General features: G+C 41.2%; 3 protein-coding genes across 4 annotated transcripts; 2 read left to right on the top strand and 1 right to left on the bottom strand.

The window, feature by feature from the left end:
- Positions 1-1,984: 1,984 nt before the first annotated feature.
- On the top strand, positions 1,985-10,361 carry lpla (lipoprotein lipase a). The gene is made up of 10 exons (XM_061078819.1): positions 1,985-2,207; positions 3,067-3,272; positions 4,048-4,227; positions 4,768-4,879; positions 6,057-6,299; positions 6,929-7,171; positions 7,990-8,110; positions 8,221-8,400; positions 8,502-8,609; positions 9,038-10,361. Exons 1-10 carry the CDS (start codon positions 2,111-2,113, stop codon positions 9,087-9,089), a joined length of 1,542 nt encoding a protein of 513 aa, XP_060934802.1. The 5' UTR covers positions 1,985-2,110; the 3' UTR covers positions 9,090-10,361.
- A 5,855-nt stretch (positions 10,362-16,216) lies between these two features.
- LOC133010348 (lipoprotein lipase) lies at positions 16,217-21,473 on the top strand. Its single transcript, XM_061077892.1, has 10 exons — positions 16,217-16,467; positions 17,312-17,508; positions 17,845-18,024; positions 18,202-18,313; positions 18,419-18,652; positions 18,761-19,003; positions 19,326-19,446; positions 19,665-19,883; positions 19,964-20,059; positions 20,146-21,473. Exons 1-10 carry the CDS (start codon positions 16,368-16,370, stop codon positions 20,165-20,167), a joined length of 1,524 nt encoding a protein of 507 aa, XP_060933875.1. The 5' UTR covers positions 16,217-16,367; the 3' UTR covers positions 20,168-21,473.
- Positions 21,474-23,311: 1,838 nt separating this feature from the next.
- On the bottom strand, positions 23,312-48,637 carry si:ch1073-396h14.1 (disintegrin and metalloproteinase domain-containing protein 10). 2 transcript variants are annotated; one of them, XM_061078388.1, is made up of 15 exons: positions 48,109-48,637; positions 46,545-46,692; positions 46,228-46,346; positions 45,694-45,849; positions 41,436-41,521; positions 40,154-40,276; positions 36,824-36,916; positions 35,812-35,980; positions 30,805-30,968; positions 27,296-27,467; positions 26,971-27,115; positions 26,342-26,525; positions 26,030-26,129; positions 25,419-25,639; positions 23,312-24,039 (listed from the first exon to the last, which is right to left on the bottom strand). In XM_061078388.1, exons 1-15 carry the CDS (start codon positions 48,170-48,172, stop codon positions 23,935-23,937), a joined length of 2,049 nt encoding a protein of 682 aa, XP_060934371.1. In that variant the 5' UTR covers positions 48,173-48,637; the 3' UTR covers positions 23,312-23,934. The 2 variants fall into 2 exon arrangements, with proteins under 2 accessions (XP_060934371.1, XP_060934372.1); XM_061078389.1 differs by having other exon boundaries at positions 48,124-48,637.
- Positions 48,638-62,513: the final 13,876 nt, after the last annotated feature.

Raw genomic sequence — 62,513 nt, 5'->3', positions numbered from 1 at the left:
CACAGTAACTGCAGAGATGGAGACTCTGATCACAGGGAGAGGGATGGGGCGTCGGCCTCCTGTCTAATGGCTGGGTTGGGCCTTCTGCTGCGACCATAAGCATCACCTTCCCAACGATCCCTGGCACACACACACCTAAACACATACTCAGATATTTGAGATGAAAAGAAACAAAAGTCTGTATTTAGAAAAACAAATATAGAGCTCAATCATGCAGAGAGTGAGAGTCTTTAATGAAGTGAAATGAAGAAGTTACTTCTAATTTATCATTTTATTTATCTAATTTTTTTTAAATAAAAATTTGGTCTGAGGCTCCTGAGGCGATGGGCCTTTTTTAACAATAATAATTTAAAAAAATCATGAGTAACATTCTAATGCCACTGTGAACAAATTGTAATAATATTAAGTCTTTAGTGTTTCAGAAAAGTTCAAATTAAAACCATTTAAATTTTACAAAATAGATTTCTATATCTGCCGTTGATGATATTGGTACTTTTTACACACTAACCCAAAGCCCTAAATGTAAACAAGTATATTCTGGTTCAGGAGTAAGATCTCTGTGGGAATGGTTGATCTTATATTAAGATAAGATAAGGAGAGATAAGATAATCCTTTATTAGTCTCACTATGGGGAAATTTTCCATTATTATTATTGTGTTATAGTTTTTTTCCCCCTCTAAACGTCAAGAAGCCAATTTCAACAGAAAGCACATATTAGATGACAGTTTACTCTATTGCTGGATGTATATCACATTTTAAAAACAGGGAAACCATATCCTTTAAAATCAAACTCCAAGCTGTGAGTGGTGCTGAGATCAGAGACAAAAATAATATGGTTTCTGCTGAGATACACAGATTAATCCGTAGCCTCCCAACATGGTGACGATAGCTCTAACCTCTGGTGTTGGTCTCTGTGACAGGTTCATTTTTACAGATGGGGGTCGTCAGGCCCAAACTAGACCCATGTATTTTTGTAACTGGGCCTGGGTCCTTCCCTGGACAGATAACAGAGACGTCCACATGTCTTGGATTTCTCAGGAGTTTTAGAGCTTCCTGACTGACCCCAAATGCCACCACAGGGTTTAACCCGCACCATGAAGAATGCTCTTTGTGTTTACACATCTTGCTTTTATCGTACATTACACATCACATGGGAGCAAGGAATGTGTTTTTTTATTTATTTTTCATGATTTAAGGCGTGGGACCAGTCACTGATCAACTCCTTTCAGAACATATAATCGATAAAATCTTCCCAAACCATTTATTATACAAACTCAACAGGATCAGCATGTACATTGTTTTTTTTTGCATTTCTAATTTATTTTTGCTTAAATTAAAAACACTTTGTATAGGGTGTTAGGAACAGTTCGAGACATGAAGCCTTTTTTGTTACTGCAAATTAAAGAGGGATGTGAAATTATTCTTTTAAATGTGTCTTTTATATTTTTTTTATAATTTTGACTCTGGGATGTGAAAGAAGGCTGAAGAAATGTTATGGCTCTGAGGTGGAAAACTAACACCTCCGTCCAGCATGTGATCACAAAACACTATTAAATGAATATAACCGTTTGTTATTGGCTCAGAATTAAAGATAAAAAATCGGATTACTAAAATATTTCCCCTCAATATAAAGTCCAACTGCATTGTTCTTTGTACTTTAGGTCATGGAAAAACAAATCAGATTAACTTTCAAACACAAAAGGCCTTCAAGTTCGAAGTGTGGAGTAACTCTCCTGTTTAGCTAATTTTAATGAATATGTAAATATATAGCAGCTAATAATAATAGCACCGCAGTTTAAGTGCAGGGGGCTGAGGTGTTCTCCCCCGTGAAGAAGCTTGTGAATGATTTAACCTCACTGATTCAGAGCTCGGACGAAGTTGGAACCCCGCCCCACCTCTCGGACCCAGCCAATCAGGTTTGGATATTCAAATGAGCCGACCATAAAGATGACTTGGAGCTGCATGTGTGACAGAACATAAGAAACTTCACCAGTACAGAGAGGTGACCTGTCTGTTCCAACAGTGGATTTACAAGCAGCCTCCAGACAACTTGTTTTTTTTTAAAAAAACAGGACACTTCGTTTTATAGGAAAAATAAAGTCTCAATAATATGGGAGAAGAAAATAGGATTTTTTGGACTGTATGGATAATTTTGGTCAACGTCATTGCAGCTTTTTCTACCACCCCTGAAGCCACCACTGGGTTTGGTAAGATCACTTTTCTTGTTTTCCTGAGATGCCAGGATGTTATTATCATGATCCATTAACGCGTGCCATGCCGTGCCGTGCTGACCGGGAATAACCCCCGTGAACAGCCCCAGGTCTGCAGGTCTGCATCCTATTTCAAACCATGTGTGCATGGGGGGAAAGCCATGTCCCAGGCCTTTTGTCTGAGGAAACACAAGAGGGGGAAAAACCCCTAAAGATTTACAATGAAAAAACGGAATATTCAAAATACTGATAGTAATACGTGAAGTAAATTAACATTGTTTTCAATGCTGCAGTATAAAAATAAGCCGGTTTTGGGGTTTAATTGTAAAAAATCTCTTATTTTTAATCACATTTCTACACTTGAAACAGTTTAGACTTAGAACTCTGGCTATTAAAATGGATTCCATGAATTGGATTTGTTTAGAAGTCAAACTTTTAAATTGAGTTTTAATAAATTTATCTCAACTTTAACAAACAAAAAAAAAAGTACAGTTTTCAGTCCTGAACTTAATGCTGGTAAAAATGCAGGGAAGACAAAAGGGGGCGACACTGTCATGCTCTATGAGTCCGAGCTGTTGCTGCTTGCCTGAGTCACACTAGTGAGATTATTGGTCTGCAGGAAAATAAGTTGCTGTTTATTGAAAACAGTGTGTTTGGCTTCTGCAAATTAACAAGTTGTGTTAACAAGTTTTATTGTTGTATTGATGAACATGTATAGGTAGAGTAATAAACTCTCTGTAAAAACTTTTCCCTGTCAGAAACATGGCTCACATCAGTCCTACATTTCTGACATACCACAACAATCTAATGATCTCTAATGATCTACTTGTGTGTGTGTGTGTTTGTGTTGCCACAGTAAACACTACAGCCTTCACTACTCCGCTGCCAACCACCGCTGAATGGATCACAGACTTCACTGACATTGTGACCAAGTTCTCCCTGCGCACAGCCGACATCCCTGATGATGACATGTGCTACATTGTGGCCGGGAGGCCAGAGACCATTGAGGAGTGTAAATTCAATGACCAGATGCAGAGTTTCATCTTGATACATGGCTGGACGGTATGTCACCCAACATATGTTCCTATAATCACAGGATTATATTAGTCTACTTCTGGGTGAATAAACTGGAACCTGACTGATGGTGTTTTTTGATGACTAATGTTATTAGGGAGTAAAAAACTTCAGACACTGACAAATCAGAAGATTTATATATTTTAAAAAACTGGCAATTATTCATCAGATGTCATTACGTAGCAGGCTTAATATTTTACAGTTACAACCACTAACTTTAGTATTACTTTATTAAAACTGTAGATAACAGGAAATCACAGATATATAGGACTAGAATTAAGAAAGTAGATATGAATTGTCCTTATTTTTTATTCAATAAGATTAGTCTGGTTGTTACAAAAACTTCTGCAGACATGAAATAAGGATTTGTGTCAGTACAACGATGAAACAACCAAATAATTGATGATCATTCTTGAGCCCAGTGCAAACTGTCGAAGCCTGGATTCATCATTAATCTCTTTAAGAATCAGGCAAAATCTGATGAATATGATTCATTCAGCAAACTAATCCTCAAAAGTCCACGTCATTTCTGAGAAAACACACTGACAGAGTTGAGTTAGTGCAAACAGTCCATGCATCTCCTCCCATAATGTGATTTAGTGCCGGTCATGCAACAACATCTGAACCTAATGACACCCTGGCTGCTCTCCAACCACAGGGAGCAGAACGAGGGCCGAGGCCAGAATATATCACGCCATACTGCAGCTGACCTTAGAAATCTGTGTGACCGAGTGTGTGCGTGTGTGTGTGTGTTGTGTTATAGGTAACAGGGATGTTTGAGAGCTGGGTGCCCAAGCTGGTGTCTGCACTGTACGAACGGGTTCCCAACGCTAATGTGATTGTGGTGGACTGGCTGACCCGCGCCAACCAGCACTACTCGACCTCCGCAGCCTACACTAAACTGGTGGGACGTGATGTCGCCAAGTTCGTAACCTGGATACAAGTGAGTGTTCTCACCGAACAGCTGGCTTCCAGCTGAGTCACATTACCTATATCCTCTTTGTTGACTATTGGACTTGGCCTACAGCTTTGGAATGAATCATCGTTATGTTAGTATGACAGCAATGAAATAAGTTGTGATATATATTTTTATTTTTACATAGAAGTGCTGCTGCTGATATGTTTTCCCACATATTATGATCTTGAACATCCCATAAATGCATTTTATAGCCGTGTCTGTGGCTCGCAGCAGCCTCTCTTTACGAGACTCAGTTTTTAGTGTGACACAGCTTTTGAATGAATATCTGAGGCACATTGGCCTCGAGTAACGCTCTCATTTGTTTGTCATTTGATTACGTGACTTCAAACATAAAAGTCTTTCAAAGTCTTGGACAATGTCCAAAAGTCTATTAAGACCCGAACAGAGAGTTGTTTGAGTTTGCCAGGAACATCTCACTCTACTACGGTATTAATCTGAAGCTGTTTTGAAGGTGACATCTTGTCAGGCCTTACCAACACATCTCATTCATCTCTGCCCCCTCAGAATGAGCTGCAGTTGCCCTGGGAGAGGATTCACCTGGTGGGTTACAGTCTGGGAGCACATGTGGCTGGAATTGCTGGCGACCTCACCGACCATAAAATTAGCAGGATCACAGGTGAGAACATCAACAGATACAGACAGTGAAAACATAAGCGGTTGTCAGACATGAACTGTGGGAAATGTCTGGAAAAATTGGGTCCAGACATTCTCCAGAGTTTGCCTTTCACATATAAAGAACCCAGCAGGAGATTGTCCGGCTCAGACACGTTCGTGACAACAAACCTGTGGAGTGTTCAGATGAGGAGTGGTGCCTGGGTAGAGCATGAAGGACATGACATGGAGATTCCACTGCAGAGATCATGTTCAGCACATTCAAACTGCTTTCAACCGTTATCGTCAAAACCCGTCTTTCCAAGAGAACATTTTCTTCTGCGTCTTCTACGTGTATTACACCTCTTTTTCATTCTGAGATATTTGTATTCATTACATTTTTTCAGTTTTATGTCTGTTACATGTAAGAAACATCATCAATTAGCCCACTTTTTCCACTCAAAGTTTTCCTTCTGTGTTCTCACATGGGCTCCCTTAGTTATATTCATCAGGGCGCCGGCCGGAAAGTTCCAGAGAACGTCCGCAGCAGCTGACTCAGATATTTGTGTTCTCACATGCAGCCCCTTTGGATAATGTGGGGAGATTATCTGGAGTTCAGTGCATGTCTGAAAGCAGCTGTAGACACATTAAAGTTCACATTTCTAAAGCATTTCCAGCATTTTACTTATGGTTTGTCAATCATAACTACTTCCTTAAATCAAAGGTGAATTTGGCCTTTATTGGCGCAGCGTTTCACCTCCTCTTTACAAATTAATCAGTCTATTATGACCATTTGTTTTGTTTTTCAGCTACAAGCATCAAACTGATTGGATAGATTTTAAATAGATCTAAATTTACCAATGAATGGATGCAAGCAAACAAACAACCAGTTTCTTCCTGTACTGTAAATGTGAATGTATCCATCTTTCTGAAAGCTTTGAAATCTCTCTGACCTGCTTAGAATAATGGTTGATGGGTTTATTGTGAGAGCGGCAGCCCATTAAGAGCCCACAGTCACTGCTTTGCTAGATCAGTGTTCAGAGCTGCACACGGTGGAAAGAGGCCAAATGAAGCAGATGATTTAATGTGAAGTTTTATTGGTTCAATCATAGATGCGATCTTTCTGTTTTTGTGTCCTCATCCGTGTCCTCATTCTGTAGAGTGGCCACAATAAGTGAAAACGCTTTCCTTCTTCTACGCAGGCCTGGATCCGGCCGGTCCCACCTTCGAGCACGCTGACGAACAGAGCATTCTGTCCCGTGACGATGCCCAGTTCGTGGACGTCCTGCACACCAACACCAGGGGCTCCCCGGACCGCAGCATCGGCATCCAGAGGTCCGTGGGACACATCGATATTTACCCCAACGGAGGCACCTTCCAGCCGGGCTGCGACATCCAGAATATGTTGATGACAATCTCAATGGGGGGGATCAAGGGCCTCCAAAGTAGGTCCCACAAACCCTCCTTGCTGTTTGTTAAGACTTTTAATCACTTTGCTTTAGTTTTAATTAATACAGTTACATTTGTCAGCATCAGGTTATTCAGTCAGTATGTTGGCAAGCATCTACCCTTATCATTAAAGCGTCACCAAGACTACAACGGTCACAGTTAGATTTAGGGAGAAACTGTTTCTCCAGCTGCTCAGACCTGATGGTACCAATCTTCTCCACCTCCTCTGTGTGACACACGGCACCATAAATACACGTCTCTACCCACATTAAAGTGAATGATTGGAGCGATGGTGTTGTACATGGTCAAGAATTGTCACGTATGTTTACACGGTGTCAAAAGACACACTCTATAAAAGCTCTCAGGGGTCACAATTAAAGCATATGTGCATCTACCAGCTACAGATTCCCAGGGAGTCACAGACACTTCATTTGCTGTTGCTAAGTGCTTCAACTGAGTAAGAAGGAACTTAGGGCGAAATGCCATACGGGTCTGCAATTGGTCGACGCTGACGTGTCAGAGTCATAAAAAAAACACGTACGCATGAGGCAGGCATTTTTGACATTGATATTTTTATTGACACATGACGTGCTTTCATTGTATCCTCGCCCTGCGTGTGTTACAGATATGGACCAGCTCGTCAAATGCTCCCACGAGCGCTCAGTCCACCTGTACATCGACTCTCTGCTGAGCACCGAGCAGCAGACCGTGGCGTACCGCTGCAACTCCAAAGAGGCCTTCAACAAGGGAATGTGCCTCAACTGCAGGAAGAACCGCTGCAACAAGCTCGGCTACAACATCAACAAGGTCCGCACCACCCGCAGCACCAAGATGTACCTCAAGACCCGCGACATGATGCCCTACAAAGGTAAATACTGAGAAAAAAAGACACGTAACTTCAAGGAAAATGGTATCTTTCAATGATATTTATGTAGAAAGGACTTGGTACTTTACAATATGATAATAAAAGGATTCAAATGTAATATTTTAGCACAATTCACATAGAAAACGCAACACACATTGCTTCACATAAAGATATAAACACTCCATGCAAACACTTGTGTCCAACAAGTAGCGAGCACTCAGAAGGTCACATGGAGAGCAGGTCATGGGTATTTTAGTGGCTGGGGGTATGCTGGTAACGTGACACCATTGCATATACCAGCAATGGAAAGGTTTATTTAAGATTTAAGTCAGCAGTGTAATTGTGGTGCAGCTGAATGATGATGATGATGATGATGTTTTAGAGATGCTAATGTGTGTTGGAAGCTTTGAATGTTTAGTAAATGTTGTTTTGGTCATAGATGTATTGTATATATGCAGGAGCTTAGTATTTCTAAGAGGGATAAGCTGTTACTTGTAGTTTGATTGGCCATACTCATTATAGATTTGTGATTTATCAGTTTAATTGGGCTTATCAGGCACTCAACAAATTGCACGCACTCGAATAATAACTGGGATGTCAATAATGGTAACAACTAAAACTTTGAAACTTTAAAGCATTACCTGTAAGTGCAGTACTGTGACAGTCACATTAATGTATATTATATTATTATAATATAGTAATAAACCTACTTTAAGTGTCATTCTGAGACGCATGGGCCAGTTGCTGGGAACACGACAAGCTGTGTTTGTGACTGAAGTGTAAACCTGACCCTCAGTAAACTGTTTACTCTGCTCTCACAGTTTTCCATTACCAAGTGAAGATGCATTTCTTCAGTAAGGACCGTCTGAGCTTCACCGAGCAGCCATTGAAGATCTCTCTGTTTGGAACCAGTGGAGAGAAGGAGGACATCCCCTTTGTCCTGTACGTACAATCAGTAAACCAGGTCACACACATGTGTCCTGCACACAGACAGCAAACAGTTCGATCTGAGCAAATGACCTCTGACCATCTCTGCTCCTCTCACCCTGCAGGCCGGTGCTGAATGGTAACGCCACCTTCTCTTTCCTGATCACCACTGACGTCAATATCGGAGACTTGATGATCGTGAAGCTGCGCTGGGAGAAGGACTCAATCATCAGCTGGTCTTTCTGGAGCAGCAGCCAGTTCCACATCCGGAAAATGCGCATCAAGTCTGGGGAGACCCAGTCCAGGTAGGCTGTCAGCAACGTCAGCAACGCCAAGACACAGAATAAACCCGGTGATATTTATGTATTTCCATTGACATCTATGTGTATTTCCTGTGTAATTTCAGGGTGATCTTTAGTCCGAAGGAAGGAGAGTTTGCCTACCTGGTCAGGGGAGGAGATGAAACAGTGTTTGTCAAGTCAAAAGAAGACAACATGAGCCGTAAAGAGAAATTGTAAGTTAAGAAACAGCTTCCTGTATATTGAGTCTGGATGTGCCACCTAGACTAGAGATGTTCCGATACCAGCATCAAAAATGTTAACAATTTGGCAATATTTGAAACGGTGAAACGGCAACGTGTTCCACCTGCAAGACTTTAGTTTCAAGGGGTTGAACTAGTGTTGCCAGTTACAACACCAGCAATATGCCATACCACTTCCATGTAGGGTTGATACAGCTCATGAAACACATTATAAACGTTATTTAATTAGGTGAATCCGTATCGGAACGGTTCTTGGTATCAGAATACCGTATCAGGAAGAGAAAAATGGTATAAGAACATCTCCAGCATGATCAACGAGCCTTGTTACCGTATGTATCATCAGAAGCAGAAGTTCTTCTATTCACTGTGTTTTTCTTTTGTCTGCTTTTTGTTGTCTCTAGGATCCACAAGCTGAAAATGCAAGGGAGTAGTTTTGTGCAGAACAACGCTTGAAGTTGCACTCGATCACACATATCATGCACATTATCCATCTCTTCACACGCAGCCAAAGATGGACAGCACCCTGTGAAAGCCTTGTGTTGCGAATGAGAGAGAGAGAAAGAGATGGAGAGAGGGAGAGAGAGCCACTGCTTAGTCTTTATGATCCTTCCTGCGTGTCTTTACTCAAACTCCCAGTGCAGCCAACACAACCTCGTCCCACTGTGCTGGAAGTCTGTTCACAAGCTCTCCTGTTCGTGATGATGTGCTCACACTTTTATAAATTCACACTCTGAGAAGCTTCCGCTGCATATCTTTGAAATCATTGGTTTTTGTTGAATCTGTCATTTACTGTTTATGCTGATTTATCATGTAATTTCAAACTCTGAACTGATAGGTGTCCTTTGCTTATGTGAACTCGGATTATTGTTAATGTTAGAAAAATGATTCAGAGTGACAGGCATAATTAAGCCACATTTTTTTTTCCCCGCTTTTTGTTTGTTATCGTGCAACTTGATCACTTTGTCCCGAACATTCGTCTACATCTCACCACTAATTCCCAACAATCAACAGGGACCAAAGAAATATTTACTGTCTACTGAACAGAAAATCCCAGTGGTCAATGTACATACCTTTCTTAATCAGTATTATATATATATTTTTTGAATATGAGTTATATGTTGATATCTGATCTCTTGGAGCCTTGCTTTTTCTTTGATTGCGTTTTGGTTATTGTGTCACTGGTCACTTTAAAAGGCTCTTTGTCCCCTGCAGCTGCTTTTGATGTTAAGGTCATTGAGAGTGCCGTCCAGCACGGTCACGCGTTCTTAGGTTTTGTCATGAAAATGAAGGTCACTTTTAATGATCCAGTAATGGCTAAGTGCACTTGAAAACTGAATGAATGGGTCAACAGCGTCTCACCTGAAACAGTTTACCTCTATGACTAAACTCAGTCTATGCCATGCCCTTATTTTGAAAGGTCAAACGTTACAAAATTACTTAAAGAAATTAGAAAATGCAAGCCTTTGTAATATGTGATGGACTGGCCTTCATGATAGCCATAATACATCTCAAGAATACTTCATATTGTATTTATGGAATGTATATTTGTATATTAAGCTGTAATATATTTTGGCAGGCTTCCATTGTCGTGTGTGTTTTTATAAAATGAGATCTAATGCAAAAGGCTTTGGAACGATTGATCAAGCTGGTCTCCATGCAAGCTGTTAAGTGCACTGTATCGAGAAAGAGCCTGGGATGGTTTAATAAAGAGATAATTCAATACTACCGACTGCTCAAGTTGCTTTTATATCATAACTTATTTAAGAGTTTAGGAACTTGAACCAATAATTTGGATCTTTGCTAAATATTATATATACATCATATAATGACAGCTTTGACGATCACATCATTTATTATATACTGCAAACCCCTTAATACTGATGCATTCTACAACAGTTAGTGTTTGTGCAAACTCAATGCATGCTGCCCCTTATGCCTTGATAAGAACAGTTTAGATACAGAACGTACACAGAGCTTACTTTTTTAATTTTTAAGTCCTTTTCATCAGTTCAGCTCCAAAGAGTATAGTGATATACTGTTGCTGAAAATGATCTGAAGTATTTCAATATAAAACATATACATCACATGGAAAAATCACATTACAAAACACCACAATGAGTAGCAAACATTGAGAGTTGAAGGAACTCTGTGGTGTTTGTTTTGTTAACAGACACATTTCATTTCCTACCAGGACACAGAGTACAGGATTGATCTTCAGGATCTGAGAACCACACTGAAGGGATTTCCTTCTTTATATTACATTTCTTAATCCAATTTAATGCATTGCTTACATTCCATACTATGACATTTGGTGAATACATCACTGCTCCTTAAGGAACGATGGTTAATTTCACCCCCAGTTGTATTTTGAGATTATGTGAACATAGTGTGTTAACATGCCAACAACAGCATAAATCCAAATATAAAGCTTGAGCTGAGTCTGACCAGCTGAGGCTAGACCCCGATCTTTACGATTGCATGGACACCTTCAGTGCACGAGCATTTGGTTCTGTTAATTCTTATTGTGTTACAGTTAAAACCTCTTCGACTCAGAACAGAAAACTGCTGTTTACTCTCTGGCAAAAACAAGATCCCGAGTGGACAGACAGGCAGATAAAGGCAAACATCAGTGAGGGATCAGACAGAAGATAAACAGTGCAACAGTCGAAGTGGAGGTCGTCACAGGAAAGGTTCAGACAGGCAAGAGAAATGGCTTGAAAGCTTTGACTGGAACTGGCAAGCAGTGAATTAAACTGCCCTGAATGAAGATATGTGCGTAGATGGGGGAAATGGGAACAGGTTCTTACAGGAAGGTCGAGAAGTGTTGGGGAATCACAGTAATACGGTGGTTACTACAGGGCAGCTGAGTTACTGTATAACGACAGCAGAGATAAACCAGGATGTTGAAAGTTTGCATTTGACTCTAAAATGACCACTAGAGGTTCTAGAGGAACACCTCAGCTATGACAGAGACACTACAGACCGAAAAGGTGTTGTTTTCTGGGGACAGTGTAGTCCAGTTTCGCTTGATCCATCCATTATCTACGGTATACCACTGGTATACTGGTAATGGTATTCATCCATCCACACTCACTTTTACACCTATGAATTTAGAGTCTCCAATTAACCTAACCCCAATCTGCCTGTCATTGGACTGTGGGAGGAAGGCGGAGGACCTGAAGAAAACCCAGGCAGACACAAGGAGAACATGTAACTCTAACAAAAACACCCCCTATGGTTAAGTACAGTATAACAAAGTAGGCTGTGAAGAGGCTGTCACAGTTAAATATGTTACAAGCATAGGCATGTTTCCATATATCATTTGCAAGTATACAATCAGTAGTTTTTTCTCAAGGACAGCTGTGATAGAGTTAAACTGCAGTTACCACACAACCCAAGGTTGTGAAGATATGATGGAACGAGCCTCTGGTCGAAGGCAGGTACAGACATAACATAGGGCACCTTCAACTCTATAGGAAACAGTCTCCCCCTTTTGGAGAGTATTGCATGAAATGTAAATGGGAAGGTGGTGGACTGTTAAGGATAGGGTGCCCAATAGATTTTTTGTAATGGTTTAAACACACTATAGGCATCATAGTGTTAACATGTGTTAACAGTGACAATTTAATTAATAGCATTTAGAAATCGAAATTGTAAATTGTAAAAAAACAGAACGTAATTATTTCAACGTTGGGTGATTTTCTTCTTAAGCTGGATTCAAATCAAAAATATATATTTACATTTTCTAGTGAGCAACAAATGTAGTGCTCTGAGGTCAAACACATGTGACCTCCAATTTGTTCTGTGGCTAAACATGTCCTGTTCAGACACTGACAGTGGATTCTAATGTTAGACACTGCTGCTGTTGATGTGCTGCTTTGACTTCAGTGTCGACACATTGTTCTGATCCATTAAAACCAAACACGGAACCTGCTACAGTTTGTAGCTTCTTGTTGATATTATGAGCTTTGCTACTTTTCCCTCGAGGCTCACAACTGCGTTTACAGTTGTGCTCATCAAACACGAACATCATCGTGGAACGGTCAACATCTGAAGCCTCTCACAGCAGGCCACATCCATGGTGTTTTAATAGTATTGGATCATAACATGTTGTTATCACAAAGCCAGCTTTACTACAAATTCAAAACACATTACGAACCCCCGAGCGAATCCACAGAATGACTGAGGGAAGAAAACATGTTTCACAGTTTCTGTGAAAGTGATTCCCAAGTGATTGGCATTTAACTGAGGAATCAGAAAAATTTTGAGCAACACTTGGGATTTAGACAGTTAATGATTTGATGGATTGTACAAGGAGTAACTTATTCTGCAATTCCTTTTATTTTGAATCATTGTTTTTGTCTTTTTTTTTCACATCTGGTTAAAATGTTTTACTTTCTATGTTAAACTCTGAAACACCATTTGTTTAGAAAAGACAAATGTTCTCTTTTCTGTAACTGTTATTACTCAACAATAAAACATCCCACTATTATATTTGTGCTCTGTATTCTGTACTGGTATCCATTATCTATACAATTACAGCTCCTTATAACATCCTCCATTAAGAATACGTTGTTTCTATACACAGTATTTGACCTCATACAAGGTATCTCTGACATTATCCCTCATACCTTCTGTTGTGTACTTACATTTCTAAAACAACAACACCTGATAAGAAGGAATTTAAGCATGTAGAATTGTGGAAAAAATATTAAGAATAGAGGGAATTTGGATCCTGTTAATATTACAAATATTACCAGTGAGGAGCAGATCCAACCTCCAATGTCCATCATCTCTATCGAGGTGGTCACTGTGGAAATATTCCCTCATATGTGTTGGTGGACACATGTTGTTGAGGCCACAAAGGTGACTTTTAAAACCTGTTCAGTAGCCTGCACTGTTATGTATATGTACACATATACTGCACACCATCACAACATCCAATTCCTGTTTTACATTTGGCAAATAAAACAATTCTGACTAAAGAGAAGAAGGTGTTAGACATTTTGTTGTCTCCAAACTTTAGGGAGTAGTTTCTTCTTATTCACTTTCTCTGTTGGCACTGACTCGCTCTGCCCTTCATCACCTCCTCAACCCAGGAGTCTTTCTCCAGCAAAGATGACATCAGGCTATGAACTGCAGCGCCAGTGAGTGGGAAAACAAGTACAGTCACTGCTTTTCAAGGAAAACCTTGTCATGTTCACAGAAAGAGTAAAAGCTGTTGAATCCAACTTCCATTTGCTCTGCTGTGGGAGCAACATCTGGTGTGTATGTGTGTGTGGAGGAGGAAGAAAGACATAGACATCTGTGCTGATAAGAGCAACATTGTATTAAACAGCCTGTACATGTAGCTTATGCTGCTGCCCTCAGATAAACAAAGGTTTGTGACCCTGAGGTTGGTCATATATCTGCAGGTTTGTACGAATATTTAGTTTTAGATGGATGTGAAGCATTGGGACTGGGCTATGATTGGTTTACAGGGCTCTAGCTTATAGGAATTATAGGAGGCTTCAGATGCTGCAAACCCACCTGACTGAATCCATTGTGATCATGATTTAACATTTTCTAAAATTCACTATGGGATTAAGATTTGTTATGGGATAAGAAAACTGTCCTAATCTTTCCATCAAACTAAAATACAAAACTAAAACTAAAAACCCATTGAACAATATGAAAAGTGAACCATCACAAAGCTGAAAGCAGTACCTTGGTTTTAGCCCATGAAAGTTCACATTTTAAATATCGTCCCTGGTTTTTAAAAATGTATTGATGTAAAATATATATATATATATATCTTTTCCTGTAAGTATAGATTGTTTTTGTAAGACAAATTTCCCATCTAATGTTCTGACGTTTCTGTTAGTATTTATTGTAGCACAAATTTGATGAAAGGTCAAATACCTAGGGTTAGTTTGTTTGATCAATCAATCAATCAATCAATCAATCAATCAATCAATCAATCAATCAATCAATCAATCAATCAATCAATCAGTTTGGGAGTAACAGCAGTTTCCAAGTTTTGTTAAATCAAATACAGATCACAGATTGTGCTTAAAAAGTTAAACTTATTACACCATAATCTTCACACTACTTGATCATTCATCATAATGTCAGTTGTTTGTTGTAACTTGGGTCAACGTGTCACTGTTTGATCGACCTTCACACCAACGCCCTTGAAACTTTTGACCATCAGCTCCTCTGCCAGAGTTTTGGGAAACAAATCATCCAGAGGAAGCCAACTAGTTTGTCATCCTCAATATTGGCACATGATCTCCAGCTGGAGTGTTACTGCATACTAGTCCAGCTGGTGAGTGTAATGCTTGTTGAAATGGGTCAAAGGTCAAAGATCAAAACATTTGAAAAGATGCAAACTGAGTTGGTGATTTGCAATGACATTGCAGGTCAGCCGAGAACTTGACTGTTTTATTGTTTGATATAATGATCGTAAAAAAAGGATAAAACATATAAGAATAAAATAACAATCACTTATATTTTTAAAGTACCTCTTAGATGCAAGCTTAGAACATCTTAAGAAGACGTCTGGCTTTCACAAAGCAGATTTGTTTCTGCCTCTGATGCCATGACAACAGGAGATCAGTGAGGGGCCCCAGAACATCCTCCCAGGCCGTCTGTGTCCTGGAATGTCAGGGAGAGAGTCGGCCATGTAGGTGACCGCTGACACATACTGTACAATGTGAGTTAGACTAAAGCAGCTCCTGTTTCATAAAACACACACAACCTGCAGCATCGATACAACAAACTGTAGACACTGACAACAGTTTACATTATGGGTCTCAAAGTTCATCTGTGGTTATCGTCTAAATACCGTGCTCTTTATCCGAGTGGCTGGTATAATAAAGGGAAAGAAAATCTGAAACTCATCTTCTCAATATTGCGCTTGTCCTGACATTTGACTGTATCTTGTCCTATCTAAAAGTAACCTAATATATATTAAAAACATGTCTTAATTATATTTTGAATGAGGTGAATTATCTTTTCGGATGAAACTCGCTCTACAAATAAAGTTTCATTATTACTTGTCTGTGGAGAACATGCACAGCAATGACAATAGCTGTGTTTTCTGCAGAATCAGAATTATTATTGATCATATTGAAGATTCTCCATTTCCTGGGTCACTGTATGTTCAGCAGTTGCATGTGTACATCGAGTCCAGTTGCCCATATACACATCATACAACTCCTGAACATACTTTTATAGTTTTACATTCGATTTAGCCAATTTAAAAGTGGAATGTCCTTATTATTTTTCACAACAATCAATAAATAATGTAATTTTTAATCAATGAAGTCAGTAGATAGGCAATGAATGATCAGTCTACGCAGGAATCTATTCCTCATGTAGGAGGTGGTACAAACATATTGGCCTATAGTAAAGTGAAATGGTGTATTACTAATGCAACATACTGGTTTTCAATGACAAGCCACACTAAAAACCAGTGATGTTAGTCCTCTAATAAAACAGTGTAATGATTGACTTTACCCATATTTTCCATTCCCCGCCCGGGGCCCGTCAGCCAATGGCAGCTCAGAGGAACTATTTAAGACGCGGCTTGTTCAAGGTGGCTCAGATATCAGCGCTCTGAGCGCAGCAGGACGCACCGGACCACTTCTCAGCAGAAACACTGCACAGGCTCTTCTTCTTCCGCCGCGGCAGCTCGGTTCCATTCATTGTTAACGGTATTTTCTCCACCAGGAAAAGGTTGTGAGAGAAATGAAAGCGTGGCGAGTCGGGTTCTTGGACTTTCTGCTGGTGATCGCAGCTGTGCACAATGTGACGTCCCTGGAAGAGGAGCTCGCCGACTCTATTTTTGGTGAGTTGCCAGTTCAACCTCATTCATTACGCACATCGGCGAGTTTAAAACAGGACTGGAGGGTTTGATAAAAGCGTGTGCGCGCGTGTGTGTGAGTGAGTGTAAGTGTGTGTAGGTGTGTGTGTTTGTGTGTGTGTGTGTGTGTGTGTGTGTGTGTGTGTGTGTGTGTGTGTGGAACTGAGAATAAGTTTAACGGTTTATGAGACGTACTCTACATCACGTGTCTATGACTAAACCGGTCTTTGTGCGTCTTGGCACACACCCAACTTTCCTCTGGCTGTATGATGTCTGAATGAAAAATACAATAAGAATATCCATGTGGAAAACCTCCAGGCAACTCAATTATCAAATGATTAACAGGAAGTGGAAACATCCTCTTTTATGTTTACAACATGGTCCCTAAACATCTCCAAGCCCTGTAAATGTCTCTGTGGTTCCTACATCCACCCCCACTCTGTAATCCAGCAAAACAGTTGAATTGAGTCAACTGACTTTGTCAGGACCACTGGAACTTGGGCAGATTATAGTCGGTGAGGTGGCAGGAACAAAGCTGGGAGACGGTGGTTTCTATGGAGCTCGGTCTGACCAAGTGAACCCCTGTAACCCCAGAGAACTGATCTGGTCTAAGGTAGAAGCTCATTTACTGAGGGGCCCAGAGGGGCTGGAGCTTATTGGAAACAATCACTCAGTCGGCTAGTCAGGCATCTCCAAACTCCCAGAACGTTAGATCCGATTCACACATCTGACAAAAACATCCGCTCCACACAGGAAGCACTCGTGTCTTCTGTCTCTTCTTACATGGTTTAAAATAACAAACATAAACCATAACTTTCTCGTCTTTCAGGTAACTTCCTCGAGCCTCTGAATGACCTCTTCAACCACAAAGATGACAGCAATCATTCTGTGGCCAAATTCTCCCTCCGCAAACCATCCCATCCCGACGATGACCTGTGCTACATCGTTCCTGGAAAGCCTGAGACCCTGACAGCCTGCACCTTCAACAGCACCGCCAAAACCTTTCTAGTAATCCACGGATGGACGGTGAGTGGAGATGCTTCAGCCTGTTGGGACCTGCCCTGGTCTTTAAAACCCCAGAGGGCTTTGTTCACAAACACCTGTGACGGGTTTAGTGTTTCATTATTTCCCCAAATTCTGGTCCCACGATGTCTTGCCAAAGCACATGACTAAGTTTCTTGTCATGCAACAACATGTTATAGTTAATACTACGGAAGAAGTTGGCTTTGATTTGACAATATGCACATCAAAGAAGCTAAATCTACCTGGACAACCAAGAATTTGATTGTTATCAGCATCAATGTCCTTGCTGCAATGTTATAACACATTGTAAATTCAGCGTTCTATGTGTCATTTCAACAGTTGAGTGGTATGTTTGAAAGCTGGGTGGAGAAGTTGGTGTTAGCGCTGTATGAGCGAGAACAGACGGCCAACGTCATCGTAGTGGACTGGCTCAGCTCGGCACAGAACCACTATGTGGTCGCGGCTCAGAAGACCAAAGCAGTCGGGCAGGAGATCGCTCGCTTCATCGACTGGATCGAGGTCAGTGGGAGCAACCGTTCACATCCATATCCATTTTGAGATGTAGATGGTTTTTTAATCACCTCTTATTAAAAGGGACATTCTCTCTGACACAAGATGACATGTAGCAATGACATCTTAAAATGTATAACTGTAAACTATGAAAATGAAAGGGGACATTTCCCTTATTATTTTTAGGAAACCACCAACATTCCTCTGGAGAACATCCACCTGATTGGCTACAGCCTCGGAGCCCATGTGGCAGGATTTGCTGGCAGCCATGCAACCAATAAAGTCGGAAGAATAACTGGTAAAATGAATAGAAGACTCCGACACCTTACATTGTGTGATTTGGTCAATGATGATAAGTGAATAAAGTGAACTGACGGATGATTGGTTAATTCTATGTCTGCAGGTCTGGACCCAGCTGGTCCTGACTTTGAGGGGGAGCACGCTCACAGGCGCCTGTCCCCAGATGATGCTTACTTCGTGGACGTCCTCCACACCTTCACACGGGGCTCCCTGGGTCTCAGCATCGGCATCGAGCAGCCGGTCGGACACGTGGACATTTACCCCAACGGCGGCAGCTTCCAGCCGGGCTGCAACCTCAGGGGCGCCCTTGAGAAGATTGCTAACTTTGGGATGCTCGGTGAGGATAACTTCAAATTGAACAGTCCAAGGCAGTTAGAACATTTATGTGTCTGTTGTGTTCTTTAAGAAGCACACGTATAAATCTCCATCGTTTTCCCCCCCTCAGCGATCACGGATGCAGTCAAGTGTGAACACGAGCGCTCGGTCCACCTGTTCATCGACTCCCTGCTGAACAAGGAGGACGCTGCCCAGGCCTATAGGTGCGGCAGCAGCGACATGTTCAACCGCGGCATGTGTCTCAGCTGCCGCAAGAACCGCTGCAACACGCTGGGCTACGACATCAGCAAGGTCCGCAAGGCACGCAGCGTTCACATGTACACCAAAACACGGGCGTCCATGCCTTTCAGAGGTCAGTGGACTTGAAATGTGTTGTGTCAACTCATCATTGCTGTCACAAACAAACTACTGCACTGTTTCCTCACTTACTCCAGTCAAGTTACCTGATTGTATTATATTGCAAAAACAAGGTCCAACGGCTAAATCTAGAAACACTTCAGCTATTTTCGGTTTGTCACCTGAAGCACTCTACGAAACAGGACAATGTAGTAGTGTCGCTGTGGTGCAAAAGAATTGACACACACCATCTTTACCCAATTTCAACACAACATCTTACAGCTTCAGTAGTCTACATGCATGCTTAACAGTTTCCCACATGTTCTCTCACTCTGCAGTTTACCACTACCAGCTGAAGATCCACTTCTCCAGTAAGGTGAACCGCTCAGAGATGGAGCCTTCGCTCACTGTCTCACTGTACGGAGCCAAAGGAGACGCTGAGAACCTGGAGCTTAAACTGTGAGTTTATAAACCTTTTACAAAACAGAGTTACACAACAGGGACTTGTGTCTTATGAGTTATGTGCTATTTTATAACAGTTACACAGTAGCTTAAGAACCATAAGAGAACCATTACCTGTTACACAGCCACTGTTTGTATTATAGTTTACGGAGCTGAGATCAATAAAACATCATCAAGAGCTTGTTGTAACATTTGTCTCTGTTTGTTTGTGGCAGAAAGGAGAAATTAGCGACAAATAAGACACATTCATTCCTGCTGGTGACAGAGAAGGACATTGGGGACCTGTTGATGCTGAAGTTCAAATGGGAGGAGACAAACGGCTGGTCCGCCTCCAGCATGTTGAAGATGGTTTCCTCTTGGTGGTCCGGCGACTCTGACAGCACCAACATGGAGGTTCACAAGATACGAATTAGAACGGGAGAGACCCAGCAAAAGTAAGTGGAGTAAAAAAAATATATATATATATATATATATATATATATATATAAAACTGATTTGTGAATTTCTTCCTCAGGTTAGTGTTCTGTGTAAAAGACCCTGAAGCTCAGAGCTTATCACAGGAGGTCACATTTGTTAAATGTAAAGATTCGTGGAGGACAATCCCGAAAAGGTGAGTTAGACTCTGTGTTTACTCTGCATTATTACCATTCCTATTAATGACAGATAAATAACAATAAACTTTGTCTCTGTCTGCAGAGTAACTCTGGAGAACCACTGACCTTGAAGAAAAGATCCAACTGTTGAAAACTCTCTGGTTCTTTTTTTAGCACTTAGAAAATAATAATATAAATAATTATTTAAAACAACGTGTATGTAAATTACCGTGTAATATTCTCTAACATCATTGTTGTACTTTGTTTGTTGTACAAAAAGTAAATGTCTTCGGTAAAGATGGATTATTCAGTCAGATTATAGTGACTCTTCAAAGTCTCCTGTGAGACGCAAGAGTCCTGATGACTGAACATACCATAATCCTTCTGGAGGTACAAATGTCCTATTGTGTAAAATACCTCTAGTTACATTGTAAGTCTATAACAAGCACTGTGAAGAATAATGTCCCCCAGACGTATGTCGCCTCTTAAGAGGAGAGGAAAATAATGTTAAATGTGAATTTCTTTAGGTGTTTTATGCAATAGGTTACAATGTAATACCTAATGGATTATCCAACAGAGCATTCACCACTGTGGCTCTCAGCACGAATCGTGACTGTGGGACCTGGTTCAGTGTGCCTTACTGGAAACAGTCGCTAGAAGTACGCTTGTAACATAGCGCTTTTTTGCTGTTTTTATTGTACAAACGTACAATACCCAACATCCTCAAACACCCTTTCTTTTACTGCAGCAACTGTGCAGGAAGACGTTACTCGAAAGCTGTTACCTCAAAGAAAAGCCTGACACTTTGTCTGACATTTTTCTATTATTGTGTCTAAACTTTTGAAGTATGTGGTGTGACATAGAGGCTGTGGTTAATCCCAAGCCACTTTTATGCAGTCAGTTCAAACTGCAAATAAAAGGTACAAACACAGTAATGGGGGGGATTATTGTTCCACCTCTTTTTAAATATTATACTGCAATATTAGGGGGTCATCTGAACTGCAATGTAGCACACTCTCTATAAAAGGGGCTCCAGTGTTGTGACTTTGTTTTGCTGCCTTGGTTCCTTCTTTGCTAAAGATTTCCCAATATTAACTATTAAATTTCCTATAAGAAATATTTAAACCTCAGTTTTTTTAGAGATCTGTACTGTAAACATTGTGATTTCATTTCTACCTACTTTTAAAAAGAGGAGATGTTTCACTTTTGCACTGAAAGCATTCGACAACATTGTACAGTAAATTTAGTGTATATACCATAATAATAATGATAGTGGTGGTTTGGTTTTGTAGTATGGAACACTGTTAGTTATATGTTTTCACCTTTGGAGGAAGTTATTCTGTAAAGTGTATATTTCTACAATCTTTTGTACCAAATGTAAATATTCGCTGTGCTATATAAAGTCTTTAATAAACCAAATCTGCCACCTGAGAGATCGTTCTGACATTTTATTTTAATGCTAAAACAGTGAAATGATGACAAGCTTTCTTTCATCCTCAATTTAATCCGTAAAGATTCCATTGTTATGACTTTTCAACGTATTATCGAAGTCAAATGTGTCTTTGATGCAAAACATTTTGACAATTTAACCTGTGATTCACATCTGTTTTTGATATAAAAGTTATAGGAACTGTTAAAAGTCATAGATTTGAGATTTCGTTGTGCAGGTGTGATACCACTTGAATGTTGACTGTGTCAAGGTGACCAAGAGATAGAATGAATCAGGGTAATTGAGCAAAATCCAAAGACAGCATTAGATTCATCTCACAATGTGGCTGGTAGCTATAACAGTTAAATCATTTGTGTTCACATGCTTTACCTTAATAAAAATACTTCTACAATAACAGTGAAATTAACAACTTTTGTCCGTTCCTTTATGTCCAACTGTCTGACTGACAGCGTGATTGTCATTATTCAATCAATCAAAGGTTCCTGAACCTTCCTTTGGACTGTCAGCCATGGAGCGAGCAGTGGCTTTATTAAAACATGTGTTATATGACTTGAAGAGGAAGAGGAGGTTCATAACCGGGGGTACAAAGATGCTGTTCTATGTCATCCGGAGGAAAGTCCTCTGAGCGTTTGCTAAGGAATCTGTTGGGGGCGCAGGACTTCCTTCGTAGCCCTGATGCGAAGCCTGTCTCTCATTCCGCTAGCGTCTTGTTTGCGATCCTCTAACCTTCACCTAAATTGACGGGCACTAGGCCTGCTAGCCTCCAACTTGCACTTTTTGGCTGAAGCACACTAGAGCATAATCAATTTTTGACCCAACTTGCCCCTTCAGACAATCACAGGGGCATTCCTGAAACTAGTTGGAACAGATTATCTGCCCAAATAATCCTTACGGGTGGGGGTTTAGGAAACAATTTAATGGCACTGGTTGTGTCGTAGCCTCCCCGGTCTGAAATATCGAAAACAGGAAACATATTTGATATACATTCGTAAAACATGTTTGCCAATTCTGAGCATAATTCCACAGTAGCCAATGAGAGTGAGCTGACCGGGAAGCGTCACCAACCGGATGTTGCGTACTTGTGTAGCTGCGACTATAATCAACAGAAAAATACCAATTGACCTCGTCTGCACCAGGCCTCAGTCAGCTAGCATCCTGGCCTTTAGCCTCTAGCATGCAGTCGGCTAACTTCCAGCCTGCTAGCATGTATTCCACCTTACATGGCCTTCAGTGTGTAGAATTTAGTGACATCTAGTGGTGAAGTTGCATATTGCAGCTGAATACCACCTCACCTCACCCTCTCCTTCCAAACATGAAGGAGAACATGCGGTAGCATGCAGTTGTCATAAGAACTCAAGAGGTGTTTAGTTTGTCCAGTTTGGGCTGCTGTTAAAATCATGGTGGCCTCCATACAGAGGACCTGCTCCCGATGTAAGTATAATGTATTTAAATACAAAGGGTCCATTCTAAGGTAAAGAAAACAACTTTTGTACAATTTAGATAATAACACACTTGCGAAAACAACACTGGGATTATTTTATATTCAATGTCTAGATACCATTCACCTAAATCTTACACAATGGAGCTTTAAGTTACTTGATTGTCAGCCAACCCTGCTAGACATCATGTCAGCCAGCACTTAAACCAGGCATTTCTATCAGCGCCTTGTCCGACCAACTGTCTGTCTCAATGTGACTTATGTGCCTGCTATCTACTTCTTGTCTGTACTTACCTGCTTATCCATCATTCAGACTGTAAACCTGATCCTGCATGTGTTCTGCTCCTCCTTGCTTGTGGTACCATCAGTATTACTCATTAAGATGATAAACACAGTGTTGCTTTATTACCTCATTAGGGCATTTTCCATATTGAAACACACAATGTTAATGTCACTACTCAGGCTCTGTAGAGATCCACCAACTTGTAATCTTATCATCCTGTGACCATATTAAAAATATCTGCGACAGACAGCTGGATGTTTATCGAGGCTGAAATTAGCACTCAAGTTCACACAAAGTCAAAAGGACATAGCAAGCTAAAAGCAGTTCCACAAGTCGTCAGGACAGTTGGCTTTAAATGACTGTAGATGAACTGGTGGGGTATGTTTTCCCTCTAATGCCCGACTGTGCCACAGCAACAGTAATGTTTCCACAACACATGGATGGCACGGTAGAATGTTGAAATGGGAACAAAGTCACACAAGGAAAAGAGCTGTCAGATGCATAATGACGTTGAAAAATAGTTAACCAAACAGAGCGAGGGGCGTTCACAAGTCACCCGCACGCCGCTCACTGTTGCAGATATGGAACAAAGTTGAAAAAAGGAATCTCCTCAACGTGGCCTTGACCATTTAAAATCCCTTATAAATGAAACTAAGTGACTGTGTGCGTCATCCTGAGAATAGTTGTCTCCCCAGAGGTTAGAGAGATCAGAAGTTAGAGGTTACTCCGGGTCGCTGGTGTCGAGGGGGCGGCCGCACAGGCAGACGGTGCAGCCCATCACTCCGGACAGAGTCAGGATAGCCAGCAGGATGGCCCACCAATGAGCCTGCAGACACACACACATGATATTGTCTTTTCAATATGGTTTATGACCTAAGGAGATCTAGCATAGTTTGGATTACTGATGATTATATTTCAAAGCAACACATCAGTCAGTTGTTTACAAAGGTATCCAGTTTTTAATCCCATTGCATTGGCGTTAGTATGGCTTCGACTTACTGAACCTGCATCTGGAATTAATAAGAAATGCAACCAATGACTTTAAGTTTATCACTTCAGCTCCGAACATCTGTTTTCACCGAGGAATGTTGTAATGATAACAACCTGCACAGTGTAGGATTGTAAGACTAAATATTGAATTATTTCATGTAGTAATTTCTTTAAAATGGATTTAACACTATTGCTTTTCTTTTCATATTGTTCTGTTATTTGTGTGCAGCAATGCTTAATACAATTGGTAACAAGTTCAGTTTGATCTCATTTTACAACTCATTTCTATAAAATACAATAAAAGGAGAAATAAAGAAAATTCCGTGTCCATGTTATACAACACAGCGAGACTGGTTTGGTGAAATAAAATCAGTGGCTCCTGAAGCGAAGGCTGGTTTCTGCCTCCAGTCATGGCTGATGCTTGCATTTAAACACACGTGAACATTCCTGATTCTCCGTGCTGTCGTGTGAAACTAAAGCTCAAAGGCAGCTCAGCTGAAGCATTAAAGACATCTGAACGACAGTGTTAATACAAGAGGACCTGATTGAGAGGATGTTTTGAAAAAGTAATGTGATATTGATTAAAATATCCCACGTATTGTGTTTTCACAATGTGTATTCCTTGTAGCAAACATATTTGTTGATAGCATTTATTGGCACATTTTGGATTGGAATCCTTTAGTCAGCCCTAGCAGCTGTTGGCAGCCTCTGCAGCCTGCACAAGGTTTAAACTAAAGGAGCCCACTCACTCGTCTATTGTGATTTTGCCCTTTACTCATTTGGCAATTCGTTCTCTTTGTATTTATAACCTTGTGTTTCCCCTTTTCAGTTGTCAGTTGTTACACTTAGTCACCTTGAGCTCCATGACCTAGTTATTTGTGTCTCTTCCTGTATCATCGATATGTTAACCTTTGGTATCTGATTGCAGGACGTAGTTCACCCTTTGTTTATTGTGTTTAGCAAACCAGAGAACGACATCTGTCATTGCTCTTGTTTCCTGTGTTCATGGTACTGACAGTTTTATGATGATTGAATAAAAGTGAATTTCATTGCTTAAGACTGGTTAGAAACCTCTTTCTATATCTGACTGCTGATGCTAGGACATCACAAACTTAAACAGTTCATTGTAGTTTTGTTTGTGTTATGAGATCTTTAACCTTCCTCACTTCATATCCGCTAAATGTGTTATCAAGGCGAATCATAGTAAATGTTCACCTTCATCCACTCTCCTATGTCATCGAAGTCATCAAAATGGAGAAAGGAGTTTTTCAGTCTTGCGATGGGGCCATCGGCATCCAGCAGGCGACACACGTGTAACCTATCGCAGTATCCTTGGTTTCCACAGCACGGAGCGCCATCAACCAGCGGCAACGATTTGGTCTGGAAGTGACGAGACAGCACGGAGGAGGTGGTGCTGGCACATGTCTCGGGCTTGTCTGCCATGGACAGAGAGAAAAGATAATAACACAAGAGTGCGTAGTATGTTGCAATCTACCGCCAACAAGTAGTTCGGGTGCTTTAGTGTTTAATTTGAGAACTTCTGCCGCCCTGTTGATGGTAAAAACTTTCTACAATTTTTCTTGGAATAATAAATAACCTATAATAATAATAAACACTTCAAAAGTGTGACATTCATCAAAACACCCAATTCCTTGTATGTGACCATCGCAGCAGATGGGTTAGCCTGAAGTGCTTGTGATGTCATCTAATGGAAAACAATAATGTGCGAGTGTAACCTCAGTACAAATTGACACAGGCTGATTTGTTGGGCCGCAAAGTGTAAACACATTCCTCAGTATTGGAGCACACATGGGCCCTGTGGTTACCGGGCTGCTGGCAGCACATGTGGCATTTCTCCCTCATGGAGTCTCCAGGACAGTCACACTGCTGCAGACTGTGCTTCACACACACAGACTCGGCACACACCTGCAGGTTTGACCACAGACAGAGATACGTTCAGGAGAAATGGATCTAAGTTACGCTGTTAAATCTTCTGAGGACACTTTGTCATAGTTAACTACCGAGAAAAGTAAGTTAAGATGAAACAAACAGTGCCCTTATCAATATCGGATCAAATGCGATGGTGTAATAGTAGACTTGTTTATGGTGGATGGTGGATGGTAAATCAGCCTCCTCACCCCTTTCATGCAGACTCGCGTGTCATTGCTGCAGACGGTGAGGTTTTCCTTGGCTAATGGTTCGGGGCAGAGAGGGGAGAGGCCTGAACACTCACTCTCTCTCAGACAGTCCGTCTCCTCATCACAGGTCTGACCGGCCGGCTTAAAACCACAGTCCTGAGCACAGCACAGGCCCTGACTCGGACTGATGGACGGACGAGAGAAAAGACACCGCACACATGCGGTCAGGGCAACAGCTACTCGTTAAAACCACATATTAACCCGACAGAGACAGAACTAGGAAGAAGTAGAGACAAAACAGTTGAGAAGAAAGGTTGGAAACGATATCCTGCTGTGTTAAGAAATGTCATGAAAGACAGGTTTACTTTTCCAACCTCAAGATAAAATATCCCACAAAGAACATATCAAACTGAAACAATGCCAGAACAAACCATCACAGCAAGTCTGAATTAGACTTGCGCCGACAGAATCATTTTGGAGCCAAAGTCATTGATCGAGATGTTTTGTCAAATCGTGCATCTTTATGTACAGTTCATAATCTGAAGGCAGATGTTGCATGTTATTGTGATCTTCTTCGGTAGAGCTTCACACACACTGTCATGTTGTGTATAAATGCACGTGCACGTTACCTGCAGACTTTACCGGGCTTAAGGCGACACTGGACTCCAATATGCTCTTTAGCGCTGTAGCAGCAGAGGTCCTTGTGGTTGTGACCGACATCACACTCCTCACCTTTCTCCACAATCTGGTTTCCACAGATGGGCCGATCACTGACTGGTCAAAAGCAGAGTAAACATACAGATAAACACAAACAGCAGGTGTATTCATGTATACACACACACGAACACACTGACAGTCAAGACAAACGATTTACAGTGACTCATGATCCGTGTAAACATTTGAACCAAATTCTGCACATGCAAAACCACGTCCTCAGATCTTATTCCTCCTCACCCTCAAAGCAGTCGTCCTTCTTCAGCTTGAGGATCTTGCTGATGTGTCCGATGCTGCAGTGGGAGAATTTGTCGTTGTTCTCACGCACCTCGTCTGTGGCCTGAGGGAACATCAGGTACCTGCCCTTCCCCCCGCTGGAGCCAAGGCCCCCACAGTTAGTGCCCTCATCGTGCTGAAACACAGACAAAATAACAGAAAGTACCTGTGAACACACTTTTTGATATTTCTGTTTTTGGATACAGAGTAAATGAATTGTTTTGGAAATTTTCTTTCACAGCGCTCAGCTGCAGACGGAAACAGTGGGGAAAACGAATTGTTTTACTCACTATTCTGCAGTTTTCACAAGTATCACATATAGATTTTACTCCCTTTATTAGTTCAGAATCCTGGTATATGTCATTGTGGACAGTTAATGTTTGTATTCATGTACAAGGTTGATTGCAGGTATCTTTGTTATACTTTAAAATCTGAATCACAGCCTTTAGAAAGTCAAATTGGCTCCATGCACCCTCAACAGAAGAACAGAAGATGGATGGATGGTCACAGAAATACTAGGATAGAAAACTGTAAGAATAATAAATAGTGCAAAGAATAATAAAACGATACAAATAAAAAGTAATTCACAGTTTTAGCAGCCTATATATTATCAGCAGTATCTTAGTAGTATTCTGTACAAAGTCGCTTGTGTTAACTGTGTGTCTGTGTATGTCTGTCCTGTAGTTCGATGTAATTTCAATTTCTTCTTTAATCTTCTTTAAATCTTATGTTTTGGCTTGTACTGATTGTGACCTGTGTTGAACATCGATCTTATTTATATTCCTATGAAACAAACTGATCCACAGTGCAAACTTTTTAAAGCCATAGCAAAGATCCACAGTTGCAAAGGGGAAAGTAGGCCAAAGGCTAAAGCAGCTCTTTATCCAGAGTTCATTCTGCTTCGCTGCCCGCCCTTTTCACTGTCTGGTCACATATCTCATTTGAAACCCGCTCTTATAATCTCTTCATGTGCTTCCTCCAACCAGTCCGGCCTGGAAACAATGAGACACGCCTGTCACAGGAGCACAGACACCAGGCTGGAGCAGGAGAACTTATTGTGGCCTGCAGGGTTTGATACAGCAGAACGAATCTGCTCAGGAGCGACTCTCAACACCCTGTGGTCTGTGAGAGTGTGAATAACAGAGAGCAGGGTGACAAAGGACAGGGAAGCCCTGCTGGCACGTTGGGCAGTGGGGGAAAGGCTGCAGGTGTTTGTTTCACACAGAGACAGGTGTATGCATGTGTGTGAATACATAACGGGGGGGGGGGGGGGGGGTGTTGCAAGGGCTTGCATGCAAAAACATACCAGAGAAAAACTGTGGATAAATCCTTATTTCGGATCATCCACATCAGTGACACACGCATGTCCGGCTGCAGAGCCAACAGCCATGTTTGTGAGAATACGTGAGGTAAGCTTCAATTGTCATTCATTGAATTATTGTTCAGCACATAACCCACACGGCCTCATGTAGAACTAACATGTGTTTGAATCACCGCTGAGTGAGGCCCTGAGAGGAGTTCAGGGTTAAACTGGCTAAATGTTAACAAACATTTGAAATACTACACTGAGCTCCACTGAACACAGTTCTCGATCAGTGAACATATTTTGCATCATCCACATTTTCTTTTTTCTCTTTTATGATACTTATATTGGTCTTATTTTGAAGGTTAGTACCTCCTGAAAGGAATATTTTATCTGCTTGTCTTTTAGTGGGATTGCACAAAAACTACCCCTAACGCATTACCACAAAACTTGGTGGAATGATGTGGTGTTCGTTAGGAAAGAACTCATTACATTTGAGTGCGTATCAAGGATTTTTATTCACTTCAACATTTTCTTTGATTCCTCAGAGAATAATTAATGGATCAAAATAAAAATAAAATCTGGATCTAGTGAATTTAAATGTGATTTCACAAGGGGACTGTTGGGCCTTGAGGGAGATGCTGTTTCAGTTATTTCATTGTTGCTACTTCTGCTGTCTCGTACATGAAGAGTACCAGGTGCTGTTCTAACTGTTTCTGCCATATTATGAGGTTGAAATCGGGCTGAGTCATAATATGTCTGACAAAATAAAGCTTTTTAATATGTTTTCCATTCTCGCTGTTTCAAACAGAGTCTGAGGAGCGACTTTGTTTGTCTACTGTTTGTTTCTATGCATTAACTGCATAACATGTGACGTATGAGTGTGGAGACTTAGGAGAAGCTGGGGTTACTAACACTAGTATTATAATAAATAGATTTTTCACTGCATGTGCCCAACACTGCTCACCTGCCATGTGACCTTAAAATGTTTGTCTAGCCTGCAGCACCTACAACATCCACAAAGCAGCATGATATTGTTTACTATTACCCTACTAATGATGTGTCCTGATCTTAATGCACAACAATCTCACTCCATAATCCAGCCTAAAACTGTTGTTTCAGTAGCTTTAAACAGTAAAACAACTGCAGCTGAACCCGAAACGTCAAATCTGAGCCTCATTACTCAAATTCATGTCAGCAGGTTTTTTGTTGGAGTTGGTGTAAAATCTGAAGACTTCTATTATTACATTCAAGTTAAATAAATGTACGCCACAGAGGGAAATGTGGTCATTTACCAGTGAAATCACCATGGTTGTTTTAATGTCGTCCCACAGTTGTTCCATTATTCACTGTCTGAGAGGCAGTGCCAGGAAATGATCTCACACAGTTCTTCATTCCCACAAATATAAACTACAAATCTAAAATAATACAATGTGTGGGTTCTATTTCAGGTCATATGGAGGAGAAGAAAACAAGAGGAGGAAGATTTTCTTTTTCATTTCGAGAATTAAGTTGAACAAAATCAGAGTTTTTTTTGCATTTCAAGAATTATATTGAAATATCTGTTCAGGCCATGCATGGCAGCAACCTCAGCTTTCCCTGTGTTTTCCTGTGTTTCCCTCTTGTCTCTCTCGATGTTGTGTATTTCTGTGTGGCATTCTCTAGTCCTTCCTCCTCATTACCTGGTTAAGCCTCTTCAGCTCCCCCTCCTCCTCCTCCTCCTCCTTCTCCTCCTCCTCCTCACCTCACACCTGTTTCCCATCTACATCAACCCGGCAATAAATATAAACCCGGCCTTTCATCCACTCTTCGCCTGATCGTCTGCTCACTTACTGTCACATGTAGAGTTGGCCCCTTGAATTGTGTATTTATGTGTTCGCTTCTGTTGGTTTTTACTATTTATGTCTTTTTTCTATGACATTTTGACTTAATTCTTGAAAATGCAAAAATGTTGAAAAATCATCCTCTTCTGTTTTTTATCTTAGGCCTGGCCATTTCCACTTCACATCATCATTTATTTCTGTGTATTGTTAAAACTGAAACCGTCAGGTGCATGTCAGGGGTTTGCTTTGTTGTGTGCTCTGCAGTGTTTGGTTTGATTTGACTGACTGAACGTGGACTGTGTGAATCAGGCAGATGAAGGTGAAGAGGTTGTCGGACGGCGACTGACCGGAGATCCCAGGCTGTGGCCGAGTTCATGAGCGAGGGTCAGCTGGACGAGTCGGGGGGGCAAGAACTGTCCGTAGTTCTGAACCGTTACCAGTCCTGTGTTCAGGGTGGACATCCCTCCGTTACGCAGCCTGGTTTGTTTTGAACATATTCCTCCCCAGTCACCTGAATGACACAGAAGATAAACATAGAGCTATCAGGTTGTGTCTTTTATGACCTGTCACTGGGGAGCAATTTAGTTTTACTGCTATCTAGTCTGCGTCTGATAATGGAAAAATGATTAGATGCAGACTAGATAGCAGTAAAGTCAAGAAACCTTGACTGCAAAGTTGACAGCTCACAAAGCCATAGCACATGTTTTCGAACATATGTTTTAGTTTTCCTCTGCATGTTTGTCAGTCAGCAGGATCATGCTTAAACTACCAAATGGATTCCCATGTGTGGTGTTGGTCAGGAGAGAAACCATTCAATCTTGGTGTGGATCGGATTAGGGGGAGAATCCAGGAATTGTTTTTTACATTGCGGGATAAGGTTTTTTTCTTTGACAGTTTCTCTGATTTCTCTGAGAAGCTTCATGGATCCTCATGAAGACAGTTGTACAAATTTAGGTGACATATTTATGAGTGTGAGCAATTTGTTGCAGATCCAATTAAAGGTTTACTGTAAATCTGGTGGATTTACAGTAAATGTGGTTTTGTGGACTGTATTAAAATCCTAGTCTCACATTTGATCACTTTCCAGTTCCTATTGCATCAAATGTGATGACCCTGCAGACTTAACAGAGACACAATAGAAATGGAAGCTGTTCACCTAATTAAAAACAAGTATTTAGCTTACATTTATTACAAATTAACCTAAACTATTTATTGTCACTCTGTAGTACAGTATGGTTTCATAATTGGCAGTGAGCTACTGTAAATACCTTAAACCAACAGTGCAGTGTTATTGACCTGTGAGGCCCCTGGGTCAAAGCCTCCACAGCCATTTTCTCTCTGATGGACCTCTTTACCTTTCGGTTTACATAATATCCCTGACAGCGATTTCCCACAATTCCAAACAGCTGCATGGCCACATTCACATGGACGGCTGGGCTGCGATATGTAACACCTCTTACACAATGAGGTCGGCAGCACCACCACCGTTTAGGGGGGAGGTTAGGGGTGGGTTTGGCTTGTGAAGTCCACGTCTGCTGCATATAGCCAATGCTGTTTCAGAGAAATCTGAGTTCACCCTGTGTCATTGAGGACTGTGGGAACCAGTCACGGACATCTGGATCTCTCACTGGCTTGTTTTTGTTTCGCGGTGGGCGTCGGGGTGACGTCCAGGAGCAGTGAAGGATGCTTAGAGGTCGAAAAACACAAAACAAAAGTGCCCGCTATCTCTGGTGTTGTAGAAACAATGAGGGAAGCGTGAGGGTCAGAAGGCAACATTTCAAGTGAAAGAGCCTGCAGCAACATTACTGTAACCTGAGATTATTTTAACTTTCTGTATTTGATATCACAAATGGCTTGTGTAAGAAATAGGAAAACACTGAGATTTGTAAGCTTTATTGCAAAGCGTAGTGGAAAATAAGAGGATTTATCATTATTAATGGAGCCTCTCACTGCAAAAAGCCAAAAGACAGTGATTTAATACCTCAAAACTGCCAAGCAATACTCCCCTGGCCACTTTCATCAAGAATTCTGGATGCATTTCTCCAGCATTCCCTGCTTTTGACCTAAAATGGCCCCCCTGGTGGGCTTTTCAAAGAGCTGGGTTTCCTAGAAAGAGAACTTCTCTAGAAGCCTGTGCTGTGGTTTTTGGCAGCAGGAGCAGAGAGGGCCTGTGAATGCGTCCCCTTCTCCTCCGCCTCCTCCTCCTGCTGCTTGTCTGTGCCGCGGAAAGGACCCTTAATGAAAGACGCCTATTATTAGCTCGCTGGATAAACACGGTCCCTCGAAACAAACAATCCTGAGGATCACTTGCACCTAATGCACACACACTCTAAACAAATCTCTTTCACACAGTTTATTATGGACAAACAAACAATAGCGAAGGGAGTCCGAGTGTCCCAGTCTCACCTTTAACAGCAAAAACAGACGAGGCGCTCGCTCGGACCTATAATAACACCGCTCACACTTCTCAGAAAACTACAGACAGACCCAGGTACATAATCTAACAACATCCTGTGACTTCACTGCTCTCTTCCTCTCCAGAGTTCACTGACCTTCAAGTTGAAAACTCCAGTGGGATTTCTGCCATTGTATAGTGAGCTTTTCAAAGAAAACCAAAGACGTAATGTGTCTGGAATGAATCACACATCATATTAAACCGGGTTTTTATTCTTTGTGTGTGTCACTGATGGGGCTGGGCAATAAAACAATATCAATAATCATCCCAATATGTTTCTCATCAACAGCAATAAACCAAAAGTCCAGTAAGTATCAATATATTTTTATACATTGCGCAAACACAGTGAGGGGGTATAACGAATTATCTGCCTCAGATTTATAGGGTGTTTTGTTGTTTTGTAACTGTTGTCTTTCTCTTCTCATAAAGAAGAGTTTAAAACCATAACCTTCAAGTCTTTAAACTTAACTGAAATAATGACTTTACTTTTATACGGATAATTATCAATATCAACTGATATAAAAATATATCACAATTAAATGTATGGCCATATGACCCACTCACTGGTAACTGATAACAGTTAGCATATTCATTTAATCAAAGTACAGAAACTCTTCATCAGAGTAATGTTGATATTGAAAACACATATATATAAAACAAGTCAATTTAAAATGTGGATCAAAATCACAGTTGATAGCATTTTAAGATTCCAAAAAACAGATTTGTTGATAATTTATGACATAACATTTGCAAAAGACAGCTTGGGGAATAACTGCAACCATTTTTATACTTTCAGATTTTGTCCAGAGACAGACTTTCCAAACTGTCTGAAAACCGATAGATTGCGTTAATCTTCTGACAGAGGTTGCAAAACTGCAGCTTTTTCCAAACGTTTACTCAATGGGTCCTATCCTATCACAAGTGATGGATTACACTTGGATGGTAAGAGTTATGAAAATACAAAAGAAAAAGTTTGTCACAGAAACCTGGACAATAAAGTAAGTCCTGGTGCCACATTCCTCCGAGACTGAGAGGTTCTGAAAGGTTTTGCTGTTTTACCAGCAGCAATAGAAAAACTCTGGCCAAAAAGTAAGCCCACCAGACAATCATAGCCCAGGCTATTCTTGTTTGTGCTCCTCTGTGATGGAACGAGCTGCCAGATGCAGAAATCCGAGCAGAGGCCAGAACCAGAACCTTTTGAAGACTCATCTCATCTGAGAGCGGCTCCTTTCCCAACACCTCTCACAGACTAACCTGTATAACTACTCTGCACTTCCTGACCTGATCTTCTACACTTAATGAACAGGCACATTGCCAGAGAGGCATGAAAATCAACATTCACGGTAACTTTTAATTGAATTCTTCTTCAGGATCCAAAACTCACACTGACATGACAGTGATTCCAGCCAGTGGTGTAAAACCCCATAGACACTACAAAACACATTGTGTGGAAAATTACTATCTGTCGCTCAATTAGTCACAGGAGGAAGAGGAATTTTACTGGTCGAAATCTGGAGACGTTTGGCCCCTAACCCTCTGACCCCCCAACCCCCCAACCATCCACTGACGTATGAACACGCGACTTGGAGAGGGCAGTGGAGGAGACCGCTGTGATTGATGGGGGTCTTGTGTGTATGTGTGTATGTGTGTATGTGTGTCTGCATGCTTGTTCATGATGTACCCTGCTTTAGCTGAGGAGGCATCAGGGTCTGGGAGTTTAAGGTGTAGTGGTTAATTATCTTCCATTACCCAAGACCACTGATGACCTGGTGATAAGTGGGAGAGTGAGACGCTGGAGTTTTCATGGAGGTTAAACATCATCCACCTTTACTGCTCGGCTGATTCTTTTGGTCACATGAGGCTGAGAAGTCTCAACAATGTCACTGCTACTATGAATCCACTGTGTGTGTGAGTTCCTCACATAAGCTGTTACCATGGCAATCACGCTGTGGAATGCAGTCACCGATCCTCACTAAGACGTCTGGGTGTGGTGTGAATGTGTCCCATATATGTGTGTGTGTGTGTGTGTGTATGTGTGTGTGTGTGTGTGTCAAAGGTTCAGAGCACCCTAATCACATGTCATTTTGGTGGTCGGCTCTCACGCCCCTCTGTTCAGCCAATCGAAAGACCCGTATGAGACAATGTCCTATAGACAAGCAAGAAGAACCTCCCACCACAACAATTCCCACATATGTTACCAACTTCCTCCACCACTTCAAAAACTCTGTGCCCAGATCAGATATTTTTAACACATTAAACAATATGAACTAACAGGAAAAGTCGACTGAAAGTTTAGTAACTTTTGGTAAAAAGTTTTTACTCTTTCAGTCTTTAAATCAAATTCAGATTTTATAAATGCGATCAATGACAGTTGACGACAAATTCGATGACATGACATTAGAACTTTCTCTTTTTGTGATAATATTGGTCTCTATTTCCTACAGATTTCACTGAGGAAAGAAACATAGTTCGAGGCAGATTTCTATGCAAATCACTGAGGTTTGTTCATTGAGGAGTTCAGTCACGTTTTGCTTTTGCTCTCTGGAGCCAAAACCCTGCCTGAGTAACAGGCCTGACATGGAAGCTGAATAAGTCTTGCAGCTCTGTGTGCCACAACATCATCTCAGCCAAGGTTGGATTCAGAAGCATTGGAGCTGCAGTGTAAACAACTTGTTGCATCTCCTTGGCAAACATGAACTAGAGATCCAGTGTTTATTTGTAGAGGTTTTTACACCCGCTCTCCCTTTTCTATAATCATCTTCAGCTCTGTCGTGGTTCAAACAAGTGGCACTTATTTGGAGACACTGAACGTAACCTGCAGTGATCCTGTGCCACACATGCAGGCCGGAGAGGGAGCAGCGCAGTGTGTAATACTGGACACTTTAACACAGTGACTCACCGGCCCTGCCCTCCCAGGCGAGTCCCAGCACTCCGCTGTAGTCTCTGTCAGTGAGCAGGTACGACAGACAGAAGTTCCCCCAGTTGCTCTCAGAGTAAAGACTCAACAGCTTCTCAGGCCCGATGAACTTAGGACTCAGAGGACTGCTCTTATCCTCCTCTGTGATCACCTGAGGAAGAACGGGAGTCACACTCTTAAATCAATGGAGGAGCCGTAGGCCACAAACATTCACTCACTGCTCCACAGAGCTGAGAAAGTACGACTAATTTGGAGACGTATGGGCAGCGCCTGACACCCAGTGGCTTAACCTGATTATCCTAATCAATGCCTTACTGAAAAAACTCCTATTCATGTTAACAGGGTCATGCCATGTTTGGGGATAAGGAATTTAGTGTGTGACAGGCAGGATCACTGGTTGTATGGAGTTTTCAGTTGACTGCATCTGAGGTGCATCAGTAAACATGTTAACACGCCAATATTCCTATATTAACACTATTAACATAATAATGTAAACAGTATAGTATGATAAGCAATCATCAAAAAAGACATGTGGAGTATTCACTGCATTTTGCAACATGGACATACGGCAGTCATCTACTTGACGATGCATGTCCTGAGTTTGGTTGTACACAAGATGACTGATACTTTAATGAAGTCCCATCAGTTAAGTTTTCAAATGGGTGCAAACATTGCAATGTTTTCGTAAAGGTCACGGGAACATCGGACGTGATGTTGGACCAAATGTCTCCCTCTGTCAACCAGGAGCTGCTTCAGGTGCAAGTTTAGGTGCTGGTTGTGATGGTGACACTTTGGGGGGAAATAAAGAATCTGTCTATGTTGACATGAAACTAATTACACGTGTAAGTGGGAAAATGAATGGAGTATTCTATGAGCAACTCATGTCAACCTTACAATCACTGTAATCTCCTATTCAGAATGAGGCAGATTGTTACCATGGTAAACGCAGTCATTCTATGATTTTTGTGTTTATTTGAGTACAGGAGGCTCTTACGCTGAGAGATTTCACTTTGAAGTTGATCAGCTTGACTCCATCGAAGTTCACCTTGTCGAAGACGTCGTTCACAGCCTGCATGTAGGAGGCCACCTGAGGCAGATAACAGGTTGTGTGAGAAAACTGTCTGAAATATCTTCAGCAACTTTGCCTGTTCCTGATCCTTCAGGCAGTGGGAGGCCCAAGGTTGGTTACACAGAACAACTCAATGACCGACAGAGGGGTTCGACAATCACAAGAGCAAATCTTTAACATCCTGTTCTCGTTTTCAGAATACGTTCGACTTTTTTGACCTGATTCTACTCTGGTGCCCAAACATACGTATAAATCAAGTCCCCCTCCTGATTTATAAAAGGATCATGACAGGTCATCTTTAACGCCTGGTTATTCGCAGGTTGTTTCCATAGTGGGTAGCACGGCCTGTCACATTCAGAGAGCCACGTGCAAACCAGTCACATGCGCAGGTCTTAGTCTATACCGCAGGAGATAGAAATATAGGAGAGCAGCCCGCTGGGACATTACCATAGATGTAAATATTGACACCTTAGCTGCACGAGACACTGAAACCAGGTCAGCTGTGATTGACGCAAGCATTTTCTTTACACTCTAAGATCACATCCCAGCATCACTTACACGATATTTTCCCACCCGCTGTAACAACAGACTGGTTCTGGGACAACAACAAGTGTGAGTGTTTAAGATGGAAAGAATCTGAGGAGGGGCGGAGGAGGTGATGAGAGGACGGACAGCAGGAGAAAAGCTGGAGAGAAAATAACAGCGTGGCGGAGGAGAAGAGTGAAGGACAAACTGACTGACCTGCCTTTGACCACTGAGAAATTTAATTAAAAAGAAGCACAGATGCAGAACAGACTCCACGAGAGGAAAAACACAAGGTAAAAGTGTAACTCGTCCCAACTTGACCCCGGCTCAGCTGCTGGGAGCATGAACGTGAATCAAGTTGATGACATTCAACATCTGTAAGCTCAGAACTTCCTAGCTAATATGGAATGCAAAACAAATACTGTGTATTGGTTTTAGTTTAGAGCAAATTAAAAGTAAATTATATTAATGTTGCTCCTCTGGATTCAGTACCTGGCTAAACTCAGGATTTGAAGAGGTTCTCATGTGACCTCTGACCCCAATTACATAAGCTTCGTTCAGACAAAGACACTTGAACACAGACAGACACTTGTTGAAGTGTTACATTGAGACAACGCACACATGCCAGCAGACAGGCAGCTTTTAACACAGTGGGCTCTTCCACCAGACGTCTGTCATTTCAAACTGACGCAGTTGCTTACTGCTCATGCCCACGTTGTTTTTAAAGAAAACTAATTTGCGCCCTTGGGTGTGTTTTTAAAGGTTTTAAAATAACGTGTGGTCCGGTGCATTGTGGGCATATTAAGCTTTTATTAGGCTGTGAAAAGTGACTGAACTATTGAACAACAGAAACCTAATTTAAAGGGACAGTTTATTGTGCCGATAGAGGGGTGGCTGATGTGTTTGAGTCCACAGAACACTTTTGGAGTTTCAGGGGTAAATCCAAACAACACTGTTTACCCCTGAAACTCCTTAAGTGTTTAATGGACTCAAAGACTTCACCCACCCCTCCATTGGCATAGTGGTGAGTATATAATAAGTGAATTTTAGTGTTTGGGTGAACTTTTCCTTTAAAGACAATGGCGCATTGATATTGTATGGGAAATTATCAAGGCAGTAATATCCACCTACACATGGACACAGATTAATTATACAAATTACACACAAAGATCTGACCAAATGTTTGTTCTGTCTTACTATAACCTGGCTAAGTCTTCTAAGAACAATTCGCTAAAATGATTCTAAATCAAAGAAAAAGAAATAGAATAGAAATAGTAGTAATAGTAGTTCTAGCTGTATAAGAAAATTCATCTGAAAGTTAAATTGGTAGATTTTACCACATTGACCAACTCCTGCTCTGTGAAGCTGAGAAAATCCTTCAGTAATTCAATAAAGTCAAAGGTCAAGAGAATGGGATTAAGGGTTGAAAGCGTTTGACATTTTAAATGTAATGAGCCACCTCAGGGTGTATTAAATAGCAGAGGGAGGTCACTATATCTTCAGAAGAGCTGGTGTTTTAGCAATTTTTCTCAAAACCTTTTCCGTGTGTCCCGGAGTCGATCATCTCTGCTCCTGCTTAACCTCAGAGTGAAATCCCCCCCCCCGCTCAGCTGCTGGGTGCCTCTGTGCCAGGCCTCTACATCTGGCACGGAGCCTTTGGCCAAATGTCAGCACTCCATGTCCTTGAAGACAGAGAAAGTTCTCAACGTCTTCTCTACTCCCCGTGTGAGGTATACCATGACAGCTGTGTGCATCTGAGCAGGATCATGGCACTGAGCCCTTTACTTCGCCGTGCAGCAGCAACCGACCCGTCGTTCATATAGTTTCATATACTGCACTTCAATTTCTAATAATGATATAAAATTCCTCCTTTAAATCAAAGTTTAAAATGCCCAGTCCCTGATTTTACCAGCTTTTTTTTATTGTGATTGTTGGTCATGCTTAAATTTCTGTCACATGGTTAGTTTTTATTATTTTATAACTGTGTTTTCATATGCATGTTTCTTTTTAATCCGTTTTCACATGTTTTTAATTTTTAATTTGTGAAGCACTTTGTGTCTTTGTTTTGTTGAAATGATTTTTAAATAAAGATATATTTTTTTTTAAATTGAAAAATGACCACCCTTGCAAAACAAAATGTTTCTTTGGAATATTTCACCTGTGATCACAGATTCACTGTGAGCTTACAGAATACTCAGAATGGATCAGTTCAAATAAATAAAAATAAATTTAAAACTAAAAAGATTTAAATTCGGTTTTCAAGACAGAAGACAGAACACTGATCTATAGTGTTGAATAGCAGCTGAAACACTTTAAACTGTATTTGATTTTTTTTGTAAACACACATGCTCGTGTGTACTTGTTTGATTGAGATAAGATTTTAGGACAAAGAATTACGTCAACTGACCCTTGATAGTGGCAGCATGTACCCTGAAAACAGCACACTATATTCAGACACAGGTTTGTAAACAAAGCATGGGTTGCTCAACCAGCTGCTGAGGAAATCCTGTTGTGTTCCGAGTCTCCTGCTTGATTTTCCATTACACTACGCTCTGGTGTGCCCTGTTTTCTAAAGGCCTTGACATCGGGCAGCTCAGGTATCAGCAGCATCTAAATACACCAGTCTCAGTCCACAGGTGTGAGGGATTAGGATTTATGTGGATTTGGTTCATATGAAGTATCACATCTTGTCAAAGTGATCTATGATGTTTATAGATTTGAACTTATCACCTGAGCCACAACTGCTTCCACAGACCTGAACTTCTTGTAGTAGAAGTGGTCGGCATGGAGGTGAAGCAAGCAGCTGGTCTTTGACTCATCCAATGTCCTCCTAGACCGTCTCGCTGGCGCCTCCTGTAGGAGAAAGTTGCACAGACAGATTGCAGTTGGTCAGATGGTATGAAGATTAATGGCAAAGCCTGCCATGTCCCAAGTATTCATTTAAACGTCTCCTCAGATTTATGGTTTAATATGTTCCTGGTTTTCAGGTGAAGCTCATGAGTTCACATCATTTCAAGACGTTAAACACAGAGTCTCCATGTCGGCACACTGCTGATACCAGTGTCCCAGCAGGAGAGCAGGCGTGAAGTGACCAGAACGCAACTTGGACTCTCCTCTGGGAACTACATCTGCTCAGACCATTTCATTATCACACAGTGGAAATTATCTCCACCAGCAGGCATGTTGTTCAGAATGGACCCGCAGCAATGTCCAGACATCTACCACCGTGGACAATGGACACTGAGACCACCACCTCGTCGGTCGCACACATGGGACACCCAAGGGACAGATACACTGAATGGACTTTGCAGATGTTTATTTTCCGTTATACATGTTTTTGTCATTTCTTTATGAAGGAAGTATTCAGGTCTTCGTCAATGTAGGTTAGGTCAACAGAGAAGCAGCTCGTCTCTGTGCAATGTGCTTTGTCTAATTACCTCCGGCAAGGATGTTATGTTTTCATCTGCATTTGTTTGTTTGTATGTTAGTTCGCAGGATTACGCAAAAACAACTTCACAGAGCACCATGAAACTTGGTCAAAGGATGTGATATGGATCCAAGAAAAAACCCTAACCGCGAACCCAGGGGACAGATCCAGGTTTATTTCACTTTAACATTGTGAGATAAGGTGTTTGCAACGCTTTCATTGATTTATCAGGAAATAATTCATGAATCTTGATGAGTCAATCATGTTCAGAGGACTGATATCTATGAGTTTGTGGAATATCTGCTCTACTGAGTGCCACACAGCCGTCTTTATGGCCATGTAATTTGCCGTTGGTGATCAAGCAAGCTACATCAAAGTGACAGAGTGAATGATTACCCTCATCAATTAGATCACTTTTAAAGGACTCGTCTGTGAAATCCCCTGAGAGAAACATTTCCTGGGTTGGAGTGAATTGGCTATAAATGTTTTTGCAGACGAAGAACTTTTGAAGCCAAGGAAAGAAAGAAAATGAAGGCCAGTGTGTTTTTGTGTGTCTTCACTGAGGTGATGTCTGGAGAGCCCTACCTCATCGGGTCTGAGGCTTTGGGCGAGGACGTTCAGACGATCTGCTCCACAGATTCCACCAGAGCCGGATGTCGTGAGTGGCAGGACTGCAGAAAAACAAACAGACACTGTGACCCACGTACACTCAAAGGATTCAATTGACCCTTGTTTAGTAAATCACACACAAAGATACACAGTGACAGACGAACAAAACCAGGCAAACAATGTTGTGGGTGAGTTTGAACCTGAACATGTTTGTTCTGTTGGGGGAATGTTTATTAAAGCCATGATGACTCATTGGCTTGTGGACGTGCGTGTCCCCAAATAAAACAATGAATGAATAATTGGAGGAAGATAAAACATGTGGTTTGGTTTAACCCTCTACCGGAAACAGGATATTATGAAAGATCAGCTCACAAATAAACACACCTGTAACGTGGACCAGGGTCACAGCCTTTGTGCAAATATAGTCGTTATCAGTCAGGAGAGTATTTGTGCAGTGGAGGTGAGGTACATCATGATATTAATAAGACTGTTTGAGTAAGATTCTCCACAAATTTGTCTCAACTTTCACTGCCAGGGCCCATGTAAAATGTCCTGAAATGGTGTAATATACAAATGGTCACTGTGAACCCGCTACATCAGGAACATTCACAGCGAGAGAGTGGACGTGTCGGACGTTTCTGACACACAACGGACATTCCACACATATCCAATCGTTTTTCGGGGCCAAAATGATTTATCGGTCTTTTGCCTGCAGTTTAAACTGTTTGTCATGCAGAAACAATAAGTGCAGAAATCATTTGGAATCAGCTCCTTAGTGACAAACACATCGAGCAGCTAACATGGGCAGAAGCACAGACACATTCTCAGACGCTTGATAAATAGAGGACCCACATGTGGAAATCAGTGCAGGGGTCTCGAGTTGGGGGGGGGGGGGGGGGGGGGGGCAGCCTGTGGAAAATGCTGTGATGGCTTCTGGTTTGATTTCACTAAAACAATTTCATCGTCTGCGATTTGCAACACCCCTGGGACGTCTGTCTCACTCAGACTGACACAACAAGGATGGGATTGCAGTTATATTTGCATAAACTGGTTCAATGCATTGTACTGGACAAGTCTGAAGAACGCCAGAAGGACTTCATTGCAAAAGAGCGTGTGAGGGTTATGGCGAGGAGCTGTGGGGGGTTTATGAATAAAGAGAAAACTATCTAAGTTAGATGTAAAGGACTGGACATTTTTCATAGCCATTAAAAAAAAAATTACAAAAAACTTTCCCAGCTACGTAAATCAAGAAAAAATGGCTTTAAATTCCACACGTACAGTAAAGTCACATGACATAATGATCACTTTCACATGTCGTTCACAGTAAAGAGAGAGTGACAGAATCAGGCAATGTTGATGTCAGTTAGCTGGTGACCCAAAATGACAACACACGATTGGATCAGACCATCCAACGACAACTCCTTCAGCCAATCACAACCCTGCAAGTCGTTCTATACATGGCATGAGTGGGGGTGGGCTGTGTGGGGAGGTGGATGGAGGCCTAAATGCCGGGTGTCGACCCACTGATGGAATTATTTCCAGACCTTTCTGCAAGCCAATGTTCGCTCTCTCTCTTTTTCTCTCAGTTTGCCAATGACACTACTTGCCCAAGTAGCAACTAGAGACTTTATTTATTAATTTTTCTCCAGAGGAATGAGCAGAGAATAAGCCTGTGAGAGGCTCTCTTGACGGGACAAACTGCTGTACGACCACAAGCCAAGAAAAGAAAAGGATTTTCCCAGATGAAAAATTAGTGTCACATTTCGAAAGTTGGAAACGAGTTCAACCGTTGAGAGTAATGTAGAAAATGTCTGCCAGAGCCTCAGGTCTCCTTCCAGCAGGGAGCTTTGAGTATGTGACAGTTATGAATGGGCGTCACAGCAACACAGAATTACAATCTCACCTCACACTTGCATATATGACACTTTCAATCCCACTCTTGTGCAAGTTTATATTGTTATAGTTACGCAGTATTGTTTCTTGGGGGCAGACACAACTCAGGCACTGCTTTGGCTTTTAGTATTTTCCAAGCAGTGTGTCTGGGTGTTATAATACGACACCTCAATGTTTGTCTTTCAAGTTTCTGCCAATAAATTTCTCATGAAAGTATCTTTGGTCAGAGCAAGTGAGTTCTTCAAGCCACTTTGAGCCACTCTAAAGTGCCCTATTGGTGAGATCAAAAATGCCAGATAACCCTAAACATGGAAACGTAACTCAGTTCCGTATAGATATCTTCCTCCCACTTCCTCTGTATAATCGTCTTTGCGCACCACTGCTAATGGAATCTCTGATCTACCCAACAACAACATGATTCAGACGCTTGTGGGATGTTTTCTATCTCATGTGTCCAGATCTCCTCAATCAACCTGAATCCTCCCCAGTTACATAATTTATGAAGCCTCCATCAGGGTTAATGTGCTTTTCCGGGTACTTTCCAAGAGTATTGCATGCAGGAACTCTAACAGCTGTGTGTTTTTCGCACTAATGCTAAGAACTGATAAGCTGAAGACATTACTGCAACATCTCAAAGCCAGTGTTCACCCGAGACATTTCTCAAAACCCTCCTGCTTGTATCGACCTCAAATAACATGAGGAAATAGATGTTTGAAAATGAAGAATATATATGTGTGAAATCTTAATGAAACCTGATCCTTGAATGTTCAACTCATGAGGAAGATAAAACCGGATCCCAACCAAGTTCACTGACGGTTAATTCACTCTAAGTTAGAGGAAGTAATCAACACGTCAGTAGTTAAACATGAACAAGAAGTCTGCTGATTTTTAGTTTACGTTAACCTCGAGGAAATGTGAAGTTAATTCTTAACCTTTTATAGACGTTGGAAGGAGGAAAATCACATGAAGTTTGGTCTGATTTAGCTCTCTCACTCACTCACACACACACACACACACACACACACACACACACACACACACACACACACACGCCACGTAACAATCATAACTATGTTTCACTTGTTTTAACTGAAATAGAATAGTATAGTACACTTTGATGATCATTATATCAACAAAATCACATTCTTTTATTTATATTCTTAATACAATTTGAATGTATTTTACTTGAACATGAACATTCTATTCAGATGTTCTATGAATCATATATTATAAATACTGCGCAGGAGTTAAGTTTTGTTGCCATGTGTGTCAGAGGTGAAACCTCTTGACTTCCTCTGTCCCAGGGGAATGAAGGTCTGTTACTTAACTTTAAGGAAGCGAAAATACACACAGGAGTGGAAGCAGTACTTCAGCCCTCCATGTCCCAATTTATCACTTTGTTTGGAAGCATTGATTGTTAATCAAAATGTAATCTGCCTGATCTTTCACAGTTTCCTGCAGATACGCTTGCCTGTGAATGAAAGAACAGGATGTTGTCAGTCGCAAGGCTATGTAATTTAAACTTTGCTACGCTTCTGAAGGGGTTGAATAAATGGCGGGGGGCACAGGGAGGAAGGGAGGAAGGCAGTCACAGTGTCTGTTTGGACCTAATGACAAACACAGGGGGGGGTGGGGACGGGCGTTTTTGGCACAATCTGTTCCATGTTTCCATGAAAAAGATATCTTGGAAATATTGTAATTCTATGCAAATGTGCCCACGCAGCCACCTCATACTGAACCTACTTCTCCTCCTCCTGTTTCGTCTTCCTCTTTTTTTAGCTGACTACTTCTCCTCCTCCTCCCCTTGCAAAAGTCACCCCATCCTCAGTTTATCTTTTCTTTGGCTGGTGCCCATGGTGAGTCCTAACCATCAACCCCCGCAGAGCTCTAAATAGGCTCTGTGAAATCATAACTACACTCTTACTACTAGTTAAGGGTGAGGCCAGTTCCTTTAACCTGGTAACCTTTGTATCTGCTGTAGCCGCAGCTGCAGAAGCCGTGTGAGAACGTGGATCAATGAGGATTAGATATATACTGTAGTTGTAGTTTCTGCGAAAGCATCAAGAGGGCTGTGAATCAAAAAGTTGGGGGAGATCTACTGTAGCGTGGAATTCCTTCTTGTGCTCTAGCCATCAGCATCCGACAGCCAGGAAAAGCAGCTGGGTTTTGGATTGTCATTTGGAGAATTTCAGCCAGAACAGAACAAGAGTATCTTTTTTTTTTATTATGGAACCTGGTGAGCAGTTAAATGTTACGAAGGAGCCAAGAGAAGCATGAACATGTTTGCTGAGGCAACATGTTCTGTCCCCCCCCCCCAGTGGAAAAATGAACGTTGTCTTACCCATGTCATCCTCATGGTAGATTATAGAGTGGTGGTCTGTTTGGTTGCTGGTGTATCTGTGGACGGGCTCTATGTGATAAGTCCCGTTGTCTGTGTGGATGGTTCCCTCAAATAGACCCTGTAACACAGAGCCATGGCAGACTGAGCCATGTTCCCCTGCAAGACAAGGTCGAGAGAGATCACACGTCAGACAGACAGGTGGGGAATGAGCAGGGAGAAGAGATTAGTGAGACGGACAGTTACTAGGTAGGATACTAAGAGAATTGTAGAGATTGTAGTCAGGGCTGAATCCTCAGAGAGATACAAGAGGTGATATATGAGGCAAAACAAAAGTTAGATGACCCTAATTTAGTTCAATAGCTAACATTTCAATAATGAGTAATTTCTTAAATAGGAGTTCATCCAGATGTTTCATCCAGATGTTTGATCTGAACCAATCTGGTTATAAATTAATTTTATGTTATCTGGTTAATCACTTTAATTCCTGTGAAATCAATCCAATTGAATTAAATAAAGCTCATCTGTTGCACCAACCTTGCAGGACTCCTGAGTATAAGTGGGAGAGGTCAGCAGCTGTGGAACCATTTTCACTGACGACCATGAAATTCCGGGAAAAAGCTGCTGCACTTCGTTTCAAACGCAGACGGAAAGTTCTGAGAGGAAACAAAGACACAAACAGCTGTGGTCAAAGCTTTGTACTGTGGTGAAAGGTATGCAGACCAGTCAACAGCAGCTCAATGAACCAATCACTGACTTATCATCGACATCTGTTATTGGTTTGTAAACAGAACATCACCATTTGTTTATCAATGAAATATCTATCCAGTTATGTGAGACAAATATGAAGCTACCTGTGAAAAGCAGTCAAATCCAGCTGCAGTGTGTATTCCTGAGGTTGTGTGTCTCTCCTGCTTCTCAAGTGCATCCTGTGAATATCCTCTCTGTCATACGACAAACCCTCATAATGCTTTATATATGGACTGATGTCACTCCCAGCACCTGAGAAAAAGAAGAAACACCAGGCATATTTTTTTAAACAATTGTGTTTACTCTGGTACTTCTCTAAAGCAACATTCGCAGCAGCTCCTCAAATCACCAAATCAGTCTTTACGCAGATGATATGCTTCTGTTCTTAGAAGATCCTGACTCGCCATTACAAACATTCCCCTCAATCAATAGCATATTCACTTGATATTATTGATTATTTTATTTTCATGACAAAATGTGTCAGCAGCTGTGGGTTTGAAATATGTTATTGTGTCTTAGTTCCGCTTTGTGCCATCCGTGGTAACTCATTGTGTACTCTGATGAAAAATAGATATAGCATGTTGCAGTTGGAGGTAAACACCCAATTAACAAACATGTTTATTAATTCTCCCTTTACTTACTCTAATTCCCCATATTTACACCAAACTAGCTATTGTTTACTATTCAAGACTTTAAAATACACAATTATAATCAAACAACAGACATTCTTTTATATTTTTGGCAATTACTAGCTTATTTTTTCATTCAGTATCAAGTGTTATACAACTCATGTTTTAGGAGAAACTAGTCTTTATTTGTGGTACAGTGTAAAGTCACTATCATGAAATACATTTGTGTTCGGATACCATATTCCATATCGCAACGTTTGCTGCAAATAGATCTTTTACTTAGTTAGTTACAGCACAGTGAATTCTTGATTAAGACACTGAAGGGCACACTCAGAAATCTGAGAGTCCTGTGATAAGTAGGTAGATAAGTATACTTAGGTAGTTAGGTAGGTAAGCCAGGTCAAGTCATTCATCCCCATGGGCAAATTCAGATATCCAGTTTCTGATAATACGGGTCACTATAATAATTTGTAATATTGTACATTTGAAAATGTATAGGGTTAGGGTTATATTTTCCTTTTCTTTTATTTCTTTAAATAGCATAATGGATTTCAACCAACTCCTGTAAAGAGATTTACAGTCACCTGATTAATCTTTGTGAGAACTTTCTTTGCAGAGTGTTGACTGTGAAAGTGCTGGCTAATGCAAAAACATGCCCCCTCTCGTACAAGGTGTTTTTACTTACTCACCGTAGCCCCGCCTGAGTTAATCACATGTTCTTAAACCTTTAAAAATCAGGTAGACCCCACTTAGTGCAACTGAGTAAGCCAACCTCAGTCTACAACTGTCCTAAAGGGAGGTTTGGCCCAAGGGCTCCAGTTGAGCTGAGAGGACAAGACGAGACATGTCCCCAGAGGAGGCCAGTCCACCACAGCTGCTGTATACTGCATATTCACACTCCTTGACTTAACATAAGCCACACATTGACACCAACACACACACACATAGCTACACAACCACAAACAACCCAGACTCATTCAGGGTGCGGTGTGAGGAGTTACACACACACACACATCTGCACATTCTACCACCAGGCTACCTGTAATCCACTCACGGCAATCAAGCACCAGCAAGAGCAGCCAGTAGCGTTGAACCCCCATCATCTCCTCATTGGTGGGTTGTTTTCCTCCTCTCGCCACTTTCTTCTCCCTTCTTCATCCCTTTATTCTTTACCTCACTCTTCATCAGCCTCGTACCTGCAGTCACACACTGGAATGTGACTGACTGGGAAGCTCAAGCCAGAACCCGGAGTGGAGCTATGAACACTGACACAGTGAAGAGGCATATTCAGACTTGTTTTGCTTGCAGGTTATGATGAGTTAAAGGAGGGGTTTGAATGTTGAGAGCTGTGGGAAGATAACTTAATTAAATAATATTGTGATGAAGATAAAAAATGATAGGGTAATAAGGTGTTATTAGCTCTGCTGCTACTGTGAATATAGGAATCTAATTTACAGTGTTGAACCTCCATTTGCACGTTGCACAAAGTAGAATATGGCAGACATTTCGATTCAATTCATTTCCATTTCAATTTAACTTTATTGCAGACACAAAGGTCCGTATCTATATAAAATAAAATAAAATACAAACCAACAACATGTAAATACAACCATAGGAGCCCACCAATCCAAAATAATACGATCACTGTAATACAGGCATTTGTTCCAGTGCTTCCAGAAAGAGAGGAATAACTTGTGTCACTTTGTAGAGGCTCAGTTAAAGTCGTCATGATGACATTTGTGTAATCAGTAAACAACACATAAATATTTACATTAAATTCCTTAAGATCGCTGAGCTAAAAATATATTTGTCCTCATGCTAACGGGTAACAATGACGATCCAAACTGATGTTTAGCATGAACATGAACTCAGTTAAGAATGTTAGCAACTAAATAACTGCGGCTGATCAATTTCTATCCATCAACTGATTAATTATCTCAATCAATATGGACATAAACAAAAGAAGAGATGAATAAAAGACTCTTATAATGTGTGTTAAGTGAAATTTGACCACTTAAGGCTCTTATATACTACTACGTGTCCGTTTCTCGGAGAGGTCTCAACGGTGGGCAAAGAGTCTTTTGGATTTTTACTTCTCCGACGACTATCCGTCTAAAAACAATTCCCCGCCAAACCCATAGGTGGCGCAACGGAAGACGAGCTCAGAGAAGCCTACCCCATTTGGGAAGAAGAAGTCCACGTGTCTCTGTTTACATGTTAGCCGGCCTCCCACACACTGAACCATGGCAACTAACAGAACTAAATAAAGTGACACCCAGCGGGTCAAGATGCTGATGTAATCGTTTCTTAGCGCAGCGGTTCCCCGGTCTTGTTTCCGAACTGTGTTGCTGATTCTTCAGCTTGAATCTGCTTGAGGCTACATTCAGCTAGAAGCTACCCGGAGCTAGCTCCCCCCCAGCTTCCACACACAGTCAGCAGGGACTCCCGGCACTAACAACTACTATCCAGTGTTTGCTTCTAGCCTGACGGTATTATAGAAACAGTGTCATGATAGAAGTGGAATTAAAGTCGTGACAGCGGGTTCTTGCACTGTTACCACCGCAGTTAGCATGGTGGCTAGCCTAGCCCGCTAGCCTAGCCTGCTAGCGCCGTTTTGAAAGCTCGTTATAACCGTATGTGACCGTGCACACATGCCCTCAGTGCTCTAACGAGCCACCGCCAGCCGGACAACTCCGCTGGCTTAACACACACGTCACATTAATCGTAGAATCATAGTTGTGTTCGTGTTTTTTGCTAAAATGTAAACAGGAAGTTTGAGGTCCGGAAATACGGAAATGACGTCATACGGAAATGATGTCGTTCGCGGACCAATCACAGCCAAGAGCGGTCCGTCGGGTCTCCAACATGAAGACGGATAGTTAGAAAAATCAGACGTGTACGAAAAGCTGTCCGAAGCATTCGGAGAGGGCGTTTCACAACGGATAGGGCGGTCTTATCTGTCCGTAATAGAAAAAACGGAGAGGCATAAATTGGCCTTAATGGAGAACTAATATCGTAATGATGGATAATCTGGATACCATGAAAATCTGTACAAGGCTGTATTTAAATTATTCCTTTATCCTCACAGTCCCTACCAAAGTAACCAGGCCGAGACAGTTAGCACATCTTCTGAGTCAAAGAGCCAACAAAGAAAATTGTATTCGGACCTCATAGATATTGATAAATGTCAAACTGTGAACTTTCTGAGTCCTGACATATGAACAGGCCTCCCACACGTCTTATTATAGATCCTTGTGTGGTGGAGAAAGTCCCAAATGGTCTCAAACATGGGAAGGAAGCGATGTGTGTCACTGGGTCAGAGGTGTTTCTAAACAAAGTGGGACAGTTTTAGGTAATTTTGAGGAACAATTACGTGTGAAGAAGAAATGTGACTTTGCTGTATGTGACACAGAAATTAGTTGAATCAAAACAAAGGTTAAAAGCCACTTTAAAAATAGACAGCTCTGTAAGGCTAAAAAAACTGAAAGTTTGAGTTTGCTAAAAAGGAAATGATACACAGCATATTAAAATATCTCTCTTTATCTGTACAAGTGTGTCTCAATGTCACTGTTAAACTTCCTCTGCTGTATAAGAAGCAGACAGCAGCTGAGAATTGTAAATGTTTCCCTCATGGGATAATGTAACAGTTCAGCCGTCCATGATATAAGTTACAGACATTAACAGTGGAGACACGTTGAAGCTTTTCTAACAGCAAATTCTTAATGGCCCAGAGGCCCAGTGAACTCTGCTTCTCCTGCAAAATCATCAAAATCATAAATAGCTCAGATGAATTTCCAAAGCATGATCATTCTGATTCTTAAAGAGTAAAGAGCAGGGTTTGGCAACCACCAAACAAGTTAATTTGCTTGTAAATGATTTATGTGTGTAAATGATTGTTCTGGTGTTGACACAGTAATTTTCTGGACGTCAGATAAAGCAGCTAGTTTAGGACTCAAGCTGTTTTCAGACTTGAACTCCAGAGAATGTCCGCACAATTGGGTCCAGACATTCTCCAAAGCGTGCTTCCCGGGATTCACGTTTTTGTTTGCAATTCATCGACACTGGCATCGGCCCTTAACACCGAAATGGTCTTTCCAAGCTGACATCTTCATCTGTGTGTATAGCAGCTCTTTCTCATCCTGAAGCATATCTTTTCTTTGTGTTTTATCAGTTTATCTTTCTGTCGGGTGTTAGAAGCATCATCAACACATTCTCCCATTCAAGTATTCTCCCATCGGCTCACTCTGATATTTTCCGCAGCAACAGATTCGGACACTAAAGAACTTGTACAACTACGATGAAACCCTGTAAATCCACCAGAACACACATTACATAACACCAGACACAAATATATTCTTCATTTGTGGATCTTCATTAGCTTCCACAAAGTGCTGCTAATCTTCCTCCAGTCCACATCATACTGCATTAAAAGTGAAGATGTGCAGATTTTCTTTGAAGTTTTTAAACCTAAGCCCATGCACTCTGATCTTATCTGGTTTGAAGGGATCCAGGCCCTGATCTCTGACGCGTATGACCTGACTGTCTTTAAGTTGATGACATAACATCCCATCACCCTGTATGACAGCTGTTATCATGTCTTTTCTGGATCACGTCCATCTGTATAAACCTAAAAGATGTTTTCCACGCTCGGGCTGCTGCAAACAGATTCTATATACTACACCACTGACTCACTCCTACAGGTCAGTGTTTAACAGCCTGGTTTAGACCCTAATCTGTCCAGTCCTTTAATCATCCACCGGCTGCCCCCAGCAGAAACCTCCTTCTTCACACTGATTGGCCAGGAAGGGATCACCCGGATCCGAACCATGACATCACACGCTCAGACACACCCCCGAGGATAGGCTTGCACAAAATATGCACACACACACTCACACACACACACACACACACACACACACACACACACACACACACACACACAGACGCACACTCACACACACATTCCCAAATTGTCTACTTGCAACCACAGTCATATGTCCTTCACCTTATCACACAGAGTTTTCTCATTTTCAGAGGTTTTGCATGTGAACCATTGATAAACTACTTTTTGGACTATGAACACCTGCCCAACTTTTATGGCCACAAAGTAGCTACTGGAAACTTCTTCCATAGTTCCCTTTGTTCCAGTGTTGAGGGGTTATTCTAGGACGTTGACTCGACGTAGCAGGGTCACAAAGCTTTTTCTGACATGTGATTTGAGGTGAGCGTTCAATCAAATTCAAGCTCCGGCATTCGAAAGAGCTACGATACCAGAATCCGGACACAAAAGAAACATTTAGAAGTGAAATATATCCCTGATTGTACAGGCATTGTGCAGATGCTGGGATCCCAATTCTTGTTCCATGAACAGCAGGCCGCACTACTGTAACTGTAACCGATGCTGTCAGCTCTGGGAACACGTCCACGTTTAGACCCTCTGCTCTGCGTTCCAGATTGACATTTATTCGTGGAGGTTTCTGGTTGCAATTGAGGCTAATTCAAACCAACACTACACTTCGACATCCAATCTGACCCTACAAATGTCTGGTACTCAGAGCCAGACAAAGGATCATGGGATAATTAGTGTGACTGCAGACCTCCTTGTTTCTCTGAGGGTTTGTAGGCTATGGGAATTATCAAATCACATCTTTCTGCTGACATAGCCAACTGTTAATCACTTCACAGACCTGACCCATTTCACAAAGAGCTAGAGTTCTCTCCTTTCTCAAAGCACGAGCACCACACAATATGTAGTCTGTGTCTGTGCCAAATTGAGCGCATTGTATTCAAGGCATTGACATAGATGGGAGCTGAGCAGATAGGCAAACTGCCATTCATCTCTGTCTGTTTTTAATGCATCTGATGCCTTCACCGCAAATCTGATAACTAAGACCTTCAGCACACTGGGGAATTATATGTTTTCCCATCATGCAAATCAGTTTAGCTAAAAATCCAGCAGAGCACAATGGCCGCTTTTATAGTTTTTGCAATTAACATGCACGAATAAAGTTCTTAAAAAACACAATGTCATGATAAAGTAACTTATACATGCAATTTATGATCACAAATTATTAGTATGAACAATACTGTGTTGTGTGTGTATGTGGTATGTCAATTTTCAGACTTTGTGTGTACAAACTTCATGATTGTTAAGTGCTTTGCAGATAATAAAAAAAACGTGTGGATCGTATTGAGGACAAGCTTTTTTATATTTGTATAAATAAAACTCAATTGTGATAGATTAATTCAGAAGAAATCTGCAGGCAAAGTCAAGCATCAAACTTTTACTGCAGAAGTCAGTCCACTGGCAGTGCAATGTCTCCCCCTACAGGAGGCTCCTGAAACTAAAGCTTTAAATCTATGTGCTGCAAATGCAAATCATGCAAATCAAGCTGTTGATTTTCCGCAGTCTGTGGGTTAAATTGATGTTATGCACATTATCATTTGTCCATTTCTTCTTTTTTTATTTAAAAATTGTTTATTATTTCCATATATTTTTGCTTAAACATAACCAAGAATCCCAATATAAGTTTAAATCATCTTCAACAAGTGGATGAAGTCAAGACACATTGAGGAACAATGACAAGGTTGTAACTGGTCAACACTGTATTTCTGTTTGTGTCCTGATAATGAGTAACGCTTGTTTTCCATTGCTGCACCTTGTATAAATATGACTGTTTGTCCTCCAAGGCCCAAAGTCATGACGAGAAGCTCCCCAAAACAAAGAGTTTGGCGACGTCCTTCAGGCAGCAGATTGCAGAACAGCTACAGGGACTATCAGCAAAGATAGGAACAGCCTCTGCCCATAAACTAACATCAGGATAAACTGTGTTTAATATGTCTTTGAAGTTAAACTAAATACCGATCTGAAAACACATCCAATAACCTTGACACGGTTCAGAATGCAGCACAGTTAGTGTCATGTTGACATATTTCACTTTCTGTTACAGTTTAAAAATTGAGGAGTTAATGTGTCCAACCACATCTAATAAAATGCTCCCACGTAACAACATCATGCGTTTTGTGTCACATAAAATAGTAAATAGCATTAGTACTTATATAGATATTATAGATATATGGATAGAGTGTGTATACTTTAATTATTTACCGAAGTGAATCATCCACCTATGATCTGTCACAAATGGCTGCTCAGTGTCAACAATACTTTGCTCAGTAGATCACATCGGTCAGGAAGGTTTTCTCTCTGTGTTCTCTCAGAAAACCGATCCGAGCCAAAGAGGACTTTTAATTCACGTTGACACTAACACACAGAGTGTCCCTCAATATTTTTTGCTTTTGTGACAAAATAACACTCATGCCTGTCTCTGACCCCTGAGAGGACAGAAAGCAACACACACACCAACACGCACAAATCCTCACTTGAACTGCTTTATATTCATACAAACAGTTGATGCAGTAAGGACAGATTCAGAGATGATGTCGTCACATTATACAGTCCACATTTCAGCCCTTAAATTAAAAAACCCGATCAAGCAGCAGTTCACTCTACTGCCTGAGACATGTGAGTGACAGAATGAGTGGTGAAATAGACAAAACAAACAAACAAAACAAACGGTTCAGTAAGTTTGATCTTTTAGACGTTGAAAGGAAAGATGAAACCAACAGTTTATATATTTTTAGGCATTCATTAGAGAATATTCCTTGAATCCAGAAATATACTTGAATAAATTGCTATATTTATAAAACCAATGATTAAATTGCAAAAAGAAGATGAGGACTCATGGTGGGGCTGTGGTTAGCACTGTCACCTCACTGAAGGTAGAGTGGATAAGAGAGGAAGATGAAGGTTTCTGGTTGGATCCAGGTTTGTCTGTGTTCTGTTTTCATGTTCTCCTTGTGTTTGCATGGTCTCTCCTGGTACTCCATGTCCTACAATTTGTGGAAGGTTGGGACATAACGTAACGTAACCTGAAACAATTTGTGGGATCTGTCTAGGGGAGGGTGTACTCCGACTCTCTTCAATCCAGCCCCCCCCCCCCCCCACGACCCATAAAAGATATAAATAGAAGAACAAAAAGATCATGAGATCAAGAAATGCCAGGAAGAAAGGACACAAGGCACAACAAACATCACAAACTGATTTATCACAAACTGACACATCGAAACTTTATGTAAATGCTTTTAATATGAAATGAGACACGGCACAAGTTTCATACGTTAATCTTGTATTGGACAATGCCTGTGTGTTATACCTGAATTCTACTTGCAAGAACATTATGCAAAGGAAAAGAGAACCAGGTCATTCGTATAGGACCATTTCTTGATAATTGTGAAATTATTTGCGCCCAGAAGAGGGCGATGCTCACTAACACAACAGCAGTGACTCTCTTTCTCAGCAGTTCAGCTTAGAGGACAGGAAAGGGAAATCCTTACAAATGGAAACCAGCTAAACGTCCTTCAAGGGATAATGGGTGCGACTCAGGAGAAATATAACTTTTTAATTCATTGTGATCCTTTTATCGTTGTTTCTATTTCCCCAGATAGAACTGCGACAATCAAGTAGACCTATGAGGAAATACCATAAATATAGTGGCTTTAAAAATGTATATGCCTCTCATAAAAGAATGTGTGTGTGTGTTTGTGTGTGTGTGTTTGTGCGCGTGTGTGTGTGTGTCCTCATTTGTTTATTCTGCTGATGACAAATGACCTCCATCCATTACTCTCTAAACGAAACCATATGTTAAACAGTATGTGGGCGAGGCAGAAGGACACAGACCTCTTTTAGGCCAACCACACACAAAGACAGACACACAGACGCACACAGACACACACACTCACTGACAGAAATATGCATCTCACTTAAAATATATGGCTGATATTTTCATATATATTGTTCTCGGGGGTATATAGAATAACAGAATATTTGACTCCGGAAGGTGAGATAGCGGTAACACATAAGTAAACAAATGAACATGACACTGATAATTAGTGTATAATTGGTCTAATTTACAGAACAGGGCACCCAAGAGGACAAGTTGTATGCAAGAAGGGAGTCACTCTTTCAGTCTGACGTGGGTGGGAAGCTCGGTCCCACGCTGAGAAAACAAAAGGGGAAGAGGTTTCGGGCCGGACTGGGTGGAGTGATGTCCAGGCCACTGCAGGGCAGGACCAGCTGGCGGCTAGAAGTCACAAACCGAGCCCATGCATGGAGCGCAGGAGAGGCAGTGTCGTCATGGTTCTGCACGTTTCTGGGACTTCCTTTGCAGCAGTATCATGATTTTACCGGTCAGTGCAGGGGATGCAGGAGGCGGGTGAAGAGAGAATTTAAGGAGTTAAAAAAGTCAAGGCGGGCTGAAGTGTCTAAGATGAGTTGCTGAGGTTGGAGAGAGTGAAGTTTAGCCAAGAAGGAGTTACAGTAAAAACTAGAGTCTGGCTGAGGAGAAGAAAAGCAGATTTTGGTTAGTTTGATATGAGATGTAGCAACAGCACAGATAATACACAGCCCTCACATTTTTCGATGAGCATTCATACAGTGACCTTTGACCTCTGGTGTTGGCAGAGACTCGTGGTTCACTCAACTGGGCCATACTGGCAGTTATCAGCAGCCTATTAGCAAGGCGGCTGCAGGATGACGTCATACATTCTTCCTTAATGTGCTCTCAAGTGTAGCACCTAGATAACCTCAGCAATACAGCTTTGTTTAAATAGCATAGCATCTGTCCTTGTGTCCTTGAGTTCCCCATTTACACAAGTTCTATTTTAAAACTATGTATGCAAAAAATAGAAGAGATTAGTTATTTCTCAGAAACGTATGTATCATGGAGCGTGTCATTTACGTCTAAAGCTGAACTAATCAATGTTGTTTTAATGAAAAATGGCTCCAGTCGCAGTGACAAACCCACCAGAGAATTGTTCCCCAGCTCTGCAGTTGCCCTCAGCTCGACAGAGAGTTACAGCCTGTTTTTGCTAATTGTTTCTGGTTTTATGGCCCACAACTTTACTGTTCTGCTTCAGCCCCACATGGCTCTTTTCCAGCAGCCGCAGCAGCAGCAGACAGATGTTTCAACCAGAATCTATCCATCCAACTATACCCCTCCATCCATCTATCCATCCATCCATCCGTCTACACTGCTTATTGTCATCAGGAGCTTATCCAAGCCGACATTGGCACAAGGTGGGGTTCGCCCTGGACAGGTCACCAGTGTATCACTGGGCCGACATACAGAGACAAAATCATTTTCGTTTACACTCACTGATATGGTCAATTAGGGGTCTCCAGTTAACTTAGTCTGGGGGGGAGATCACTCATCCGACAGTGTTTGTACATAAATATATGTTGGTATTTCAATCAATAACAATTAAATCCACCATGCAGTCATGAACACAAACAACTTTGCTATATATTAATCTAAAGATAACATATTGTGCAAGAAAGTTCAGAACTTATGTAATTCTCTTGATAATACACAGCAATTTCCCATAATGACTTAATCTGTGTGGTGCATCTTCTTCTGTTTACAGTTGCTTTAGATCATTTTCCCTTGTGAAGGAAATGCAAAGGGTCCATTTCCCACACTCCTCTGGTCTTGGTATGACTCAGACGACAGACAGACCACATGAATGTTTCTCATCTCATGTGCAGCAGGTCACTAAAGACAACGTCCTGACTGGGACTCATGTGCACCTCCAGTCATAAATGCTTTGATAGTTAAATGCTATGTAAATATCAGTTATATGAATGAACACGGCTGCAGTCTTTATACATTAACAAAAAGATGGAAATGCTCAAGTTGTTCTTTTTGCTCCATTTTAGTTTTGTGTCTGATTAAAAGAAATTGGATTTTCTTCTTTTTAACTTTTCAGAAAGTCTTTTCTCCGGCTTCCACCCTGCTCTCCACCCTCTCTCACTGTAGCTTTAAATGTGACTATATCTTAGCCCTGTTCCCTGGTGAGAGGAGTTTTGGGGAGTTTTTTACCTTAAAAGGCCATGAGGAGTGGAGAGCTGGTTTCCTGTGGGAGGGCTTTCCTCTCTCTGACTCTGGAGCTGGAGGCCGGGCCCATCCTCATCCTCTCTCTCCCTCGCCCCGGCTGCCTCGGACACTCCCACTTTACACACACACACACACACACACACACACACTCACGCCTTCCTCTCACCACTCCCAGAAAAGTGGTGAAATCCAGCTCCAGCCAGATGTGTACGAGTGTGTGTGTGCTTGTGTGCTTGTGTGCTTGTGTGTGCAATCCATGCTGACCCCCTTACTTAACAGGAGGTGAATGCACGGTCGCACAGGAAAACAAGGTAGAGAGAGACAAAGAGAAAAGACACGAGACAAGAGAAGGAAGTAGGAAAGAACGATTAAAAGGGCTTGTCAGGAATTAAAATTGAGGGAGGGAACAGGAAGAAACTGCATTATGAAGAAGTGTGGGGCGGGGATAGTGAACACAACTTTTTGGCATCGAACGTAAGCCACTGAATGCCTCAGCTCGCAGCGTCCCGTCTGTCAACAGGCAGTCAGATAATAAATGAGTCAGGAAGACGTTGTCCTTATAAGGTCTGTGCTGCACTGGTGAACCATGAACCAGGCCTCCAGCTGCTGGTGTGTCACCACCATGTCAGAGTGAAGTCATAGCTATCACACACTGTACCGGTCTGACTTTCTCTATCTCGTTTCCTGCACCTATGTGTTAACGCAGCCTCTTTTTTCATAGGAGCTCTGTCATTGTCTCCCTGCTCCGGACCGTCTCTCTCTGTTTCATGCAGTTCGAGGCCGTATCCGCCTTTTAAAAATGTTTCAACCATAAACATTATATTGTTGATAATCCGCCTTATATTTCCATGTCTTGTTTTATGTTCCCTTTAGGCTGTGGTATGTGATAAGAGTTTTTTATTGTTTTTATATGAGCTCACAAAGCCAAATTCCTTTTACTTGTGTTGAAATCCCAGTATTGTTGTGACTTGTGTTCTCAGAATGTTGAGATTATGTCTGTGGTAACATATGTGTGTGGATTTGACGAGTTAGATGATGAGAAGAAGAGGTTACATTGTTCAGTGACACATATAACACAAGTTTCTTGGGCAAATTCTGATACATATAGTGTGTAGAAAAGTGACTGTTTAGACAAACTTAGAGGAAAACGTATTTGCTAGTCTCCATCAGGATTATTTACCAATAGAAAAGGCATTGAAAGAGCATTTAGACTAGTATACAGCAGGAATATATATATGACTAGTAATGTGAATATAGCCATCCATCCATTTCATATCCTGGGGTGGTTGCTTTGAGTTGGAGCCAAACCCAGCTGACATAGGGCGAGAGGTGTGAAACATCCTGGACCAGTGGCCGGCAGGTTCCAGGGTGTGTCAAGACGATTATATTCAAAATCATGTGACACTTTAAACTTTCAGATTTTTGATTATTTGGCCAAATCAAAGCTCCAGAAACTAGCTCACCTGGATTTTTTTCCAGGTAACATGGTTGTCCTCGACACACTGATTTAGTTCATCGCCTGATAAAGACCATGTGAGATGATAAAAAGCTTCAGACCAGGAGCTCCACAGTTGTTGCACACATCAGTTGGCAAAACATCATATGTTCAGGTTCCACCAGGTTAATGTTCGAGATCTTATTACCGTTCACTTATCACAACACAAAAGTTGACAAGTCAAGTTGACAAGTTGACATGAGTCAAAAACTCTTACTAATCGTTAATACAATGAAAAGAATTACATATACATTACTGCAGTGAAATAGAACAGCATTTTAAAATGTCTGCTCATGCTGGTAGTTGACCAGATTTAAACAGTGACAGTATGTCCTCTCTGCCCACAGCAAACAGTAATTTAGTTTTAGTCAGTATTTAGTTTCCATCACTCAGCCCATAATAGTCACAGACAAGTTCATCTACATCCAATGGAAATCGCTGCTGCCAAAAATGCTGAAATGAATAAGTCTGTTTTTCAAGAGAGAGGAACATTAGTCTGAAAGCTTTCAAAACTGGATGTCAGTAAATGTGACCCTTCCTACAAATCTTAATATAGTTTGAATGTCTTTTTTTACCAGTAGACTTCCTGGAAAATAATGTTGATACTAAATGTTTCACGACAGGGAAAAACCCCATAAATTAAAATAAAGCAGATTAATTTGTAACTAATTTGCTCATTCATCTCTCTCCCTAACCCTCTTTCTGTCTGCCTGTCTTTCTGTCTGTTCTTTCATCACCAGTATTAAGTAGGTCAGTCATTCAAGTTCTCCCCTGTCTTAAGGAAGTTGTGTGGAATAATGAAGCATTCACAGAATGTGGGTCAAACTGTATTGTACAAAAACACATTAATAAATGAAAATCAATACATTTGTACACTGGATATTTCACAAACATGATGGTCCTGGGGTCCCACACTTGATTGCATTGACCTTGTTGACGTGTGCCACAGTGGATTTATCCGACTCAGAGAAAGTAAGGTTAGACATGTGGCATGCAGCTAAAAACACGTCACACTTCCTCATCTCACTACCTTGTATGTGAGCGATCAGATTCCTGTCTATTCACGCTGATCTAAGTCCTGCTATCTGAACCTGAACTGCCAGTTTAAGTCTCCAGGCTGAACAACAAATCTTTGGCATACTGACTTATGAGCCCAGGCTGATCTGTTGTGCTACGCTACAGTTAACCTATTGAGCCAAAGACGTGTTAGGTGGTGGAAATACCTGATGGACCTTTCACAGATTCATTCCATTTAAACCACACATTCTTTATGGCACCGAGCTCTTCATGCAGATGCACATTTTATGATTTTCTGATCTGAAGAGAACGTCGAATTGGCAAACAGTCAAATGTACATCTTCTGAAATCAAATTATGCGGGTGTGTGTGTGCATGTTTGTGATTTCACCTCCATCTGATTTACCGACAGTGACGTTCAGACATGCAGAGTCACAGCTGATTGGTTTGCTTTGATCCAAACATCTGTGAAATACCTGTAGAAAAGGTGTGGACTGTGTGTGTGTGTGTGTGTGTGTGTGTGTGGGAGGGGGCTCATGACGTCACCTCAGGCTGCACAGAGGCTTGATGACATACAGGAAACATTTGCCTCTACTTGTACAGACAAAAAATGTTTCACAGGAGATGCACCTCACCGTCTGTTTGTGTCTCTCTGTGTGTATGTGTGTGTGTGTCACTGTCAGTGCGTGTGTCACCAGAATCCAGGTGCCCTGTCTAAGTGAGTCATGAGGTATGTTTCCACCCCAAGGCCACAGCAGTTCACATACACAAACACACACACACACACAAGCACACACACACACACACACACACACACACACACACACACACACACTGAAGACCTCAAGCTCCAGCTGAAGGTCCAGTTCTTCAGTTGTTTAAAATCCATAATCATTAGTTCTCCATCATAAATCAAAAATAAACACTCTCACTGTCTACGTGCATTTTCAAACTTCTCCATGTTTAGTCTGGGCCCCTCCGCAGCATTCCTGTGGCTGAGCAGCAGGGAGAGGAAACATACTTTGAACATTAAAAACATTAAATCCTACTCTTATATTAGCAGAGAGGCTGCAGAAGATGGCAACACGGAGGCTTCACAGAGCAGAGCAGAGGATAACTGCTGGTGCAGTTCACTGCTAAAGAAGAAGCTTTCACTGCTTTTACAAATTTACTGAACTTATTATTGTTATTTATGCAATGCTTGTTCTAAACATTCCTGTTTGCTTAGCTCGTGTTAATGCTTCGAGCTACTTCAGAAATATTCCACATTATTAGTGAGTCTTCCTAAAAAAGTTGCATAATAGTTTGTGCAGAGCTTTTTATTAACAAGTAGTTGTTGTAGTAACAGTAGATATAGTACTAGTAGTAGCAGAAGTAGTAGTAGTAGCAGTAGTAGCAGTAGTTGTAGTAGCAGTAGTTGTAGTAATAGTAGTTGTAGTACTAGTATTAGCTGTAGTAGTTTTCTAAACTTTTGTAAACATTTAAAGCTCACTTTTAAAACAAGTTACAAAGTCCTTTCAACAACACACATAAAATTAGAGCAATTTAAAAAAATGTTTAAATGTCAAACAGTGCTTATATATTGATAATAAATTATGTTCCTAAAATGTTACTGTGATAACTTCACTCAGTGTAAAAGCAGTTTAGCATAACCGTGTCACTTCTCCAGTCTGACCTAGTTATTAAAAATAGAATATAGTGAACTCATAATAAAGTATAAATGACAGATAACAATCAAACATGTGTGGAAAGAACAACACATCAATGCCAAGCAGCTACTTTCACTGAGATTTGTACAACATCAGCTTCCATTAAACTGACGATGCAGGTCATAACACACAACCTCCACCTGTTACATAATCACTGGAACCGCATCTTCACACAGGAATGTGCTAAATATTTTATCTACAGGAAGCTGTCCTCTGATATTAAACAAACACAATAAATCCTTATTGTTGGCTGTATACAACAGAGATGTTTA

The sequence above is a fragment of the Limanda limanda genome, chromosome 9, assembly GCF_963576545.1.
Source record: "Limanda limanda chromosome 9, fLimLim1.1, whole genome shotgun sequence".
NCBI lineage: Eukaryota > Metazoa > Chordata > Actinopteri > Pleuronectiformes > Pleuronectidae > Limanda > Limanda limanda.
The sequence above is the reverse complement of the archived record's forward strand: the minus strand, read 5'-3'. Positions and strand labels throughout refer to the sequence as shown.

What these genes read in the sequence shown, in the direction of transcription:
- lpla (XM_061078819.1), top strand. Translation starts at nt 2,111, where the DNA reads ATGGGAGAAGAAAATAGGATTTTTTGGACTGTATGGATAATTTTGGTC. An exon ending in TCTTGATACATGGCTGGACG is followed by an intron (nt 3,273 to 4,047) that starts GTATGTCACCCA and finishes GTTGTGTTATAG; the next exon opens with GTAACAGGGATGTTTGAGAG. An exon ending in ATGAGCCGTAAAGAGAAATT is followed by an intron (nt 8,610 to 9,037) that starts GTAAGTTAAGAA and finishes TGTTGTCTCTAG; the next exon opens with GATCCACAAGCTGAAAATGC.
- LOC133010348 (XM_061077892.1), top strand. Translation starts at nt 16,368, where the DNA reads ATGAAAGCGTGGCGAGTCGGGTTCTTGGACTTTCTGCTGGTGATCGCA. An exon ending in GGCGTCCATGCCTTTCAGAG is followed by an intron (nt 19,004 to 19,325) that starts GTCAGTGGACTT and finishes CTCACTCTGCAG; the next exon opens with TTTACCACTACCAGCTGAAG. An exon ending in ACGGGAGAGACCCAGCAAAA is followed by an intron (nt 19,884 to 19,963) that starts GTAAGTGGAGTA and finishes TTTCTTCCTCAG; the next exon opens with GTTAGTGTTCTGTGTAAAAG.
- si:ch1073-396h14.1 (XM_061078388.1), bottom strand. Translation starts at nt 48,172, where the DNA reads ATGATGGGGGTTCAACGCTACTGGCTGCTCTTGCTGGTGCTTGATTGC. An exon ending in CGCCTGGGAGGGCAGGGCCG is followed by an intron (nt 30,969 to 35,811) that starts GTGAGTCACTGT and finishes TGTGTCATTCAG; the next exon opens with GTGACTGGGGAGGAATATGT. An exon ending in ACATAGGAGAGTGGATGAAG is followed by an intron (nt 24,040 to 25,418) that starts GTGAACATTTAC and finishes GTGTGTCTGCAG; the next exon opens with GCTCATTGGTGGGCCATCCT.